Genomic DNA, 71,021 nt, shown 5'->3' on the forward strand with positions numbered 1-71,021 from the left:
TGTAGCAAGAACATGGCAAAGCTCATTATCTTGTTGAGCCTTGTAAGCCTCTCTTTTGGCTTCCTTGCATTCGCCTTCGAGCCGAGTTCGTTGCAAGATTTCTGTGTTGCCGATCCCAGTAGCTCGGGTGATTACAGTAGTACTCCTTCACATACTATCAGCATTTTCTTGTGCAAATCAGATACTGTTGTCATTGTCAAGCTTCTTGTTATTTATTTGATTAGCATAACTTTCACTGGTTGTCTTTGCAGCTAGAGTGAATGGTTTGGCCTGCAAGAGCCCTGCGTTGGTTGAAGCCAATGACTTCTCCTTCAGTGGACTGCACGTAACGGGCAACACATCAAATCCTAATGGCTCCAAGGTTACCCCAGTGTCTGTAGCTCAGTTACCAGGCCTCAACACTCTTGGAATCTCGATGGTTCGTATCGATTACGCACCATGGGGCATCAACCCTCCACATACTCACCCTAGAGCCACTGAGATCTTGACAGTCATTGAGGGTTCCCTCCAAGTGGGGTTCGTAACCTCGAACCCTGGTAATAATCTAATCACAAAAACCCTTCAGAAAGGTGATGTTTTCGTGTTCCCGGTGGGACTCGTTCACTTCCAACGCAACGTGGGAAATGGAAATGCTGTCGCAATTGCTGGATTGAGCAGCCAGAATCCCGGAGTCATTACCATCGCAAACGCGGTTTTCGGATCGAATCCTGATGTTAGCAGTGACATTCTCGCCAAGGCATTCCAAGTGGATAAGAGTGTTGTGGATCAGCTCCAAGATAAGTTCTAGAGCTGCAACATGATGAGATAGATACCAGTGACCTTTAAATTCATTCAATGCTTTGTAATTTGTGTTTGTGTAATTTGTGTTTGTGTGGGGTCTCCATTTATATTGTTTCTGTATTTCTTTCGTCTGCTAGTAAATTAAATTTCATTGTCATCGACTTGTTACGTGCAAACTTAAGATTACTGTCACAGTGATTACTACAATTACTAGCTAAACAACAAAATTAACCAAATGAAAAAACGTCGCAAAAAAATATATTATAAATTTCAATGACACAAGCAATGCTTCTTCATCGATCTAGCTCCACAAGACGTCTAAATGAATATCAATGGAAAGAAAAACATTGCGTTCATTTGGTGTGAGACCTCCCTACTACATACACGCTCGATGCAGAGCAGAATTTTCGGATCGAAGGCACAGTGTATTGATCGGTAAGTATGACTGACATGAAGTATGTACGATAAACGTCGACATTATATATAATAATTGTCAATTCAAATTTATAGTTTGATCCCAGTCATCTAATATCATTGCAACATTTCACTAAATATATATCATAGAAGTAAATAATAAGTACAAAACGGAAAAAAAAAATGCATGATGTTACACTTGAAAAATAAAAAGGAAAATACAACCAAAAAGCAAACTAAATGAATTGCTCTATCTTCATTTTGTTGTCATAAATGTAATTTTCAAAAAAATATCAAACTTTTCAAACTCAATCACTTAGCAATTAACAAATATTACTCCAAACAAGAATTGCAATAAGGTGGAGTATTTGTGAGTATTCAAAGAAATTAAAGAGGAAAATAACGGTTATATAATTAAAATCATGATTAATATTAGCTTTTAATTTGACATTCATAGTCATTGACTCATTAACCTAATTACAAATTATGTTTGAAAATTAAATTTATTAAAAATAAAATAATATAGAATACAATTTTCATATATGTCTTAAAATATTAAAATTTTAAACATATGTTTTTTTGAAGTCTTTCGATTTATGTAGATGATTTGAGATTACGAAATTAGACAAATAAATTTATTTTAAATAACTATAAATATATTTAATTTTTTTAGTAAAAATAATTATATTATGATAAAATGAAAATATAAAATTAATAGTAACAAATATGAAATTAATAAATAACGTAAATTAAAAAATAAACACATACAATGCAAGGACAAATGGAGAGACGAATGTAAATTTAATATTATCCAAATCATTACGAATCAATTTGTTTAACTCACATTCACATTACAATAGTAAATAATCACAAATCAAAATATTTAATGCACATATTCTCCTAATTAAATTATAATAATTTTATTATAAACCAATTAATTGACATATTAGTTAAATAAATATCTGCACTGAATTATTTTATTTACATTCTTTCAACTCAAATTTTCACATATTTACCTGATTCAATCGATAACTATTTTCTACAATTGAACAACAAAAACACAAGCAATGTTACATAAAATAACTATATTGATCAACTTTTACACATACCGAATTTTTTTAGTAACGAAGTTAATTTATTAAAGAAAAATAATAGAGGTAAATGAGCCCAAATATATTATATTTTTTGTTCAAATTAGTTGTTTATTGTATTCGTTTAGTTAATGTTTGGCTACCTTTTTGTCAATATAATTGTCATTATATATGTGTTTGAATCAACTTTAAAAATGCAAATAAATTGTAATGTCATTATTCTTATAATCAAGTATTATTTGATAATATATAATTATGGAGATACTCAAATAAAATAGAAGTTATAAGAGAAATTAAAACAATTAATCATTCCGTTTATTTTATTTATTATTAGAATTAGTGAGAAAAAACTAATGAAAAAATGATTTGATTTTCCACATGTCTCTTTCTCATTTAACTGATTTACACAAATATCTTTCTAATAACATATCGTATAATGTATCCACACTTTCATAGGTACTTTTGATTCAAATTAAATAATTTTTTATTAATAATATTTAAATTCATAATTAAATTTCGGGTTATAAAATATTATATGTTTTCATGCATTTAGAAATTATTAATTTTACAAAATAAATTTTAAAAAAATTTTATTAACTATAATTTACCCTTCACTTCAATTCATTTAATTAATTGAAAAGTAATAACTCGAATCTTTTATAGGTATATAGAATAAATACTTTTTAAAAAAAAGAATAAAATAGAATGCAATATATCATAATTAAATATGATAATGAAAGAAATGCATCGTGAAACGTGATAAAGTGAGAAGCACAAAATCATAAACGTAAGATATGTAATTAGCATTAATTATTAATTAATAGACAAAATGTGAGAGTATCACATATGTTACTCGATTTCGAAGTACATATTCGACCAATGAAGAATATATTCAAGCTTTTCTTAGTTGTAAATATTCAAGCTTTTTCCATCGATCTAGAAGTAATATTCTCACTGTTGTGATGCAATAATTGTCCCAACAATCAAAACGTGATGTTTGACCTGCTATACATGTTTAAATATTTGAGTTGCATCATTCTCACCAGTAAAACGAGAAACACTCGATTCTACAAATGGTATAAAAGTCAAGGTTATGGGTTCAATTCATATTGATTGTAAGAAATACAATTATGGTGAAGAAGATTGTTGAAGTGCAATAATTGTCCATGCTTGTTAGAGCAATCGAAACGTGGTGTTTGTGTCGTTTTACTGGTTAAAAGATGTGAGTTACGTCATTACCACTAGCTATAGATTTTTGGTAAAGCGACAAACAATAATAATACACGATTTTTCCAATACTTAGTCAAATAAAAAATAAATTATTGTTATTTCAAAATGTAACTAATTACTCGATATTCGACACCAACCACAAAAAGAATATAAACAAAATAGGGTGATATGATCGATTGAGGGATAATCATTGAGATACAATAGATTGGTTCTTGAAATATTGAACACCAATGAATTAAATAGAGTTTGACTTTCAAACCAAGCGGAAGACACTCAAAATAATCATTCGTAGAAATCGGTTAAACATTTTGATTAAAAAAAAAATTTAAAGGATATGCAAGGGGAATGTAGAAACAGTTTGGTTTAAATACTTTATCAAATACTTGGTATTCACTAGCTTGGTATTTGAAATACACATAAAATACTTCAACAATACATATTAAAAACAGTAGCAACAATAAGTAAATGCAATAAATAAATAGAAACGAATTTGTTTATGGATGTTCAGAGATTAACAACTCATGAGGTTTGCTGAAATAAGTCTTGCTGATTTTATCCTGTGCAGATCTAGTAGCTTCATTATCATTTATCGGCATCTTAAACTCCGATTCAGACTTTGACTTGTGAAGATAATTTGTAGATCATCATCTTATCTTTGTAACACATACTGAATCATTCCATTTGGATAACCGAGCTGATCAGGCTGATCAAAATATCGCAACTATTCATGCTCAACTGATCCTTACTGTTCAGCCAAATTGATGAGCTTTGCTGCTATCAGTTTGCCTAGATAACATCTGATTTAGCCCAACTAACGTGATATACAATATATCCCAAATTGAGTTTTCTGTTCAGTCATTTTGGCGGCTTGTCATTTGCACCACCAAGCTGTGAGATATCATCGAAATACCGCAGCTTGCAAGATTTTCAGTTTGGCTAAATTCGAGTGTCAACTTTCATCTTGAGTTCACAACTTCACTCTTGAGTAAATATGTTAGAAATATAATAATAAGAATTGTTATCATCAAAATAGAGATTGTTTTTTTTTTTTGATCAGAAAGTATCAAAATAGAGATTGTTAGAATATCTAAACCAATGATCTCTGATTTTTTATGATTACAAAACTTGGATAAATAATGATTTCAATTAACATATTTCTCCCCCAATGATCTTTCATTTTATATGATCACAAAACTTGGATAAATAATTATTTCAATTAAAATATTTCTCCCCTTTTGTGCGAATCAAAAAGCTATATTTTTAAAACAGTTTAAACACAGATTTTTTCTCCCCCTCAATATTTAAAATCAATCTCCCCCTATATCTCTGAAATTTTGAAATTTATAAAAGTAGAGGGATGACTAACCAAATTTCTTCGTAGCATATTTTCTGCAGCAACACTTATGGTCTGAATTGAATTAATAAACTGATTTTCCTCAAGCATTACCATACTAAAAATTTTATACTGATGCGATCCTTCACGATTCAAGTTTGCAACACAAAAAACGGTTCATAATTTTGACACTCGAGAAAGGATTTCGGCCAATTTTCCCACGGTTGCTGCAAGCTGTCTAAAAATTCAACTATGCATATATATGTGAGAAAAATCTAAAATTTCGAATTTTAAATATCAAAATCAGTTTTAAATGTTTTTTCAAGAACAACAGGTTCTGATACCAATTAATATGATTGATTAGGAGATAATCATTGAGACACAATAGATTGATTTTTGAAATATTGAACACCGATGAATTAAATCGAGTTTGGTTTTCAAACCAAACAAAAGATACTCAAAATAATCTTTCGTAGAAACCGATAAAATATTTTGGTAAAACATTTAAAAGATATAAAAGTTGAATCTAAAAATGGTTTAGTTAAATCATTTTATCAAATACTTGGTATGCAATATTTTGGTGTTTGAAATACACAAAATACTTCAACAATACATCTTAAAAACATTAACAATAATAAGTAAATGTGATAAATAAATAGACACAAATTTGTTTATGGATGTTCGGAGATTAATATCATCTCTTCTTCTCCTTGCGAAAGATCAATAGAAGACTTTGATTTATATAACTCATTGTACAAATCCATTTTGACTTAGGTTTATCTATTGTCTAATCGAAACTCTTAGTACACTCTCGATTTTAAGCTGATCTCATAATCCACATAATGTTAACATCTCTTATGCCAAGACTACAAACACAATATTTAATACCTTTTTGTGAGAACTCACTCAACTAAACTTTGAAACTCAACTCTCATGTATATGTGTGAGTGACTGTGTGAGGATTTAATCTATCATAGTCTGTGTGTCTCGCAAATATATCCTCACACTTGAGCTTGTTCTCATTCTAGCTAATTTATTCATATAAATTGCTCATGCTTTGAATCTCTTTCCAAAGCTTATATTTGATCTTCAAGATATTGTATATATAGCCTCCAAGAGTTATATATATACGTTAGACACAAGAATATGATCGTTTAGAAAGTTTCTGTACTTTTTTAATATTAAAATGATCATTTCCACGTTGCCGACCACTTTTCACGAGCCTAATTGATTTTGAGGTTGGGCTCGTCAGCTAGACTGAATCAGACTGATGAGGTTTGCTGAAACCAGCCTTGTAGATTCATCGTCATTTTTCAGCATCTTAAACTTCGATTCAGACTTTGAATTGTGAAGATATTTGTAGATCATCGTCTTATCTTCGTAACGCATACTGAATCATTTCATTTGGATTACCGAGATGATCAGGCTGACCAAAATATTGCAACTAATCGTGCCCAACCGATCCTTGTCGATCAACCAAACTGATGAGTTTTGCTGCCATCAGTTTACTTAGATAACATCTGATTTGACCCAACTGACATGAAATACAATTTGTCCCAAATTGAGTTTTTTGTTCAGTCGCTTTGGCGGCTAGTCATTTTCATCCCCAAGCTGTGAGATATTATCGAAAAACTACAGCTCACCAGATTTTAAATTTGGTTAAATTCAAGTTTCAGCTTCCATCTTGAGTTAGTAACATCACACTTGAGTAAATATGTCATAAATATTATAACAAATTTTGTTATTATCAAATTCAAGATTGCTAAAGTTTCTAAATTCTAACATAAAATTTACTATTTATATCTCCCCTCCTCAGAATTTATAAGAATAAAAAAACTCAACTAACTTAAAAAAGCATAAACACACACCCCAAGGTTATATCAATCTTACATTATGAGTTTAAAAATTATACACAAATCCTCAAAAGTTATGATCTACCATATATTCTACTCTTATATTGAAGGAGGTAATTGTAACCATATATTGTGTCCTTACATTCAAGGAGAGTTGTATGCATCGAGGGAAGTACTTGTAATTTTTAAAGTTAACATGTATAAATGTAAGATTAGTACAAACCTAAGAAGGTATATGAAGTTTTTAAAGTTAGCTAGATGTTTTTGTATTACTACAAATATCAAGGAAATTACATGTAATTAATTAACTAGTCAAAATAAAAATACTAACAATAAAAGAAGACTTTCAAACAGCAATAATCAAGCATATAACATATTTTTCAAAAACCATTTTCTAAAGACATGTTTAAACGAAACCGAACATAGCATGTACACGTCTGGGCGGGAATTTGGCAAGAAGATTGGAGTGATGCCCCCATTATGGTGAAGCCAAAAATTTTTAGAAAAAGGAGCCAAATATTTTTGGGAATAAGGAAAAATAAAAAAAAATACATTTCACCTCCTGAAAAAAGAAAGAAAAAATTTGGAACTATAAAAAAAAATACATGACAGGAGTACATTAGGTCAGCACCAAATTTCTTACGTCAAAGATAGAAAGATTAGCAATGTTGATCAATCAAGCTGATTTGATATTAGTATATGCAGCAACCTCCTGACTGGGCCAACTTCAGCTGATAAACTGCTTTTGACCCGAGGAATGAAGAATATTTGCAGTGATGCAAACTGCAATCCGAATCTCAATATTTCACCTTTAAAAAAAAACAAAAAAACCATATATTTTAGGAATCAGCCGAGCGCGAGTATTCTAGAGACTCGGTCAATGTCACTGGACAATTAAACAAGTTGTCTAGAATAAGTAAGGAAGTTAGTGTTGATACCAAAACAAGTTGCTTGAATAATACCTTATAATTATGCACCGAATTGAGTCCCAAAACTGAGAGCATGGCATTCAAGATTCCTCAAATTTAACTGCAAAAAGGAGGAAATAAACTTGTGAATCTAGCGAGTCGTCAAAGCAAAAGTTAGGCTGAGGTATGAGTAGACAAGGCTGGAGATAATGATAGGGAAAAAAATATAAAAGGCTGGAGGCGAAAATCATCATACTTTCTACGCTCCACAAGATTCTAACCACCTCACTTGAAAGAAATATAATGCTAAGTGGTCCTTTTTTCCCCGGTTATGCTGAGTATGATTGCTAAATCCCTCAGTGGTTTTTCTTACACAACTGTTATTTGCTGATTTTATGTGGTCTTCTGTATAAATCGAATGCCATAACAAGAGAGTATCAGTTCTTGCAAAAGTGGAGATCGTAAATATCGGCAGCCAAATTTCTCAGTCCTCAGATGTGAATAAATAGGTCACTCAGTCAGTTACAGGACTAAGAATTGTGCTAGTTCTCTAGGAGTAGGAAAATATAATTAAGTTCACCCTGAAGATCTTAGGATGACTTTTACTTTTTAACTTTTTCTAATCAATTTTTTTTACCTTGTTTGCAGGGGCTGCATGGGATAGAGCATTACTTGCAGATATTAGGTTCCTTTCTGCTTTTGCGCCGTAAGACTTTTGAAAGGTACAATAAGTGAATGAAAGGAATCTTACCACCACGGCAACTCCTGTTTCAGCAAATCTAGGAATGCAAATGAGTCTGACCACTTGCCCCTCTAATCCTGCAGTTTAGTGCTACCAGTTATATTTCTTTGGGGTGGGTAAAATCCAACCAAGCTATATTAGGAATGCTGAGTATATAATATGGATCCATACCCTTGATCAAGCTTGTTTGATATTTATCCTGATTACCCACAAAGTAAACATGAGGACATGTCTCAATGAAAAATGGATCTCTATCAGTAAAGGGATAGCAACCTGCAAAATTTAAGAGCATAGAACTGATTCTTATCAAACAATTTTAAAACAAGAATTGAACTTTGTCAGATTTAAGTGCTGTGAAAAGATGTTCCATTTTGGAAACATTATATTTTGCTGTCTTGGTGCCTAATACAACTATTACTTGACTTTTAACGACCACAAACAAGAGTTGTCAATGCCATATAACGAAAAAAATTGTCAACTTTTAACCACACATCCAAATTCTACAAAGCGGCAAAATAATCACCAGGAATCAAGAACAGAATTAAAAAAAGAAGCAAGAAGCAGGTCTAACCAAGAGTGTTCGGGGCTGTTGGCGCTAGGTGCCTCCATCTTAATGTTCTTTCCACAAATTCAAGTCTATCTTTTGCATCTGAATACTTCTCTAGATCATCAATGTTCTGACCTGATGTTCCAAGAAACCTGAAGAAAGTACGAAAATAAAACATGTTAACCCAATTCCAACATATATTGGTTTAAATAATTCACCTTACCTCACATTGTCTAGCTCAAAGGAGTGAGGGTTAGTGCACGATCTGAAAGTGTTAAAAGCTGATGATCCAGGGAAAAGGCATCTATGCAAAGGCTTACAAATATAACAAGGAGAAAGATTGAAGTTAAAAAAATGTAGTCGGTATAAAATGCAGCATATAATCCTGGATGGAATAACCTGTTGCGGCAATGAAAAATTTGCAGGGTCAGTGGTTCCTGGCATTATATCTAAAGGTATACTGGCAGCGATCTGCACATTGTTTCAAACATGCATCATAGTTCATCATCCAATTTTTGTGGCAGCATAATCATGGAAATTACCTGAGTTAAAAAGATATCAAGCTCTTTTATTGGCTCAACTAGTCTAGATTGATCCTTTGAACCCAAATTCTGCAACGCTCAAGTGAAGACATCAAGAAAACTAATAGACTCGGAAACATGATTAAATGCTCAATGTAAACCAGTTTTCATACAAAATTATTGCTATCTATGGTCTATCAGTCAAGTGTCCTTGGTAATCACACGGCATGGCATATCAGGAAGTCAGAATTGTGTGGTATCTGGCAGTTGGCATTCCTTTTTCCATACTCAGAACTGGCTTGGATTCTTGGAAACAATTGGCTTTAAATATCTGAAATTGTTGATATTGTGATTCAAGGATGATCCATTTGCTCGTTTAATGTTTGATCAGATGGCTAATCAGTTTCACAATTTTCAAGATATACAAAGATTATACATCAAAGCAGAATATGACAAGGTCGAACAGGAAGTAAGAAATTACACTAAAATGGTAATCATTATGGGAGCAACATATTACCTGGCCATTAAGAAGTCCACGTGGATATTCAACAGAATTCCCAGCAATGACTACCTGAACAATTTTAGCTGCAATGCCTTGTTCCTGGCACATTGTACATTTACACATGTATGCAAGATCAGATGTACCATTCTTCGCAAAGTCATGGCGTCACAAGCAAGAAAAATAGCATATGAGGATTGTCTGAACCTTGTCATCTCCTAGATGTCCAGTTATATGGTCAACAAATAGCTGAGAATGGAGAGGATTGGAAATGGTGCTCCCAACACTCAATCCCGATACAAAAACAACATATTTATCATCACCTGTTTCAGATGGAGTCCAAACATATAATAAGCACATATCACATCCAGAGATCAAACTACTCATGCATTTAATGGAACTCCAGTGGAATTACCATTCTAAAGCACGATGATGACTCTAAGAAAAGTCTGTTGAAGTCTAGATATAGTTTTAGTTATTTCTCCATTCGTGTAGATCGGTACGTCTTATGTAGGCACAAAGATACAAGTTCTCGAATGGGCCAATGACATTCCAAGATTGTCATCCTGCTTGTGCAGGCTAATATGCATCACATTCTACATTAATGTTTGTAGAGAAACTTTTTTACATCTGATGTCGTAAACACATATCTTATTGAAATTACGAGTTGAAGAAATAAGAAGACTGGCCGATGTTCGCTCATCATGTTAAAATCCGTTTAGTGATTTTCTCTGCTAACATAGTATCATTAATAAGCATCACTTTAGTAAGGCCTTCTTCCAAAAGTTTTCATCCCAGAACTTTGCATTTGGTTATATGCACGTGTGAAATATTGATTCTTTCATCTAGTCTACTATCCATCAATGAAATTCAAATACAATAAAAGTATGGCTTAGCCGAGACTGAAAAAACATAGGAAGTTGACTGCGCTTCTACCAGAACCAAGATTGGGTGCTATCTGGTGAGGAAGCCCGGCTTCTAAGACATCTTCAACCAAAAAATCACCAGCCCCAGTTTCTTTCCCGTGTAAGGCAACAACTATACCTACAAATAAAAAATCGGGTCAATCGGAATTACATATTGCAAGTAAGAAGGCAGTAAATTACTATGCAAAGATCAGGAACAGTGAAGCTTATCATAAATTCTTCATGAATAATTTTTATAACAATTCAAACATTTGAAACCATTTGAGGCGACACCAATTACGGAAATTGAGTAAACCACCAGATAAAGATTTTGTTGAGGAGACAATCTCAGTATATCATAATTGACTCAAACAGAATGAAATAATCTGAAGCGTACAAACTTGTGACCTATTATCAGGTGGCCAATTCCAAAAACTAGTGACAAGCTCCGTGCATACCTGTTACATATATAGAAGGCACAAGAAGAGTGCCACGAAGTTTGACTCTTCCACTCTCGTCTTCCAAAACTAGAAAATCGTCGGAGTGCATAAAATTATGGGGTTTTACAAGCGGGGTAGCAGATCTCTGTATACCATATATTTGGAATTAAAAGATTCAGGATAAAGAAGTTTTTAAATTTGACCAAGTGGAAAAACTTTAAACAGTGAAGCAACCACAGCCTCAGCACCTCCTTAGAGTACTCATCAAGTATTGAAGGTTTGAGTTTCATATCCTTGTAAAGAGTTCCAACAATGATGCATTCCTTTCCTTCTTCAAGTCCTAGCACAGTACAAGCTGCAGCAAACATGGAAGAACAATGTGAAACTAACCATGAAGATTAGGTAAACTGATTAAACCATACAAGTTACATACCCGTAGAAGATTTCCATAAAATTCTATGATAAAATATCTATGCACGAAGACATGGGAGCGGGAGCAAGAACAAAGAGGCACAGAAAGAGGTCCAAGTTAAAACTTAAAAACACTCATCTGACTCCCACACTCTGTTCTATTTGTTACACTAATTTGGGCCAATAGCTCCCATAATTTATGTCCTTCGATAAGTTGCACCATTTTGAAAACATTTATTGCTGCCTCAGTGCTTAATACAGCGGTGATCCAAGTTTTACTGACTATAAACCAGAGCTGTAAACAGCAAACAACCAAAAAAATAGTCATTTTAACCAGACATTCATATTCTACAAAAAGGGTAAAATACCAACAGGGCTCAACTAAGGTCCATTTTTTTCTGTCCGTGCTACATTTTGGGTAAATAGCCAAAACCTCCAAGTTCAATAGGAACTTCAAAAGTGTCAAAATCAAGGCGCAAATATTTTCTGCTTTGTCAACTTGTGTAAGTCATGGACTATGGTTTAAATAGCACATAAAACCAATAGCAGAGACTGTTAGTCATTTTTTTCCATCTGCCCCCTTTTTTTATATTTCTCTGTAAGTTTTTTTTTTTTTTTGGGATAAAATTTCTCTGTAAGTTAAGCATGTGGTTATTCACATATATGGTTATGCTCAAGACAACTACAAATGGAGGCCCTAGATAACTAATTAACTGAACAAATTATCAAAAGGTAAATTGCATTCTCCCAACAGCGTACATTCAAGTGAAACTACAAATGCGCTCCTTTAAAACAATTTCGCCAGTTTCATAAGCTATAACGGTATGGACAAAATCACCAGGTTAAGGTAATTGAAGACAAGTGCTTTAAGTAAAGTCATAAGCTTTGCACAAAACTGCAAGTATCTACATTAATTTGGAAAAAAAATAGAGGAGATAATACCAGGCAGATGGTGCTTCCAGGTAGGGAGAAGGGAGTAAAGAAGGGTTCTCATGAGATGTAATCTTGCAAAATATATTTGACTGTACTGCTGCCCTTTATACATTTCCTTCTGTATCTCAAAGCTCTCATCCTACGATCAAGTACAAAAAACACGTCGAATTGAACAAACACTACGAAAAAGAGAGATTTTTTGAAGGAAAAAACAGGAAATTTATAAAAGCAAGGAGGAAATAGTTACCAAGGATTTATAAAGAGACTGTTTTCTGAACAGGACGCCGTTGCCTGAATCCACCTCCATGGGTTCAGCTGCCATGGCGGGAAAAGGGTCTTCTAATCTTTGCTGGTTCGAAGAAATCAAGCAACCCCAATTTCTCTTTCTATTGCAGAAAGGTATCAAATATTAATTATTATTATTATTATATATAATATAAGTGCACATTATATTAATTGTTTAGAGTCAATTATTATTCAAACATGTTTCGCAATTATTCGAACTATTGTTTGAAAATAAGTAATTGAAATAATTTATAATTATATTTTTAATAAATAATTATATTAATAAAATATTAAGTCCAGTTAACAGCTCGCAAAGTATCAAATAAAATAATTTAGGTTCGAATTCAACTTGAAAAAATTTGATATTTGAGTTTGGTTTGAATTCGAGAAATAGCACGAATCAAATATTTTTCAAATCAAATCAGCTCGATTCGTTTATATCCATAGACTTATTATGTTTTATGTGCCAATTTTGTCCTTAAAGTTTTAAAAATTAGAAGAAATAGTCGTCGTTTTATTTTTTAACTTCACGTAAACAATTAACTATTCACTTCACGTAAACAATTAACTATTCGAGCACGTGAACGTCACGTATTTTATTATGTCTTAAAATTAGAACTCTGAGAACCTTATTTTCATTTCATCAATCGATTTTTCCCTGTTTCTTCCATGAATCGATGAGGCGGCCAGAGACATTATCTGAAAATCGTCGGTGGTTTGACGTCGTAAATCCTTCACGAGTCGAATGTAAGTGCTTTCCTCCTCTAATTGTGTATTTTTGTTGGGTCTTCATCTCTCAACTCAAACAACTCTAATTGATCCCTTACAATTTGAGAGAAAATTTATGGTTGTTTGATTGTATATTTTTTGGGACTTCTTCTCTCACATGTTTCTATGCATCAATCAATGTATGAAAAACATTTTGTATAGCATACACACATTTTAAAGCATACATATTATACAATCTTCTGACCTTCACAAAATCTCTAACATATTTTTCGTTTAAACCATCGTGATGGCATATTTTAATCTTATTCTTGTTCGAGGAAGTACGAATTATTTTAGCAAACCTATATACCACTTGTTTATGAAACATACAGACACTGCATTTTATTACAGAACAATCGGTCTTGCATAGGTGGTCATCTCTTGGAAAGTTGGCTGTTGAGGAACTCCAGCACTGAAAGCCGCTGCGTGCAAGAAAGGTCCAAATCAAATACAATTTTTTTTTAAAAAGGTAATAATAATCTGCTCAACTTAAGGTAGATTTAGAAGAAAAATTATGGACAATTCATACCCTTTGTTCAAGACCAACTTCCTCAGCTCTTATTGTTAGAGATTCCAACAATTTAATGCCCTCCTGAAAGCCAGTGATAGCCGTGTCTTCGTTAGCAAGGTTTCTATCAACATCAGCCACTTTTGCCAGCGATGTAGCTACATCTATAACCTGAGTTTATGATTAAAAGTAAGACACAATTAGAAGAGCAATGGCAGAGACTACAGAGGGACGGATACTAAGACCAAGTTCTCAGCTTATAATAAACCTATTAACAAAGAAAAAAAATTATCGTTGATCAGTCACATATATAGGAAACACTAGAAGCAGCACTTATGCTATATCAATTGCTCACCAACGATGAAACATTAGAATGGAACTTTATTGCATTTTGGCGAACTTCCAAAGCCTTAAAATAATAGGATCTTGCAGCCTGTAAATCCCCTTCGTAGTACTTTAGGTCTCCAATTTTATTGAGAGAAACAGAAAGTGTATGTATTATCTGCACAGGTCCGAACACAAGTTGCATCAAACTGGATTTGCAGAAAAATGGTTGTTCAGTGGCCTAATACAAATTTATACCTCCAAATCATCCTTCGGTACTTTCGAAAGGAAGCTGACACTCTCCTCAAAATATGATATTGCAGCACTAGCATCTCCAGTTGCTCGACTGAAACAACCAGTGTTATTTTCTTTAAAAAATGACATATAATAAATTTGTGGATCAAAATGCAAACAATCTTTTGACTAATAAAACCACAAAATTTCTAAATCCAGACAAAGAAAAAGATAAAGATGATGGGCATACCAGCAATCACCGAGCATACCTAAAACCGCACCCAACTGAGAGCATAACTCAGGAGTGTTTCCAATCCTTTCCAACTGTTCTCTAACATCTTCCACACATATGCTAAGCCTTGATTTTGCACTTCCTATGTTATTTGCACGAAGTGCCTATAAATGAGAAAGAAAAAAATATGAATGGATATACAAATCAGAAAATAATAGCTAATATGGTAGGGTTTTATAAAAGAGTAGAGTGAGAATGTAACCAATGTTCATATAGTCCCAGTAATTTATACAGAAAATGCCTTGTCCTTAATGGGGTAGGGATCTATAAAAGGAATATGAACATATATAGTAATCAAAATACATCATCTAATGTGGCGTGCTTTTATAACAGAACAGGGTGAGAATTCAACAGTTGAATTGAATCCCTGCAATAATAAGACACTTGTAGCATCAACAATAAACAAAAGGCAGAAATTTAAAAAAATTACCCTCATGGCCTGCTGCACCAAGAAAGCACCCCTCTCAAGGGACACGTCCTCGTATATCACATTTTTCATTTCACCATCCTTTTCTTCCTTGTTGGTATCAACTTGAGACCTCTTGATCCTTGCATGACCATCAATAAAGCNCGGTATCAACTTGAGACCTCTTGATCCTTGCATGGCCATCAATAAAGCGATCAACCACAGCTTGAAGATCAGGATCATCTTCAATCTTCACAATGTCAGAACCACATATAGGACAATCCTTGAAGCGTGATACACAGGCTCTAATATCATGGAAAGAATTCATCAAGAACATTCATATAGAAAGCACATGACTAAACTAATTGATGGGTGACATTTAAGTGCATATCGCTTACTTGCAATATACATGGGAACAAGGCACACACTTGCTACATTCAAACAGAAGTGCTTGACATATCATGCAGCTGAGAGGGCCTAACTTAAATGTATGAGAATCGTATCCATAGGGGCACTTGGGAGTAATTGCTGGATCTTTCTGAGGTGTGGTATCATTCGTTGACTGCTTCTTATGTTGGTTTTCAACAGATTTTTTAATAGATGCATCATCAGGTCGAGAAGCTTTAATAAAAAGACAGACAGGTTTCATCTTGGTTTACAGCTGCAATAGGAAGATGACATGTTAAAAAATTCATTTAAAGTTTGAAAAACCCTACAAAAGATAGAGCCTCCCCATCCCCACAAACAAAGAAATCACGCAAAAAACACCAGGACATGGTTTCAATATTTTAGCATAACAAATGGATCTAATTATGGAAACTTTTAGACATAATCAGAAAAATAAATATTTTGATAATCTACCTGCGAGAGTTTACAACACTAGTTAGCATATTCATCTAGAAAGGAATCAAGGATAAAAGTATGCAGTGTAAAAAAGAAAACAGAAACATAAAGAGCAAAACAGAAACTAATGGTGATGTGAAAGAAGACTTAAGCAGTGCACAGCACTTATAACGAACCTTATTCACGGTTTATGTCCAATATTCTTAGAAATTTAACAGTAGTTACATTAGCTAGAGTAGTTCAGTTGATCGTATTGATAATATGATACAAGTAATAACACCCAGTCACAAAAACTAGATGAGAAAAAGTTAACACAAATCTTCAAGCCAAGGGTTCTACTGTGTGTTTAAAATACCTCGTCTACATATAAATAAGGCAGAATCTACCTCGTACACAACTTATTTCAATATAATTTCAACCAATTTCAAACCAAAAAAACAACCAGATTCTGTCAACGTACATTTGCTGCAAAAAATTTCAACACACTTGCAAAACAAGTTTCTTTTTTGAGAAAAAGAAACGTCATAGAAGGAGTTTGAGCTGAAGCTTAGCTTTTCTACATAAGAACACTGAAAATTACAAAAGGGAATACGGAAACACAAACAGCTCAATCACACGATAAAAAAATCATTTAGTCCCGAAATCCATGGGGAAAGTGCGATGATGAACCCATAAATCAAACAAAGAAATGGGTTTTGTGATCTACCTCTTGCAATTCCAAGTGCACTGCGATATCTAACCTAAACGCAAAGATAAAGTGCGTGCAACACAACACAGCCACACGGAGAGAGAGAGAGAGAGGACGATCGAAGGAAGAGTAGAAATCAGGAAAGTGGACCTTTATTTTCAAGTCTCTTTATTTTTCATTAAAAAGAAATTATGATATGGTTCCCCAAAAAAAAGGATATTGATTTGGTAAAATAAATAAAATAATAATTTATTTCTCTAAGGATAATAAAGATGTGATTTATCCACTCAGAATTTTGTCTTGGGTCTAGAATGAGTAATTAAAAAATAGTAATATTTTGGGATTTTTTTTTAACTTCATTCAATTTTTTTTTTTAGAAAATGACATCATCAAGTATATTTCAAATACACTTAAAAATGTCATTTTCTTAAATAAAAAAAAATCGACGGATGATATTTAATCAATTTCCCCTAATATTTTGGTTTGATCCATTATACTTAGGATAAAATGATTGATTGTAATTTTAATTTTTTTTAATAATTAATAAATACAAGTAAAAGAAAGATATAAAGCATTTAATAGTTTGAAATATATAACATAATTAATAACATAATTAATTAATTAATTATTTAATTGAGATTTGATAAATAATTCATACATAAAATTGTAATCAAACATTTGATTGGATTGAATTATTAAAATAATCAATCATATCAGTCCAACAAACCAGACATAAGATAAAGTACTATTTAAAACTGGGCTCATATAATCCAAAGTGATGATGTGTACAACACCAAATCCATTTCAGATAAAGTAATACAACTTGGTCCGGTAACACCTAAGAGGGTCTTGAGTTGGAAACCATATAGTAGAGAACATAAGATAGGATAAGAAATATAAAAAGAGAAGGGAAAAGATGAGAAATGAAAATTATTTCTTATACTTCTCCTGTTTTTCCAAAAAGTAAAACATATAAAGACATCTCAATGATAGTTAAGCTAGATGTTGATAGCACCTAAGAATATAATTGAAAAATGCATCAAACTCCTTGATTTCTTGTGTCTTCCTTTTATTAGAGTAATTGTTCAACAAATCAATTTATAGTTTCAGTTTTATTGAGTTTAATGTAAAAACAATAATTATTTTAATAATATTTTACGGTTTTATCCAATTATGACATTTTTATTATCTGTAAGTTGTACATATAAAGCCATTGAATATACAATAAGTGTCATGAATTTTGTCTCTCAACGTAGTTCATAAATTCATTAGGAAGTATACTGTATATTCTAAAGCAGTTCCTAGTCGATTCAGCCGCATAAAATAAGAATAAATGTCAATCAAGCTTGAGACTAACATCAATGATGTAAACGTCATATTTTATTGGTAAGGACATGGAGATGTTTATTCATACAGACGAGTACTCATTTGATAAGACACTGAACAACCATCTCTTTGACTTTCTAAGAGGTTATCACTTATCGAGTAGAATAGTCAGCGGTTATGGTTGTGAATCATTATTCCTTTGACTCGGACAGCATGGAGACTCTACATAGCAACATGTACTTTGACTCGTTTTCCGACTTCATTGAGGGTCATCATGTGACGATATTGAGTGTAATTTAAAAATACGTAAGAGTCAATACATTGTAGTCGGGGATTCACCTCTCACCCCAGAGTGAAGATATCATATGTGATATGATGAGTTAATAGTGTAAAGAATATCTGGACAGAGTAAGACATGTATTTTAAGGAAATGTGTTTTCTTAGTTGCATATACAATGTCACTATTATTACTCAAAGATACATCACATCGCTATTGAATTCATTTACAACTCTCGATAGACCAATTGTTGCATATTTGATTGAGATATATGAGTTCAAGGGATCGTACTGTACGCTAAACATAACTTACTGGTTCTTACAGGCATTATCAGTGATACCTAGGAGATCATGGGGCGATGCTACTAAGCGCTCTTACCATGATACGATGGAAGCAATCAGACTTGAGTTCTGATGTTTTTTATTAAGGGTTGATGAAAAGAATAAGGAAAATTATGGTTAACCCGAATAAAGACAAATGTTGTCATGATGGAAATTAAACAAGTTGCTTATAAAAGAGTTTATAATTAGTTTTCATATTTCGAAGTTGTGGAAATTAGCAGTCATAAGTGAGAAGAGTGCAACTGCCTAGTTTAGTGAAGGAAGTTCCAGAATAGGCAGCTGCTAAAAATGAATCAATGGAAAATTTTGATCACCGAAAGTTTCACTTTTCAGCATAAAAACGAGATTTGTACCATTCTCACATCTACGATGATTTATCATGAGTTGATAAACACAACAACACATCATAGTCTTCTTCTCCCTCTCTCACTCCTAAATATCGACCACCACCTTTTCCACCAAGGTTCATGACCGAGACTGCCTCAGTACTATCGTGTGACCACCGCTCCGCCACTGCAACCCCACCAAAGATCTTGAATTCCGACGATCGTTTTCAACGCTCAAATTTCGTAAAGATTTCTAGTGCAATCTTGATGAGAGACTCATTATCTGATCGTGCACCTAATTCAAAGAATCGAAGAAGGCATTTATTCCAATAGATCGTTTGTAGGGATATATAAAAAGAGTTATTACGGCCTAAACACAGGGTTATAAATGGTTTTAGATCATACGACGTCCGACGGAGTTTTGATTATCAAAACATAAAAGTTGGAAACTTACGCTGCTTTTTGGGTGAAGTAAATTCTCTGTGAATGATATGAGTGAAACATCATATGTATTAGGACAGAAATATATGGATAGATCAAAGAGAATGCTAAGACTCACCCAAGTCAATTATATTGATACTATACTGAAAAGATTCTCTATAGAGAAATCCAATAGATGAAATCTACCAATATGTTACAGTATGATGTTATCCAAGTCTATGTGCCTTAAGACTGATGATGAGATAGAAACTGTGAGGACTCTAATTTTTGAAGAAAATCACACAAGTAATAAACCTCGGGACTTTTAGCTCAAACTTTTCAAATAAAAATCTCAACAATTGGACTTAAAATTTCAGCTCAAGATGTGCAAAATCAAGTATAATGGAGCTCGAGACGTCGCAAAACCGCAAAGATCGAAATGTAGCCACTCGGAGACACAAACCCCTAGCTCATGAACTCTTCTACCTAGCTCAACGAAGCTCATTCATAATGTCCTAAGAAGACCAAAAATGCAGCCAAGAGATGGGCTAAGAGTTGAACATAATTAAGTTGCAAGTAGTGACCTTTTAACTAATTTAGATGACTCTTGAATTGGCTAGCAACTTGGACCATCATTGGAGGTATTTTGAAGGCCAAAAATCGGTGGGAGAGAGCAGCCCTACAGCCATATTTTGTCCTTTAAATATCCAAACATATGCTGAAGAAATGCTACACAAAATCCTCCCAAAGCCTCTCAACAATTCGAGCAACACAAGGCTGCAAAAATCGTGCCTTCCAAATCGAGTTCGTGCAACAGTGAAGTAACATTTCAAGGCTACATTCTATCCATTTGTCTAAACACCTAGATAGTTAGAGTCAACGTTAAGAACGCAAAAGTAAATTAAATTAAATACCCATAAATGATTTTAATCATATGACGTCTAAGAGAGAGTTTTCATTGTCAAAACATAAAAATTTTAAACTTATGCTGCTTCTTGGGTACGAGAAAACGATAACTTTCGTCCAAAATAATATGGTAATTTGAATTTTCTGGTTACCGATTTGTTTTTTAACCATGTTACGCTAGTGTAATTGAAACTCCACAACTTACATTTAATTATCAAATTGTTTCTCGAGAAGATTTATCAGGTAAGTCGAGTACATTGTCATGAACATGTTCATTTTTTTCCTACGAATTGGACAAGGTTGGACTTAACGAAACTAATAGTACAGACTATAACCCGCACGATTAATGCCGTGCTCGAATCTTTCAGTCTTGTGGCACATATGATCTGCTAATGGTCTTGTTCCTTCACATTACCTTGAGCATTGTTTGTGACCCCATTAAAGAAAGGTTTTAGAAGAATTAAAAACCAACAACAAATAGTTACAGTAAGCTTTTCAATAGTGGCAGGAGGCATGATTCAATCTTCTCATGATTCTGTGTTGATCTAATCGCACATGCTTTGATCAATGTAGAATAGGTAACAGAGAACGGAACTCACGTTAGATTTCTTCATCAGTTATAGTTACAGATACGTATGCTGTTGATTGTCGAAAACGGATAACATATACAGAGAAAATAATCATCACTGACTTCCAAAAGAAATCCTGAAATATTTTCGTCAAGAAAAAAGTAAATGTTTAACAACGAGAGTAGACAATGCATTCTTTATTGATTCTGGCCTTCTGGGGGAAGTAAATTTGAAGCAGATTGGCTATATTTTAGTGGAGCCAATTATTTGGTTGATCTGCTGAGCCATTTGCAACTGCATCTGAATCTTAATCATCTCAGCAAGAACATCCTCAGCTGTCGGCTGTGGCTGAGAGCATACTGGGATCTGGACTTGGACTTGGGCTTGATTCTCAGGTTCATTATCTCCGTACAGCCCTGGTTTCACCTCATTAGTAGCACAAAAGGTGTGGATCCGAAAACCACACTCGGGTTTCTCACAAAAGTAATACCAGTGCTTAGAATTCAGCTCTTTTGTGCAAATCTTGCAGTGTACAGGGGAGCCATTAAAATCTGGTAGTTTGAAGCTGAGAAATACCTCATGCTGATGGGCTTGGTGGGTCACTTTGGGAGGTAAATACGCGCAATGCACATGGACATCCACCTCGCACATCGGACAGCAGTAGGAAAACGAGCTTCCCGGCGCACCACAGCCGTTGCACAGATACGAGCTGCTGCAGTAGGTGGGGCTTGGCAAGAGAACAAGGGCGTGCTCCGGGTGGGACGGGTGCTTTACATATCGGTTCGCGTTCCCGCAGTGCTCATGGAGAAAGAAATTGCAGCTCCAGCAGGCGAAGATGGAGTCGTGGCACGGCATATGACAGCCGTGGCACTGAAACTGCTGCCCCGCCTGAACTTTGTAGAGGGTCAACGGGTGCTGGTGGCCGAAATGCTTGTACTCCATTTGATCTTCGGCTTTTCAAAACAACCTTCTGATTCAGTTTAGAGAATTGATCATTCTGCATATGATCAGATCGGAAGTTTATTGAGTCAACAATTCCGGCAAGTGGTTGGGGTTGACTTTGAAAAAAACCCTTACATCCATCACGTATGTGACTTTAAATGGCCAATAGGCATCCAAGTCAACTACCTCGACTTGCTTGTATTATATCGATTTATTCAACCACAAGGCGATAACTTGCATAGTGGGGTACAATGATTATTTATATCTTCCTTTTTTTCTCATGAGCATTTCTTAGATAGATCCAATGTGGACGAGGCTGTCTTCCTTTAGCCAAAACATGTTTAGAAAACAATCAAAAGAATCTGTGTTCTTGGCGAGATGTTGTCACAAGAATCAATGAGTATAATCTTAGAAGGCTCGTGTCTAGTTCTGTATTCTTTTTAGCTAGCTAGATACACAATCAAAATATTTCCACATGTTAAATACGTTGTTCAGAATTAGATTTTGTAACAACTCACAAATTCTAGCTGGTGTGCTTGTATGTGTTGTGTTAGTCCAGCTGGTTTCATAAGATATATCTACGTTAATATTTTGTTGCTTGGTTTTGTCAAAACATTGTCCTACCCCTGGTTTAATGGATATTAATACACCTAAAGTTGGGGTTTTATGGATAAAAACAGGAAAATTGCTCCATGGAAGAACCAGAGAGCGACTCAATACACTTCAGCCATCAACATGCATTACAATATCTCGAGTCACCAACGGATAAAGATTACATTTGTTCTGGCTGCAAACTCGCCATAATGCCAGGAATATTCTGCTTTCAGTGCAAACTTTGCCTATTCTTCCTTCACAAAGTATGCTACAGAATGCCTATAAAGCTCCTTCACCCCGCAGACCCGAACCATCACCTCACCCTTTTAGCCAAACCAACCAGCAGATGTGAGGCTTGTGGAAAGCATATTTCTGGCTTCTGCTACAGATGTACTAAATGCAACCTTTCATATCATATGTTATGCATAGCACTGCCTCTTTCACTCAAAATTCCTTCCTTGCATCTTCACACACTCAAACTAGAGCTTAAACCTCCTTATGATTTTCAGTGTGATTTATGCCATAAATCAAGCTACAGCGGATGGCTTTATCGTTGCAGACTATGCGAGTTCGATGCACATATTTCTTGTGCTGTCACTTACAATAAAGTAACTACTCGGTATCATAAACGGAAAGCTGATTACTTAGACTCTATCTCTCCACAGAATGAACTGATGGAGATTCTTTCACAAGGAATGAAGGTTATGGAGGAGAAAAATTCTAAAGACGCCATTCATGAACCTCAAGATCAATCATCTATGGTTTCTGAAAATTTTACTTTGCCAAGTTACCAGTTGAGCGGCTCATGCTTTTCAATAGACATTGCAAAATCTATTCAGGAAGATGAGTTACAAGCCGGGAAAAGTATGAAGAGAGAGTTGAGTCTGGCTCCATTAGCTGGAATTGGCTCTCAAGTTTGGACGGAATTAGGCCATCCAAATGTCGACAGGACACAGTTCAAGAACTTGACAACAAACACGGAAGATGTAAGAATATTAAACGTTGTTTGATTTGTTGTGCTGCTTTGCTTGTGTTAATCAAGTACACGACTCAAAATGGAAATTTTGGAAATTGGTTCGCCAACTGGCTTAATACACCCAAATTTGATCAAAATAATACAGCAATTTTGTAACTTGAACGAAAACTCTTTGAACATAACTTATATAGCCAGAAGAATATCATAATATCTTTACTTTTTTAAACCAATTAAGCTCATTAGAACTTAGAAGTCAATTGGGAGAGTCACTGGAAATTTATCCTAGCTCCAGCGATTACTATTGGAGATCACTCATGAAAGTTTAAAGTGTGATAAGTTGCACATGTGGAGGGCATCTACATGGTCACTAGACATGGGGTGTGTAAACATCTTGAGGAGTCGAATTCTTGCGATTTTTAGTATCCAAACTCGAGCTCGAATTTTTTAGCTGACTCAAAGCTAGCCAGGAAAATGAGCTGTTACGAGCACAAGATTTGGCTCGACGTCAAGTTCTAATATGAGCTTGATTTGATTGTCCTGCAGGCGATTCCGAAGCGTCGATTTTGGTCCAAGCTTCTCATATGCTTGTAATTGAAAGAGATCTTGAAAGATTGGGACACGAGAGCATGAAAAGCAATATATAGGACGCAATTTGAATGACAATTGAAGATATGTACATCATGTATGTATATGAATACATGCGTGTTTGTAACCAATATTTTACTATACACGTGATCTGATGAATTACATTGGTTTAGTTTTAGTTGCAAGCAAATCATTCATAATGGTAATGATCGAAAGCGCCCTCTGAAATATCATTTTGTTGGATCATTTAAGTTTTGAAGATTTAACAAATTGAGTCAAAATGAACTGATAATGAGCTAAAATGAATTGAATTGAATATGAGCTAAACTGAAAGTATTATAAGACAAAATCTGTTGAAGTCTAACTGATATCAAGGTCAACCGAACTGATAGCTGAAGACTAACTAGACCAAAAGATAGTTGAGTAAATGAAGAAACATTCTCTGAAGAATCATTTAGACTACTCATAGTTATAAAGCTGAATTATTGGATAAAGTCTTATGTACCAACGGTTTCTAAATTGTATGAAATTCGCGAGCACTATCTACAGTGTACGAATTGTCAGAGAAGATACTAACGTGAAAAAAGGGATTAACGGCTATCATTTTTGGAACTGATATAATATTTAATTTTACTGACTGTTGAATCCAAGTTTATAAATAGAAGAACTTTTAAATAAGTTAGGCTCTCAAGAATCATCGCATAAGTTCAAGTATTCAAACTTTCAATAGTCCAACTGTTTTCAAGATTCCTTAGCACATGCTTAAGTATTATATCATATCACTGATGATCAATTTGTGCTTAATATTTTCATTTTGAAATACTTGTAAACTATCTGTTAGTGTATTGTTTAGTGTTACTTAAATAAGCAAGCTAAACTAGAAGTTCAATTTGGCAAGATTTATGTGATAAAACAATGGGAAAAAAAATTGTGTCATAAGCAATCATTCTGAAAACGGAAAAATTAATTCGTTTCATATAGGACATGGTGGGATACCAAAAGTTTGCAGTTTCTGAGTAATTTTCAGAAATACGATCATAAAGTAAGTGTGATACACGCAAATATAATTATATAATAAAAATTAAAAAAAATTAATTTTCTGAAAAAACAATTTGAATCATTTTGTTATTTATTTGAATTTAATCTCTTGTCATATTAGACGAATAAATTAATTAAGAATTTATATAACTTTAAAAATTGTTTATCAAATTAAAATTCAAGCTGTTGAATTTATGTTATATAATAAATGACAATAAAAATAATATATAAAACAAAATGAATTGAAATAAATTTTAAAAAAATATTATATATTCAACCACCACGCATAAAGCATAATATCTTAAAAATCAATCAAATTATGGATTTTATCCATGCATAAATCATAATTTAAATAAGTGAAGTACATTAAGGACAAATAATTATCCATTTAAAATCTTCGTGACTAACTCATCAAAACATTATTAAAACTAATGAAATAGTAATATTGATAGTAAAATATAACTCATATTATTCAATTTAAATAATATTTAATCTCTTACAAAAAATTTTTACTTTTTTTTTAGAATTTTATATAACAGATAATTAATTTATATCTTAATCGACTTTCGTAGACTAATATTAATAACTATTAATTTCTTGTTAAATACAATTTTAAGTTCATCTAGCCAGCGTTACGCTGATCTACTTGTTAATATGGATTGAGCTACTGGAATGAAGTCAAATATTGACATTATGAACTTCGATCGAATTTTGCCCTTCATTTGTTTGATCGGGTAATTCCATTAATTTGACCCTTAATTTGAAAAATAATTTTCGAATTTTCAAATTCTATAAATTCTGTAGTTTTTTAAAATAACACAAAATACCATGAAATTGGAGACCGACACAGGTCTCACCTTAGGCTAAAATAATTGACACTTTGGATCGAACCTCACTCCTCCATATTTGTACTAAAAAAATACCATGATATTGCACATAAATATTAATTATTAAATGAAATAAAAACCGTAAATTCATAATAAGTGCCGCAGTTTTGTGAATTTCTATATGTAAAAGTGCCATTTATTTTGTAAATAATTATTATTCCTTGTCTATATATTTAACTTCATTTAAAAATAATTTTTATGTAATAAACATTATATTATACATGAAAGTACTATTTTATTTGGCTATATATTTAACTTCGTTTAAATTGTTTTTATATAATAAACATTCCATTTTAGATTAAATGTGTAATATTTTTTAAAAAAAAAATATTTTAGATAAGAGCAATTTAAGAGTATAATAATGATATATTTTCATTAATTTTTATTCCTAAAATTAAATGTGATTTTTTAGAACTAAAAAGTTGTAGATTTTTGGGATAATTTATCACTATATCCTTATAGTTTTCCTTTATTCCCAATTTTGTATCTTGAGTTTTGTATGTACTAATTATATCCCTCAATTTTTAGATTGTATCTCGATTTTATTTCAACCGTTAGTTTAATGTTAAGAGGTTATTTAAATCATTTTTTATGCTAGCTTAAATTCCTAGGAAATTGGAAATATTAATACAATTTATTTATTTTCTTCAAAAGTTCGTAAATTCATAGGAAATTGGAATGATTAATATAATTTATTTTTTCTAAGGTAGATAGAAATCAATATATATATTAATTTTTAAAAATATTTTCTAATGAAATCTCAAGAATTCACCGAAAAAGTATAGTATGTTTTAAAATTTAAAACATTTAGGAGATAAAATATCATAATATAAGTTTAAAAATTCATATTGAAAGCAAGTATTTTGAAAGTCCACAAATAAATAACTATTCGACATTTGAAAGTTACCAAAGGTGGTTCTCTTGCTTGGTTATATGTTGTGTGTTGATTTATTACCAATATCACATAAAAGTTTATCGCTTGATTTTTCACTCGAAGGAAAATGGAGAGAATTATATTTTTATTCATTTTCCATCTACCTATCAAATTAGATAAAATGTGTCCCAAATGAGTTTTCGAGTTGGTGGATTAAGTGAGAATTTGGTCGATGGTCAAAAGTTCGATTCTCCTTACCAACATTTTCTCGGACGACCTTGTCTTATATGTCCTGACTAACGTTATTTGCAAGTTATTGTGTTGGCACAAATATTTACCCAATGCGTACCGAATGGTAACGATTACGGATTCTCACGTCATAAAAAAAAATTATATACATGCAGTCAAGTCTAGCCTCAAACTCTTTAAGTCTATGTGGCCAGCGTTATGCTGATCGAGCCTACTGGAATGAAGTCAAATATGGGCATTATGAACTTTTATCGAATAAGTTTCGAATTAGGAATCTGATAGTTCAGTATTATGATAACAAAAAAATTGAACTTTTAAGCTGTCGAAACGTGCAATCCGTGAGCATATCACCTGTTGCTAGTAGCTTTCTCGCGGGAATAGATCATCTGCTGTAGACATCCCCAATGCTGTGACCAAAAAAAAATAAAAAAATTTAACGTTTTTTTTATATTTATTTTAATTCTTTTTAGTTTTATTTTTTTTTTAGCTTTTTTTTTAATATTTCTTTTACTCACTCTCCAATTTTCATTTTTAATCTTGTTTAAAATATATTATAATTTTTTCTTTTGCCATTTTTGGACTTTTTTGTTTCCCTTTTTTTTCCTCATTAATTTTTTTTAAAAAATTACAACTCATTAATTTTTTTTAAAAAACTACAATAAAGGAGGAGAGGATTTCAATAAAAAAATTTCCTATTTTCTTGATCATTTACATGTCCAATTCTTTTCTAATTTTTTGACTATCGGATTTATTTATTTTGAGAATAAAATATATAATTATTTTTTTTTCATATTGACATATTTAATCAATTGGTACATTAGTATATAGTATATAAGCTAAGTATAAATTATAACAAGAAAAAACCATACAATAAAAATTGACAAGATAAAAAGAGAATAGAAAATACTTTTTAAAAAATTAGAATGTATACACAAAAAGGTCAAAAAAGAAAACAAAAAAAAATTAAAAAGAAAGTATTAATTAAAATATATAAAAAGACAAAAAAAAATAGAAAATTGTGATTATGGCTGTAAAACGACATCATAGTCTCTCTTGTGAAGATACCTACAATAAATGCAATTTTGAAATTAAAATTTTTTTTTGTAACAGCATCCTCTACGATGTCCACAGTGGAGGATCCGTTCCCCTTTCTCGCATGCCCTGTTATTAGGTACATGCATGAATGTGACAAAACCACTGTTACCTTCAGGGAAAGCAAAATTAAGGTTCCAAATTTTTTATTACAGTGTTTTCAATAGTCTCTTCTTGTCAAAAGTTTAAATCTATATATTTGTTGCACACCACAAGCGACCATGTAGTTGTGTTTAATAAATCCTCTCTTTTTTCCAAATTGGAATTGGAATTCGTTTATTCTTCTTGGCAATTGGTCATGTGAGTCAAACAATAATAAGACAACATTTATTAAAAAAAGTAGCCAACTGCCAACATATTTTGTGAAACAATCAACTTTTTCTAATTGCAACCACACTTTTGTTTCCCAAAAAGAAAATTAAAACTGTGTTGGGTGAAAAAGAGATCACAAAGAAGGAGGTGGCCATGAATTCAAGCATGGAATTGTTGTTGGAATTCGAGCTGGACTTTGTGTAACTCTGATGGAAAGAAGTTAAAGGTGAAATTGGTTGGCAAGAGATCCTTTATGCATGCTTGTAATAAACACATGGACGAATTACTTGCTTGTTTATAAAGACAAGAATTTTGCACTTGTGTTGCATGCAAAGAATGCATATGCAAATTATGAGAAGGGAGATGGTTAGAAAGGGCGTTTTAGCGGTTTTGTTTTCTGTTTTTGTTGTGGGATGTGTAGAAGGCAGGAAGTTGGGGCCAAATGAAGAAGAAGATAAGAAACCACAATGGTTATTTGATGGCAACCCTACTGGTTGGATTGGTAATGCTGGAGGAAGTGGGTCAAGTTTTGGACGTTCTTTTAGTTGGGGGAAAGGGGTTGGTTTCAGCTTTCATTACGGGAAGCCTGATTGCCTAGGAAAAGGTGGAGGTGGGGCCGGTGCCAGAGGTGGTGGAGGGGTTGGCAATGGTGGTGGTGGGTCTATTGGGTCGGGCAATGGCGCTGGACATGGAGGTGGTGGAGGTAGCATTGCTGAAGGAGGTGGACATAACGGTCATGATGGTAGGAAGCACCATGGTAAAGGAAAAAAACACCATGGAGTTGGTGGAGGTTTAGGTGGGTCCAATGGCGCTGGTGGAGGAGTTGGAAAGGGAATTGGGAAAGGGGGTGAAGCTGGAGGACACGGGCATGGAGCAGGAGGCGGCATAGGGGGAGGTAACGGTGCAAGTGGAGGGATTGGTAAAGGTGTTGGTGGTGGAGGCGAAGTTGGTGGTGGTAGTGGTGGTAGCATAGGTGGGGGGAATGGGGGTGGAGGTGGAGGTGGAGCAGGAGGTGCTTTGGGAGGAGGAATACCTGTTGGAGGTGGCGCTGGAGCTGGAGGAGGGGGAATAGGGAGTGGTGGAGGCATAGGAGGTGGTGGCGGTGGAACAAGTGGTGGTTTGGGAGGTGGAGGATTAGGTGGGGGAATAGGAGGTGGAGCTGGAGGAGCAGGTGGTGGTATTGGTGGAGGAACAGGTGGTGGTGTAGGTGGAGGTGGAGGTGGAGGTGGAGGAGTCGGTGGGGGAATAGGAGGTGGAGCCGGAGGAGCAGGCGGTGGTGTAGGTGGAGGTGGTTTAGGAGGTGGAGGATTCGGTGGGGGAATAGGAGGTGGAGCTGGAGGAGCAGGTGGTGGCATTGGTGGAGGAGCAGGTGGTGGTGGAGGAGGGATCGGAGGGGGGATAGGAGGTGGTAGTGGAGGTGGTACTGGTGGTGGACCAGGGGGAGTTGGAGGTGGATTAGGAGGGGGAATCGGAGGAGGAATTGGAGTTGGCATTGGTGGAGGAACCGGGGGTGGTTTGGGTGGTGGAGGTATTGGCGGTGGTATTGGCGGTGGAGTGGGTGTAGGAGTAGGTGGAATCATTGGAGGTGCAGGCAGTGGTTTGGGAGTAATTGGTGGTGGGGGTGGGGGTACCGGATTGGGAGGAGGTGGAGGTGGAGGTGGAGGTGGAGGTGGTACTGGTGGAGGAGTAGGTGGTGGTTGGGGAGGAGGAATTGGTGTTGGAACCGGAGCTGGTGGAGGTTTAGGGGGTGGCGGCGGTGGCGGTGGGGGTGGCGGTTTCGGAGGAGGTGGATTGGGTGGTGGAGGAGGTTTTGGGGGAGGTGCTGGAGGAGGAGGAGGATTCGGGGGTGGCATTGGAGGTGGAGATAAACAGAATAGTGGTGAATCACAGAAACCATGACTTTCAAAAGTTGCAATCAAGTCTAGTTCTCGAACTAATGTGCATTTAAACATTTGCAATTTCGTATTTTTTGTTATACTTGAAACCCATTTTCTTATTCAACCATGACTAGAAAAATACCTGCACAACTGTTGCATCCCTGTACCAAGAATTTTCAAATTATATAAATTCACGAGAATGTGTCAGCAACAAGACCCAAAATATTTAGCCTTTTCATACCAATTACTCTGGGTGAAGTACCATCGAAATTCTCCATTGAGGTGATGAATTATTCAAATTTATATTTTACTAGAAATAATGTATGTGTGTGTTACATGTACGTACGTATATTACACGTGAGAAACATATGTTCATTAAATGATTATAATTCGAAACGAAATTAATTAACTCAACAAAATATAATGACAATAATATTGAAAATTTTGACAATTCATGTTGATTAATTATATTTAACTAATTTGGATAAAAACATATTTTTTTCAATTTTTTAAAAAAATATATGGAATACTTAATTTTTTCAGATTTTTTTTATCATATCGTTTTCTTTTGTTATTTTTTATAGTTTTCAATTATTAAATTTTTTTTTTGGCAATCAATGATCTATAATTTTTAAAATTTACAACGGTGCTAGTTATTATTCTATTTTATGTAAAGTGAATCAATGCCATTGGATGTTTCTACTTTCTTCATCATCTTTAATTTATTAGATATTTATACTTGATAACATATAAACGTACATATATTATAACAATCTATCAGCATGTAAAAGTATCGACTTACTAATAAAAAAAAATATTGATTGAATGTTGTCATTTATTTACAATTTATAATAATAACAATAAATCATATTTTTACTGACACCAAAAGCAGAACCAGAAATATAATAAATGGGGAATTCAAATCAGTGATTAAATGACCGTCTATAATGGGTTGGTTAAAATTTATAAATAAAAATCATTACAAAATAAAGGTCTAAAAATGAGGAGAAGTTCTATAATTCAGGAGAAGTTAAAATTTAAAAAATCTAAAAATCTATTATGTTGTTGTTGTTATTATTATTATTAATATTTTAATATTAACTATCTAAAAGTGTGAATTAAGGGGCAAATTTTTTTAATTCCGATTTACTCACATTTTTCTCAACTTAACATTACCAATAATTATTTGTCCATCAAAGCACTATAATTTTAATTAAAAATGTATTATCATATGTACTTTATTTCATAATTCAAACACGACTTCTCTTCATTTTTTCAAATCTTCTTCTCTGCCTCAACACAAATTAAATCAGTTTTTGTGTAATTTCTAGAAAACTTCAACATCAATTGATAAAGAGTTACACAAGAGTACCTCGCAAATTCCGTATTGCATATTGATTCCTTTCAACATCAGATGAAATAAATTTTCGACTTCAGATAACACTCATGCAAAATTATATAAATTCCGTATTGCTCTCAATGTTTATTTCGTTCAACACTATAAGACCTCTAAAACATTAGATTAGTCAACTGAGAAAATAACATTTCAAAGTATAAAATCTATTTCTTTTAGTTAGTGGTAGAGATTATGAGGTATTCAGTATATTTAAAAAATTCCCAATAAATCTTCGAAGTTGATTTATAGGACATCAATTTTGATCTAATATACATCCATACCTGCATAAAAATATGTCGGAAATAATTTTAATTGCAAAATATTAATAAAGAATTTCAGAATTTTGGATCTTGAATATAGAACATTTTCAATTGGAGGATCATACTCACGAGTTGATTGATGTAATGGGTAGAAAAACATCAACATCATATTTCAAGAAGTATTTCTTATACTCTAGATTGCTTAGTTCAAATTCTTTATGTATTATTACTTAATATGATAGATCATTTTATTAAAGGTTCTTATCATTTATCTCCATTCATCTTTTTTCCAAACAGCATGTTGTTTGGCATGAGGACTGGATTAGCAACTTCTTCACAATAAAATGTGATATGAAGGTGAAGCATCTTTAAAAAGTTTATTTGGTTTATCGATGCAACCTATGCTTATATCTTATGATAATTAACTAAAATTCAGACAATTTTAGATGAGATGAGAAAGAATCACTCATAGAGTTCAAGGAAAATATATAAGAGCTTATTAGTTCAGCAGCGTCAAGAATATATTGATAAAGTTTTGGAAACTCAGAAAAGAAAAAAAGAGTTGCTGATTTTCATCCAACCACATCTCGAAAATGCAAAAACAAAATTGTAATGAATTGCTCAAAGCTTTAAGACATCCAGGTATCTATCAAGACATTTGTTGTCGAATGTAAAATTTATATTAAATATATATTTGTCATTTATCACTTACATTTTATTCTTTGTTTATTATTGTGGTTAGATGGATTAACGCATGAGTCAACATTGCTTGAGTGACATGAGGTACATCCGATGCATATTTGTTGTTATTGTGGTGCTAAGAAAATTTCAATTTGAGTCTCCAAAATTTTTTTGCGATAATGACAAGATAAAACTCGTAGTCACAGAGGTGCCAACTGATATGATCAATTTATTCACTAACAATGAATCAACAGATGCTATGCAATTTCGAAAAAATGTGAGAGCTTACAGTAGTATTGTTGGGTGCAATAATTGATCCTGCTTGGTAGAGCGATCGAACCGTGGTGATTGAGTTGATGTGCGGTTTAAAAAATTTGAGTTGCCCTATTACCACTAGCTATAGCTTTTGGTAAAGCGGCAAGCGCTCGGTCCTACAATTGATATCAGAGTCAATATCACGGGTTCGATTCTCATTGATTGCAAGGAGTGTCATTATTGGGAGGGAGATTGTTGGGTGAAATAATTGTCCATGCTTAGTAAAGCGATTGAACCGTGGTATTTGAGTTGCTGTGCGGTTTAAAATATTTGAGTTGCACCAAACACTAGCTATAGCTTTTGGTAAAGTGGCAAGCGATCGGTCCTATAAGTATCTTCGCCTTCACTTCATTGGGCGTTAAAATTGATAAAGCTAGATTCTTCGAGCTAAGAGGTTTACACTTTTAGAATCATAAGCCAAACATTTCACAACCTTCCGTCTTTAATGCCTAATGAAGGTGGACCTTCTCATTTTCAATCATATTTCTAGGATATTTAGGATGAACTAAATAATATAATGTACGACGTCCAGATTAATGAAGATACTATGAAAGTCTTGAATAACCCTTATCCGGAATTGTTGTGAAGGATAAATGATTTCAAAAACCCTTGCAAAAGCCCAATAAATCAGGTAATTCAACAACAACAACAAAATGTCTCAAACCACATCGACGAAAGTAGGAGTGCAACAAAAGAAGTTCAAGCCACCAAATCTCGGAACAAGAAAATAATTGAGACTCAAAATATGGAAGATGTCAATGCAAATGCGGAAATTAAGATTGAAGATGATGACAAAATTATTACTTTTATAAAAACGAAAAAACACCAAACGGTGCCCTATGTTCAAGTCTCGAAGCCAACAAAAAAAAAAATTAATTGCTGATACCAAAGGAAATACACAATTTCTGATTGAAAATGATGACAAAATTTCTTCTTTCACAAAAAGAAAGAGACAAGTCAAAACTTGAAATGATACACAAAAAATGACATATGTGAATATCAAGTAAGAAAACTTTAAACTCATGATAAATTATAGCAATATATGCTTTTATTTTTTGTATTTATGTCCTAAATTATAATTTATCTATTAATAAATGTTCATTCATATATTTTTTAAACATTATTATTTTGATTGACTGATTATATATCATTATCGCATTGTCTTATACATAATTTTTTATTATAAGATTTAAGTTTTTTTACAATGATTTAAGTTAAAGTCTACCACACATAATTATCTTGGACAATAATCATCGGGATACCATGTGCAAGACACGTGCTACTTTCTAGTACCTACAAAAGTGTGGATAGAGAGCAATATTTTTCAATTGTGAATTGACCAAACTAACCCTCCATATGTGTAAATAATTAGACATTATATTGATATTTTTTGTAAATATATTTATGTGTTAAGGGTATATATGGTAAAACATCATCGTCCCTTTAGATGAAATTATTGTTTTTCAGTTGTTGACCATGTCAAACCTACAATAGTGTGTATAGAAGGCAATGTTTTTGTGGGGACCCGGACGCTAATCATGTTCTTATTCGTCATTGGGACTAATTAATCAATTATAATAAACAGGGTCTAAATTTTTTTTTTTTTCAATAGAATATTAAATGCGGAACGTAATGGAATCACTCTATTATACATATCAGTATAAAAGTCAAGTACAAGTTTTGTACTATATACAATCATTTACAAACTAAGGTTCAACTACTAAATATCAAATGTTCAACCCTATCTCAAATCAAGTCCGTAGTCTCCACTCTATCACGATCTCTCTCCTCATATCCTCGACCCTGATCCTGTCCCACCTGTTGTCATGTACACATACAAACAAGACAACAGTCGGATAACCCCGGTGAGAATATGATCCCAGTATAAATCAACGAACATGCGATAATATAATCAATATAAAAGCATGAAGTAAATATCAGAAATAAATGTCAAATCTGAAACATGAATCCATATAAAACTGTAAATAAACTCGTGACTCCACGTCTCAGACTAGACTCAATCCTAGTTTAGGGATCCCGGTTTCCAGACGTTGGTATTCCTATATCGACCAACAGTAATAGAAGAAACTCCGATTCTATCCACGTCGATATAACCAAACATCCAGTGTCTTGACCTATCCGTCACAGACTGTGGCACTATCGCCAATACACTATCTTGTGACATCGTGCAACGTGCCCGTGGCGATCCCGCCAGTATCAGGTACTTCTGTCACAAGATCACTCGTCTAAACACATGCTCTCTATATATCAATAGAACAAGCATAGCAAATCAAATCAATGCAATTAATAACAAATAGTATGTGATTTAGGGGAACACAAGTATATCCTACTTGTGTCGATCTCCCAATACCACATTGACTTATACCTTCCGTTTGTCGTCTCGGTCTGAAGCAATATCAGTTCTGAACTCAAGACTGTCTTTGTAAATCTGAAACGGTATATCGAGAATCATCATATCAATATTCCATTCTCAATTCAACACTGAATCTGATTAATCTGAATTTAATTGAAATCATCGACATAACGGCACAATCTCAATATCCCCGTAAAAACCATATCAACAGATATCAATCACCAATCATAACCCAGAGCCAACACAAGCTCAAGGCCAGTCACAATGCAAATCTGTCCAATACCACTCAATATAATCTGAAAAATCATAACAAATTCGTAATCAATATGTTTTTCAATCTGACTTCGATTCTATGATGTCTAACGTATCAAGAACATCATATAGGAATCCTATTCAATTCTGACAATAGCATAATTTCAAAACATATCAAAACGTAACAAAACTTACGTCCAGTTGGAGCCTGCGTCGATAGTAACACAGTACTGAAGTCGGATTGAAAATCGGACGGACGGATCTTCCGTAAACTTCAAATTTCTAAAAAAAAAAAAGGCGTAAGGATTTTTCACAACTGTCCTCTGGAGCTTCTCTCGATTTCTTCTGCTGAATCTCAAGAGGAATGTTGGACGTACGAATTATATACGTCCAACAAGAATGGCAAAGACAAGTGTCGAATTTCTGTCCAGCATGCCTCGCGCATATGCGCGTCGAATACCGGCGCATATGCGCGAGACTCTCGGTCTCGGCGCCTTGTCTTCTCGGCTGCTCACGCATATGCGCGCCTTTCTCGGCGCACATGCGCCACAATCTCTGGAATCGACATCCTGAAATCCAGCCTCTCGCGCATATGCGCGCCCTTTCTCGCGCATGCGCATATGCGCGAGAAGTTCTGTCTCGCACATACAGCTCCCGAACAACTGGCGCATATGCGCGCACCACTTCCGCGCATATGCGCCAGAACCTCTGGCCTCACTTTCCTCTTACTCATACATGATCTCCATTCATGCCTCGGAATGGTCCGTCTATCATCATATAAATTTATCGATAAATCATCTCAGATTAACAGGATAAAAATCTCGGGCATTACAGTTTTTCAATTGTAAATTGGCCAACTAGCCTTCCATATGTGTAAAATATTAGACATTACATTGACATTTTTTTAAATATATTTATATTTATGTGCTAGGGAGTAGGGACATATTGGTAAAACATTATTGTGACTTTAAATAGAATTATAGTTTTTCAGTTGTTGATCATGTCAAACCGGTAGATACATAATGAACAACGATGGTTAAAGAATTTAATAGTTAATAAGTAATCTTAATTTCCCTTTTTCGTTTTGACCACAAGAAAATAAGTTTTCAACTTTATTTATAATAAAAATATAAATGTAAATAATAATTATTATTAAAACGATATAAATGTATGTAAACTATAAAGAAATTGAAGAGCTTGTGTAAAATATGAGATATTATATTGATATTATTGTAAATATATTTATGTGTTAGGGACATACATGGTAAAGCATCATTGCTCATTTAAATAGAATTATGTTTTTTAAATTATTGATCATGTCAAACCGTTTGATAGATAACGAGCAATGATGGTTAACGAATTTAATATTTAATAAGTAACATTAATTTCTGATTTTTTTCCATTTTAGTAAAAAAAAAAAAAAACAAGATTTCAACTTTATTTATAATATAAATGTAAATTTAAATAATAATATTTTTTAAAATGATATAATATGTACAAACTACAACGAAATTGAGGATTTATTGATAAAATCTCAATTTTTAGTAGTATTTTTTAAAATAATAATAAATGTATAAAATATATTATCTGAAGTTAATAAAATGTATGATCAGTTAAGTGTTTAGAAGGAGGTTGAATAAACACTTAAAAAACAATATGAAAATTTCTTCGATTAGTTTTGATGGTTTGACAACTAAACTGACTATTCTCGAGTGTCTGTATCAGTTTGCTAACATATAAGTGCAGAAAGAAGCTAGATTGACATATTAGGATAAATCACAAAGTGAATGGGAAGTGGTAAACTGAAGTGTAAAGATGACATATATGTTTCTGTATGTTCGGAGAATTAAAGCTCTTATGTCATCATTTCTTCCATTAGGAAGGTTCGCACTAGAAGACTTTAGATTATACAAGTAGTTTGCAAAATTTCGATTTAGTTGTTCTTAAACACTACCAAACTGAAAGTCCTAATATATCAAATTGATTAATAGAATGTGTACAAACTGCTATATACAAGTAATACAAAATGATACTAACTTAGCACAAAATGATCCTTAAATGATCAGATAAAATTCTTCTGATTCAGTTTCGCTCAGGTATATCAAGGACTTTGAATACTTAGGCAGTGTTTGGTAGGGGTGATAAGGTGGGTTTATGAATTTTTAACCGCACGCCGCCGACCAGCGCCACCTCTCGACGCCGATCACCCCCTCCAACCCCCGCCGGTCGCCGTCGACCACCGCCGGTCGTCCTCCGACGCCGCCGCCGCCGAGCACCCCCTCCTCCTGCCGTCGCCGCAGCTACCGCCACCGCCGCCTCCGATCGGTAATCACACCGCTGGCCGACCACCACCGTCGCAAAAGTGGAAAGGCAATTTCGTCAATTCATCAAAATATTATTATTTATCTCATTCTTAATAATCATACCAAACATACTATTATTTTATCATTATCTACTTCAATCATTCTTTTTATCATTTATATGTTAAGTAATCATATCATTCAAACCAAACATTGCCTTAGTCTTATCAGGGAATGATTGATTGACCATGAAGTCAACTGCTCCTATATTTACACTCTTAAAAATATATATGTTCAATCAAAAATGTCTATTGGCTGTTTAGTCCATGTAAACGTTTTTCTGACAGTTCGTACTTCATACACTGTTACGATCAGTCTTGACTCGTACATTGTTGTGATCAATTTGTTCAGATTGCTTGATGTGGACATCAGTTTAGAGCTATGTCGTAAACTGATTCTGATGTTTGGTAAACTGAAATCATTTAGACTTTTTTATTTAGTTTTAGAGTAATATCAATTATGTTTAACTGTATTAGATGTATCAGTTTTGTTTAAGTGTATCAGCTGTATAAGTTTCTCTTAAATCAGTTTTACCACAGTATTACTTGTTAACCACCAAAATGTACCAAATTCTTGCTCTAACAAAAAATTAAAAATCATCATTGATAATTTTTCTGCTTATTTTTCTGAAAAAATGATTGTGTCTATTCTATGCCAAAAAATGATAGACTCTAACGGTATATAGATAAAATTATTATGAAATTGTCTTTAAAAGAAATGACACAAATGAGTCAAGAAGAGTAAAAGCAATATATTCCCACAAATAATTCTTAATATAATGTTACCACCACTAAATTGGAATTTATTTTGGTATAATGAGAATCACCAGTTGTGTGATTAATATATACAAATTATAATTTAAGTGAAAGGGAGAAAATAGTTTAAAATTAATTTTCTAGATATCTTTTAGGTTAAAATTCTAAATTTATATAATTATGATGTCTTTAGGATTATTTTATCTATTTATAATTGTAAAACAATTAAGTTATGATAATTATATCACTTAAATTAATATGATCTAATAAATTATAAAATGTGAAAAAAATTAAGCCATTATAAAAATGTCATTATCATCATTTATCTGGCACCTCTCAAATATTTTCCCATGATCATGAGTTGCAATTTGACCATCTCGATTAATAATTAATAAGAATTGATTATCTATTGTTATTACTATCTCATTATTATTTATTATCTCATACCTCACCATTTTTTCATGTTAAATTTTATTATTTTTAATTAGCCAAAAAAAATTTGAGGTATGAATATAATTTATTGATAATCTTCTAATAATAATTAATTGAATTGAAAAATATCATTATACTTAAATAATTATATTTTATTCTAATTCAAATTTAATAAATTTTTAATGTCCAATATATATATATATAATTCATCCGTAGTGTACATGATTTTTTCTTTCAAATGATAATAAAAAAATATTAAAATATAAATATATAGTTATAACAAATTCAAATTTTCTGTTAATAGCTTCAAACCTTAGCAAATGTAATTCTAAAAAAAATGAGGGGATAATGATTATGATGATATATTACACTGAAAATTAATCTAGAGTTGTGGTATTTTTTTTCTCTTTTGTGAGATAGATAATGGTATTTCATTAAACATCACAGTATAAAAATAATATGAATATATAATTGTTAGAAAAAAATTAGGTTTTTGTAACATCTATGTATCATTCAAGTTAATTAAGTTAAAATTTGTAATCTCCATTTATCATTCAACTCAATTAACTTGCATTAAATAATTGGTTGATTTTAATTATTAATTTAAGGAAATATATCCTCTTTTATTAAAATTGTAGGAAATGAAATTTTTTTTGTTCACTTTAAGTAAATATATATGACAAAAAATTGTGTGAGACGGTCTCACGGGTCGTATTTTGTGAGACGGGTCTCTTATTTAAGTCATCCATGAAAAAATATTACTTTTTATGCTAAGAGTATTACTTTTTATTGTGAATATCGGTAGTATTGATTCGTCTCACAGATAAATATTCGTGATACCATCTCACAAGAGAGCTACTCAATATATATTGGGTAAAAGGGGTGAATGGCGTATTTTTTTAGTTTATTTTCAATTCTTGAGTCTAAATATATTATTTTTTTCTCAAAATACAATTTATGTTCATAAATTTTCTTTAGCTAATATAATGTTTTATTTTTTTATATAACTCATTAACTAAAGAAATGCAAGGTTTTGAAAGATTTCGATTTACGATATTCACGTGATTATAGTTCAGAATATAACCTAAAATGAACAATTGTTGTCATATGTTTTTAGTTATTCCAAGAATTATAATTAAGTACTATTTTAGATCTTCAAGATGTAATGTTTTTAATTTGAGTAGCATATTTATCAATTCATTGAAGTAATGAGTAGAAAAATATCAACATCGTATACCAAAATATTTTCTTACACTCTTATATTGCTTAATTAATTAAAATCCATTCATATCATTCTATTTACACTCTTATATTACTTAATAAATTCAAGTTCATTCATATAAATATATTTATATTGTTCCGTTAGCTTGATTTATTACTTAATATGATAAATCATTATTTCTAATTCTTATAATTTGTTCTGCTTTATCTTTTTCCGAACAAAATATTGATTGATGGATTAGATCATGTTATGTAGAGAGTAAAAAGTATTTTTATTATTAATTTAATTTTTTGTTATATAGAATATGGATTCAAGTATAAATGAGTACCGACTTTATTCTCCTATTTGTGCCTTACACCAGCATTGTTAAGAATGAACTGAACTCAAGAGAACAGCAGAGAACTATATTGATCACGACTAAGAAAGCACACTGGGACATCCACAAAGCAGAAGTAGATTCAGAGAAAAGGGAAGAATGCAAGTGAATGGTTTTGCAGACACGAGAAGAAATATAATATCATTAGCTGATATTTTTACATCAGAAATGCGGGATCTGTTGCAGACTGAAAAAAACAGCAGATATAACCATGACCCAAAAAAACTTTTTAGTGTTAAAGAATATGCATACAGGCTGCAAGTGGATTTAATCCTACTGGAGTTAACAAAATGGATATGGATAAAACACACAGAGGACCTGCTCTTCCCCATGTTGACATGTAGACAGGATAATAGTTTGGGATTTGTTCAGTGAGGTGTCTAAATTATATGGAGAATCATTACTTCATATCCTTTTGCACTAACTGCACCAGTTGAATATGCATTGTCTATACACATCACCGAGCAAAACCAAATGCTGCAAAAGAAAGAAATGAATATTTAGCAAGCCAAACATTCAAATTAATTTGAGAATGACCCAAAGACCAATATTCTGAGAGGAAAAAAAGAAATACATAAAGACAAAACTCACCACGACATTCAGTTCTCAGCATACTATGATACACGATGGTCTGACGATGGAAAGGAAAGAAGCAGGGTGACCACACACAATAGCAAATGAATACAGTTGTGTCAAATCCCCATCTGCTTCATCCACAAGGACCACTTTACAGCCTCTAACACCTTATCGTTCTTTCTTAATGCAGCAATCAAGTTGGTATAGGTTATCCTGTCAGGCTCTATGCCATTTTCTCTCATTTCCTTGACCAAGACCACAGCATCTTCAACCATTCCAGCAATACCATATGCTTTTATTAATGTGTTATAGCCGCACAAATCAGGCCCAATTCCACTCTCTTTCAGTTCCATTAGCACACCAGAAACTTCTTGAATCCATCCATGCTCGCCATAAATGTTAATTAGGATGTTGTACGTGTAACGGTCAGAAGCATGATTAGAATCCTTCATCCACTGCAACACATTTCTAAACTTTTCCATTTCACCTTCTTTACCATAGACATCCAACATGCAATTGTAAGCTTCAAGAGAAATAGAAAAGCCATCAAATTGCATTTTCCTGACTGCAGCGGACATATTTTTCAAGTACTTATTTTTCCCATATGCAGCTATGATAGTATTGTAAGATATAGCATCAACTAAGCCCCGTTTCTTAGCCATCCAAAATACCTTTCTAGCCTTTTCAAATAGCCTAAATTTTCCATAAGCATTGAGCATTACATTAAAGGTAACAGTGTTTGGCGCAAATCCTCGCTGAAGCATCTCATCAAAAAGCCGTGAAAGTTCATCAACTTGCAGTGCATTGGCACAGCAGTTTATAACACAATTATACATTTCCTCATCCCAAATTTTGCCATTTTTCAACCCTTTATAATACAGATCAGCTAACTTGTCATTCATGCCACAACGCTGATAAATGCGGAGCATATCTCGTAGAAGATAAACATCAGGCACGATATTATTCTGTTCCTTCATCTCATCCAAAACTGCACAGGCGTCTTTCAAAGATCCAGACTTTGCATACATTCTTATTATAATGCTGAAGGCGATCATGTCCAATTGAACTCCTGAAGTCTTCAACTCAGCATACAGCTTGTCAGCTTCAGAAAACATGCTCATACTGCTGTATATGTCAATCATTGTGCAGAAAATATTCAAGTTGGGCACCCCAGCTTTAGGCATGCAAGTAAAAAGTTTGATGGCATTCTCAAGATGACCTATATCTTTGCAGGAACATATTAAGAGATGGTGTAAGTGGTCCTCGAATAGTGGATCCTCCCACTGCTTATCTCTTAGAACTTTCAGTGCATCATCTATTAAGCAATTTTTCACGAAAGCCGTCACAAGTATTGCACAAGATGTCTGATTTTTAAGAACATGGTCGTACAGGGAACCTTCCAAAATATAAGACAGTTTATCCAGCCTATTAGCCTTCTCGTATGCCTTCATGACAACACCAAGGATGGAGGAATTTTGACAACCAATCATAATCATATCATGAATAGTTCTGATGGAACCCTCGTCATCTTCATGTTTTGCTTGTAAATTTAACAATGTGTACAAGTTTGATGAATTAGGCTTGAAACCCAACATTGTCAATTCCACATAGTTACGTTCTGCTAGCTTATAATTGCCTGCACGACCCCAACCTTCAATTAATGACCTATATGTTGTTTCATCAGGCTCCAAACCAAGTTTTCTAAGGTTTTGGAACAAGAGTTCTGCCTCATCCATTCTTGATACTTTTCCATATCCAGTGATCATGGTGTTGTATGCAATTATATTGGGAGAAAAGCCAGCTTCTCGCATTGCGGACAACACTTTTTCAGCATCATTCAACTTGCCCTGTTGACAGTAAGCATTGAGCAGAACCAACCAATTCTCAAAATTTAAAATCAATTCATCTTCTCTCAGAAAGCCAATAACATCTTCTGCTTTGTCATACAAGCTCATGCGCGTATATATTGTGATCATAGATGAATAAGCAGAATGGCACAAAAGTTTCAGATTCCTCATCTGAGAAAACGTAAATTCTGCCTCTTCAAGAAACCCATGCTTCTGGTAAAGGGACATCAGCATTCCAAAAGTAGCAATATTTGGTTGAACCTCATAATCCAACATCATCCGAAACCACCTTGTACTTAAATCCACAAGCCCCATCTTACAACTAGCATAAATAAGAGTATTAAAAGTCCGATAATCAAGCTCACAGTTGTATTTACTAACCATTCCCTTGATGATCGATTCTGCTCCATCCCAGTCTTCTTTTCTGCCTAAAACACGAAGAATTATATTACAAGCAATTACATTTTGCTTCAGCTTCCCATTAACTTTCATCCACTCAAAAAACCTCAAAGCTTGGTTATTATTGCTATTCTCGAGCTGTTTTAAAATGGCATTGCAACGCTCCAAGCTTAACTCATTCCCAATATCATCAAAATCAAAATCAAAATCAACCACCGTATCACCCAAGACAAAAGCCGAATCATTTTGTTCATCTAAAACCACAGGTTTTTCTACACGTTTATAAGCATACCTGTTTCCACGCATGCCCGGCATCCGTTTGGTACGCTTATTGTCAGTCTTAGATTCCCGCAACCTTTTCCAGATATTAAATCTTCCTTTATGAATATTTCTATAAATAACTGGGCTTCCCACCCCAATATCATCATTTTCACTACATTTCTCCAAGTTATCAACACCGGGATCCACTGTGGACTCGGACGCATGCGAACACTGACTTCGGAACCCAGAAACACTACGGTGCTTTAGTTTACCAAACGGATTCGCAGTTAACGCCCCATTCATATTCACATAACCCGAAAATAAAGAAATTGAAGTAAATTTCAAGGATTTCACACTTGAAGATAACTTATTGGAGTCGTAAGAGTTGTTATCAATAGTCAATGATAGTTTCAGAGAGGCCATGGAATACCTCTACATGAATTACCTGGTTTAATCCAGCTGAAACAGGCGGTAGATTAGATTCAGAGAGGCCATGGAATACCTCTAAATGAATTACCTGGTTTAATCCAGCTGAAACAGGCGGTAGATTAGAGGCAGGAAATACTCAGAGAGCGTACCTTTGATCAGAGAAGTTGAGTTTGAAGAGGATAACTGCAAGTGGAGACAGTTCTTTGGATACATATTTTTCTTCTTTTTAATTAATTATTATAGTTTTCTAATATCAGCAGTGTTTGTGCTTAGGGATGGCAATGGGTTGGGTAGGGTATGGGTCGGATTTCATACATCCATCTCCATATCCATTTATTAAATTCATACTCATACCCATACCCATACCCATCGGGTATTGAATTTCATCATCATCCCCATACCCATCGGATTATCGGATACTCATACCCTACCCAAATACCCAATTATCATATACAATTGAATTTTTTCAAATTTAAATTGTTTCAATGAAGTTATGAATATTTAAAAAATTATTTAAATGAACAATAAGAAAAATTATTCACGCTTTATATATNAATCCCTCCATACCCTCTTCTATTCAAGTCGGGTATCGGATCCTCCAACGGGTTCGGATGAAATTGACATCCCTATTTGTGCTAATACGTTAATCTATGTAAATATGGCTTTCTAAAAAGGTTTTTTAGTCATTAGTAAATCTTTTGTGAGACAATCTCACGAATTTTTATCTGTAAGACGGATCAATCCTACCGATATTCATAATAAAAAGTTATACTCTTAACATAAAAAGTAATATTTTTTTATAGATGACCCAAATAAAATATTTGATCCATAAAATTGATCCGTGAGACCATCTCACAAGAATTTTTGTCTTTAATCATTATACAACAAATTAATTCTTAAAATTAATTAAAATAATATCAAATATATATTTATACGAAACACTCCCTGACAAAAAATAATAATAATTTTTCCTCGATATTTTATTATTATATTATATCTCAACTCAAGAATTAAAATAAATGTCTAATGTTATTTGATTTTTTAAACTAAATATTTCCTTTGAACATAAACAAATAGTCATTTTACTTCAACCAATAATTTTCTGAAAATATTATACCAAAATTTTCGACTCAAAACTAAATAAATATTACATATATANTATTCTCCTATTTTCGTGCAAACGTTTCATGTATAAACTGGTGCGATCCGACAAAAAAGTGCGCAGCAAATAGAAAAGAATCGAAAATCTTGGAAACCAATGGCATAAAGTCATCAGCATGATTGATGTTCTTGAAATATATGTGGAACGAGAGCATAATTTCGGCCAAGTCATTGAAATCAACTATGATATTATCCAATCTACGAGTCACTGAATAGGTCGAGTTTCGGCATCGATTTTCCGGACAGAAAAGACTTGAAGAGTGTTAAAGCTTGTTTAGGTTTATGCAGTGCAACTTCATGCCCAGCACCTCTCACCGTAACAAATGTCAGCCCGTCGTATTCTTGCGTCCATCCTCCTACCTGTAGCACAGATTTGGTAGACAAACGATAGAGATTAATTCAATTCCATTTTAAAAATCATTTATACGTCATAATATACAATTCAAAGTGAAAATGTTCGAGACATTTTGTTAAGAACCAATCTGAAAAAAATATTCTCTTGAGGCAGATTAGGAGAGCAGAACAGTGCGATTCAAGTGAAGTCATGATGAAGCAATTAGCTTATGGTTGACTCATATCGAAGGCCAGGTCGATGAGGAGATCATGAACATCACAACAATAATGGGGAAGGATCAACAACTGGTGAAATAACTCAACATTAGCACATAGATCAAAGAGCAATCCAAAACAGCAGGCTGAAGTAAGAGCAGGGTGAGTAGAATTTATTATTTTCCATTATCATCATTCTAGAAAAGAACTTTATTCAACCATTCCAAGTATGGCACTTGATGTTGGTTATTGTAATCAGGATAACATATAATACGGACAGAATGAAGTAAAATCTCTAGCTAATTCCCTTTGTATTATTCTATTAATCTCTTTTATTTGCCCAATCCATTCTGGAGTTGAGGGGCATCCTTGAATTTTCTCCAATCTAATCAATAAATATGTGCTCCAGTTCTTTTGAGATAAGGTGGTGAAAATATTACGAACTTTTTGAAGCAAAGATTTATGCTTCAGCAAAAAGTACATATATTTATGCTTCAGTGATATGTTCCTTCTATCTCCGTTAAGTGTAAATTTGATTCGTAAATCGATATTTTAAAGTGGAATACACCAAACTGACCTGGCCATCATCATACCAAGCACGCCATGGACCAACTGTTGGAAGTTTTAGAGAATCTATACTGTATCTGGTTGATGCAACTGGAATAACAGCATCAGTATCCCCACTAAAAAGTTCAGAAAAACTTGTTAAAAAATTATTGCCAAAGGAACATTTGTGAGACCATAATTGGAGGTTACAAACATATGAAACTCAAACAGAAAGAAAATGTGTCATTCAAACTTGTAAAATATAGGATGCCACGCAGAATTTTGATGTGATCATATGATGTAAAAAAAGTTTGAGAAGTACAACATCCTCTAGCAATGTGTTATAAATCAATTTTCCAAAAAGGAAGCTCATGGGCAGTGAGCCAACAACAGTTATATATATTAACACATTCCTCTTAAGCTACAGACCAAGAAACATAGGTCTGGCCAATGATAATCTATACTTTTAACAGGATGTAGTAACGAACGAGTTTGAAGATGTGAGAAGGAAAACCTGAAGATCCATATGCGAAGACCAGAACGTAGAAGCTCTCTGTAGACCTTCAACACTGATCTAGGAGAATCCTTCCAATTATCATATACCAGGTCACTGCAAAGAGAATGATCAAAGAACAAAATCCGGTAAAAAGAATATGCATTGTATAGTTTAAGGAGAAAACAAGTAAAATATTTTTAAGGAGAAAACAAGAAAATATTACAGTATTATGATCATTTCCAATCAGTTAATAAGGGTTAGCAAGGTGTTGAGATTTTGAAAGCATCGTCGTCATTGTCATTCAATGGCAGAACCAAAAATATAACAAATAGGGAAAACTCGAAACCACGATATTTGTAGAATTGATGGGGTTCATTTCATTTCTATTTTTACTCTAGAAAAACATATGCATGTATGCAGAAAACTGTTAAGAGGAAGGGATCCTGTTGGCATGTTGTTCCCACCATAAAACGACATTAGTTGAAGGATAATCAACATAAAACCACATAATCCCTAGAGAATAAGATGAGATCATAAAGCTGACATATCTGATGTATCGCTCCCTCTCATTCAAAACAAATTTGTACCTGCAGGTTTCCCATTTAAAGGAAGGACTTTTATCTTGAACATGAAGAGCTCTTTGAACCTCAGGAAGATTGAAGTAGACGGTTGAATGCTCTTCTGTGCAGGGATCATATGCTATTCTGAGGATACCAAACTTCTATCACAGGAAAACAAATTTAATTAGGAATCTTAATATATTTGAGGTAGACCAGTTAAATCAATAAAGCCTCTTCAAATAGTTCTCATGTCATGCTATCTGTTTTTAATCCCGATTTGGTACCTCTTAGAGTCTAAAAATTGTATTTTGTAAAGCACTGGTCACTTGTGACAATGTACCACACAAGATTTAAAAGAACCTGCACGCTGGGTACCCACAACAAATGAATATTTTTATGATGCTCGCGACCAAATATTGTCTCATCACACTGAATGTCAACACTGTTAAATGCAAACTTTTTTGTAATTTCATTTCACAAAATCAGAAAAATTTTGCAGTTCAACACTCTTAGACATCATTCTCTGAAAACCAAGGAAAATTGCAATTGCTGGAAGTACACTGTTGATTAAGCAAGAATCACCTAGAGTAACGCAATTGGTCTCTTTGGTGTGGTTCTTTTGGATCCCAAAGTAATTCTTTGCATAAAAGTTAGTGTAATAATATCATGATTTATATTTTTTCATCTTTTTTTGTATCTCTTTTATTTTATATAAATAACGCTCCCTCTAATGATGACACAATCAAGAAAAGCACCAAGAATAGCTGTTTCTGGTCTTATTTAGAGTAGCTCTTGTCTTTTCGTTCACAACATACCCATCCTAACATTATCTACCGTATCGGTATCTTGTTTTATACAACTTTTCATCTTTTGTATATTTTTTAAAACATCACTCTCCAATGATGTAAGTTTTATTTCCTACAATAATACTTAAATTTTAATATTTTCATATAACATATTAAATTTTAATATTTTTAATTTAGTTTTGACACATCCAACGCTTGTGCACTATTGTTATTATGAATGAAACAGCGGCCGAGCCAGAGGAAGACTGGTAGGAATGGTAGCTTCGTTCCACCTTAAATTGTTGTTATAGGTTCTTATATTTTTAAAAAATATATACACATAAATATGATCTCGTTCTCTCAAAATTTTTGAGTTTTACTTTCACCTCTCCTCCACCCGGTCATCGAACAAGGGTATTAACATTTGGTCAACCGGGCAAGATAGCAAAGCTAAAGAGAAAAATGCCAAGAACACAAACGCATACCCTTTTTCCACTCTGTGGGTGGTTTGATCTGCTGAAATTGGCTTTGCAGGGAGGAGTATAGATACTATAAAGATCAATGTCTCCCATTTCTTCTTCAGCAATGTCTTGAACTTTCTCACAAAGTTCCGAGGAGTGTATGAATGACTGAAAGTCGCATACAATGTTCAACCGCTTGAAGGTCTGGTCAGAAATCAAACCAACTGACCACATGAACTCAAAGCGACCCAAATGGTCATGAAAATCGTCTGTCAGAGCATTCCCGACCTGCTTAAAGGATATGGATATCTGAGAGGTTTTTTATGTTCACACAAGCATATAACTCTCATGCTAAAATTAAGAGCAGAAAACTAGTACCATGAAACCCTTCAGGTTGATGACTTTTTCTCCAGTGTTGTGGTTGTTTCGGACAATAGCTTGGCTTAGTTGAGGAACATAATGTCCTACACATGATGTAACAGTGAGAAATAATCATGGCATAAGGCCACATGTAACATATTAATGCACCAAACTTGATCACTAACTCCTTTCACATTCCTTGTTAGAATGGTATGTCAACGAACTCAAGGTTATGTTTCATAAGTATATTCTACATCACTCTAACTGCTGGGTGCATAACTGAGCCTAACTTCGCAACCGGCTCAAAAACAGTTAAGTGTAGAGGCAGAGTAACTGACGTAAACCACCAGTGCCACATGATTCGGTTTTTTCAATTCACAAAACAAAAATTTGGCATTCCCCAGCAGCCAACAAAATCTTAATCTTTTCTGACATCACTTGTTCTCTACAGAGTGTAAGCCACTCTTTTTGCGTCTTTTTAAGTCAATTCATAGACAACTTAGAAATCATAATGCGAACATATATTTTAAGGGTGAAATTAAGAACCGGTGACACTGACTGGTGGGATTGATTTCTCCTAAAGGACAGAACAATTATGCCTATTACCTAAAAGTTTTCCCTTTTATCCCTTACAGTTGTCTTCCTTTAATTTCTACCCCTGTTCTTACTTTCCATCTATCTTATCATTCCCTGTTTCCAACATCAAATTGTCAAATCATACTTCGAAATAGCATTGTCTTGAGAATTTCTGTTATGAAGCTACTACTATTTTTCACAAGCATATGGTAACTACAGGATCCACGGGCAACAACAGTGGTCTTGATTTACTCAAGTTCATTTCATGATTTTCTTTAGAGTGGAAAAATTTTAAACCCGGTGCAAATAAATTTTTCTCATTTTTTTAACAAAATTATGGGCAAGTAAAGCTTAACCAACACAGAAGACTTTAGCAGAAAACCACTGGATCCATCCGCCACTTAAAAAACTGAAGTAGCACTTTGCCACTTGTCCCTTTTTCATTTAATAATGGAGTGTTTGCAATGTGGAGAAAATTTTACTGTCAGTCCGTCCTTTTATGCTAACAAAAACCATACCTTCAAGTGCTAAGTACGCACTTTTATGCATGCACCAAAGTACATTTGATATTTGATTTCTAGTGTAATAAAGAGCATGGATAACTAACTAATGCTGCAGTGGTTGCCATCAATATCAACACTTGTTCAAGAAAACAACATACAGAAGTCAATAAGACAACAAACTTTTGATGGCATGCTTAACAAATGAAGGCCACCTACATGTAATAAGAAGCTCTAATACAACAAGACACCTATAGCTCCCCAAGGACAGCAATAAAAATAATTAAGAAATTCCACAATTTCATATCAAGTTATGATGAAGTTCACTGATAAAATTAAAATGTACAATGAAGGAAAAGACATTCATCTAAACCATTTTACGGAAAAAACACATAAACACCCAAATTGGATGCCTAAGCTTGACATGAACGAATTATGTAATCAATAAATTAAGCTTATATAGATTGACATCCAATTAATAAGGAAGTGAATGAGATTTCTCTGACATTTTTATCCAGCTATGCCCAAACTGAAACCTAATATTTTATGTTCATTTCATAACAACTTTCAACCCAAGAAATAATAATGTGATTGCAATTGTTTATTATCTATTGTGGTTTCTCTAGACAACTCACATGATGTCCTATTTACTATTACCCAGATTTATGTTATTTCTTCTTATTACAAGCAGGAAAGCTTTCCATAGGCAATAAATTCAATTTCTGAGATAATCCAATCTGGCTATTCATAACTTTCATAAACCAATTATATTCCATGTTGCAGGCAATAAAAGAAAATCTAATATATTCATCATCTATATAAAAAAACAAACATAAGAAGCAAACAAACTGGTAATACGAAGAAACAAACTAGTAATACGAAACTTTTCATAGTTCCAATTCCTTATACTTTACTCGTAAAAATAGCCAAATGACAGTTCATAGGATAAGTACACTTCGAGGAAATATATGGCCACTGACCAGCGTAGCTCTCTCCTGTAATGTAGAAATCGTTTTCTTTGTACTGTGGAAAACGATCAAACCACTGCAATAAAAATTCTAGGTTTTCAGCAGCTGCAATGTAAGAAATTGAAATCAAGCTTCTGGATGAATCTACATAGATTAGAACAACGAAGATAACAGAAAAAAGGCTCAAGCAGAAAAATGCACCTGTCCTTTCATCACCATTACTCAACAAGTCAGATGAAGTGTTTGAATATGAAAAGCCCACTCCAACTGGAGAGTCCAGAAACAAAATATTTGCCACTGCAAAATCAAAAAACAAATAGGAAAAATTCTCATTAAAATTTATTATTATGTATTCCATGTTGTTCTAGGAATTTTTCGTTAATAAACTTTAAAGAAAAAAAATCAACTCACAAATCATTAATAACTAAATTTCAGCAAAAGAATAATAGAAAAACAAAATGAATGTCAAGAACAGGGTAAAGGATGCTAAAAGATAGAATTTGATAATGCAGTGAAATGCATAACAACCATTAGCAACATTAGTAGTTCTAGATTCTGAAACTCGAAGGTGTAAAATGATAATCATTACATGAAGGAAGAAATAACCAACTAACCAAGGCATTAACCAGGTGATCATAAAATTTCAACTCTAAAAAATAATAATAACATAGAAAAGTCAGACCAGTTGTTGATAGCATTCAATTTGCCATCGGCTCAAAATTATGCAGTCGGTGGTTAAATAGTCCTCAACACCTATTTTTTTCTCAAGAAAATGAGTGAATCCATTAATCATCTTCAGAGATATTTAGTTTTTGTTTTTTGTATGGGTTATGAAGGGTGGACGTTTTAAGTTCGTTTTCAGACTAGAAAGCAGCTGTCAACCAACAGGAACCTGCATATTCAATTACTAGTATTTTCGAAGCCAAAAATATACCTTCATTCCAAGAATAAGGGTTCAAATAAAGGCTCTTCCCATCTTTCTCTATGTGGAAAGGTCCAATCTCCTCGGCCAGTCCAAATGCAACTGATGAACATCCAGGACCTGAAATCTCCAACAGGATAACAAAGACATATGATTTTCACAAAACCATATTTATATTATGAACTTAACAGCCAAACACATGAGCAATAAAAACAATTCAAATTTCATTTCAGAAGAAAAACAAGCTCCAAACAAAACACAGAGTATCACTCCTCCCTTAGACTAATCGGCAGAGATGGCCCTTAAGTCGTCGTCTCTTTTTACTCATGAATGAGCCACAGCCAAAATTCTTCATATCTATCCCCTCAAAAAAACAACACATTTAAAATCAAACAGCACCTTCTTTGAGGGTAACAAAAGAAAATAAGAGAGATTTTGACCTCCATTAAGCCAAAGAACAAGAGGCTTCGAAGAAGTGTCCTCCACAGCCTCAAAGAACCAATAAAACAGCGCTCGTCCAGACTCCTTGTTAGTAGTCACGTACCCTGAATAGCTTGCAAAACTAACATTGAAACTCTGTCCCGGAAGATCCAATACCTTATCCAGCTGCTGCCGATTAGATGGGTCGGAAGAAAAACTACCCCTGCAACTTACCAAATGGAGCTTGGCTACGAATAATAGGAAGAAAATATAGACAATCAAATCGAAAGTTGACATCTTTTTAGGGTTCTTCTTCGAAATGGTTGGTTCGCGAGGAAATGTCAGTGGTACGCCCCCAGAAAGCAGGGAGCGTCATACATTTTAGGCGTAACCGACCAATCACTCCATCTTCTTTATTGGTTTTTGTTTGTTGCGTAAACGCACGTGCGTAATAATAACTAATTACTATACATGCGTTGTACAATCTTTTTTATTATTATCGATGGACTAAAACGAAATTTGACAAATAATGGAAGGATTAAATTGATATTTGAATTGTTGAAATAAAAATAAAAGTGTGTGTTGAAATTAAAACAAAAACAAAAAACAAAAGTGTAATATTAATATCATATAAAAGTAAAATTGGAAAAAAAGTTAGTGTCCTCTTAGTTATTATCATATACTCATACTTAATATAATAGTATAGAAGTATAGAAGTATAGATAATTTCAGACTTAAAAGGAAATATATCATTTCTCGACTAAAAACCAAAAGGACCATAAAAAATTTTACCAAAAAAAATGATAATATATGACCTTGTGTTTTTTTATTTTAAGCAAAAATAAAGAACATTCTTTTTTTTATATTTATATCCAGATTTTATTTTAAAAAGTGAAAGAATATCAAATAAATATATTGTTTAATTTAATTCTAAAATTAAATAATAAATTTATATTTTTGAGTTAATAAAAAATTTAAGATAAATTATATTTTCAATTATTCATCATTATTATTTTTTAAAAAATAAATAGTGTCGTTAAATTTAAAAAAAATTGTCAACCACTTGGTAATTATTCTTATTGTACTTCATTTTTTATGTCCGAAAAGTCCAAATTAGATAAATGACACGAAGAGATTTTCTATTATAATTTATTTATTTGTTAGTTTCTATTACTAATAATAATAATTTTATTGATATAAATTTAGTTTTAGTATTTTCTGATTTTTACTGTTATTATTATCATTATCATTGTTATTGTTATTGTTATTACTATTATTATTATTTTACTATTTGTTGTTGATTTTATTTTAAAAAAATATTTATTGTTATTTTATATCATTATTATTATTATTTATATAAATTATTAATATTATCGTTATTGTCATTGGCATTAGCATTGCGTGTTGTGTAATTTTTGTTTTTAGAAAAATGTTTTTTGAAACTTACAAGTTGGTTTTTCACACAAATTGGTGGAAGAAGTATGTTTTCCCCTTCTTCAGGATTGTTGGTTTTTCTGATTTTTTTGTTTACTATTTGTATTAGTTAGTTAAAATAAGAGGGCTATAATTATATGACAGAAACTTGTGTGGAACGGTCTCATGGGTCGTATTTTGTGAAACGAATCTCTTATTTGGGTCATCCATGAAAAAGTATTGTTTTTTATGCTAAGAGTATTACTTTTTATTGTGAATACTGGTAAGGTCAACTCGTCTCAGAAGAGACTTACTATATATATATATATATATAATTTAATGTCATATTGGTTTAGTTAAAGTAATATATGGTGTGACTTCGTGATACCAAACTAAATTTACATATATAACTATCATTATAAATATTATATTTCGTAAAAAAATCTCATAAGACCGTTTCATAGGTAAAGTTTGTTAGACAAATTTTCAACCTGACCTAATTCACAAAAAATATTAGTTTTTATGTCATAAGTATCAATCCGTCTCATGGATATAGATTCGTAAAACTATCTCATGGAAAACTTACTCATTACCCTTGTGCTCAATCAATTTGTTGTGATTATGCTAGACTAGACTAATTTTACACATCTAACCTTCTCTGTGGACAAAAATCTAAACACAAAAGGGACTAACTAAATTATTTTTTAACTTATCTATAACACAAAAACTTTTGTGAGACGGGACTAACTAAATTATTTTTTAACTTATCTATAACACAAAAATTTTTGTGAGACGGTCTCACAGATCAATTTCGTGGGTCAAATATCTTATTTGGGTCATCCATGAAAAAATATTACTTTTTATGCTAAGAGTATTACTTTTTATTGTGAATATCTCGGTAGGGTTGACCCGTCTCACAGATAAAAATTCGTGAGACCGTCTCACAAGAGACTTACTCTATCTATAATTATCATATCTTGTGTACTTTTTAAAATCTTGAAATTTCTGATATCATTTTATCTTTATCCAAAATTTTGAATATTTAATGATTATATCACTCACGAAAATGTGGTACAAAAGTCATGGATTTTTTTTAAAAAAAAATTATTTAGAATTAAATTTATGATTATGTCTCATATGAGATGGTCTCACATATCAATATTCGTGAAACGGGTCGACTCAATCTATATTCAGAGTGAAAAATAATATTTTCAATATTTAAAAAATATTTTGACATCTTCATGTCCCTACCAATATGAAATTTAGAAGATTTACCTTTAACGTTTAACGTTCGGCTCCAACTATCCCGATGTTTAGGTGGTAATAGCTTTTGTTGTAAATTCTTACGAATGAATTATTGGATTCGCATGTTTTCAAATTCCGAATCGAGTCCACGATCAAAAGCTATGGTTCTCGTCTAAATCGTAAAAGAAAACTAGACGAAATTTTGTGTTGAGATCAATCACCGGAAGACATCGAAATCCGGTGACGGTGTCGCGACAGGACAATGGCGACTCACGGAGGTTGAGGGTAGTGATCACCTGTGTGCTTCTCTTCACAAGGGTGGTGGTCGAGCACTTGAGAGGGGAGAGAGAAGAGAAAATCAAGACTATATTTTTCTTGTGATCTTGTTCATGTTGTGTTATCAGTTTTTTATAACTATTATTTATTATATCTCAATTATTGTATCTAAATTTTTCTAGGTTGATTGTTTATCCTCGGTCAAATCTTCCATTAAGTATTTTCAGCTTTTAGCAATACATGATATAATTATTATTTAATCAAGTAACTTTAGATGTTTCTAGAATATGACTTAGTAATCAAAACTACTAATTAATAGTATATTTTAAATTTATTAATCAAATAATTATGACTTCATCATAATTTTGATTTACGATTAGGTATCGTGAATATGACGATGGTACAAATCTTGTTATTATGATGCGAAGTGAAAATTTTGATTCACTGATTCATTTTTTGCAGCTGCCTAATTTAAAACTCCTTCACCTCTTCACAAAGTTACTAGTCAAACTAACTTCCAGATATGAAATCTACTCATAAACTTTTTTATAAGCGATATGTTAGATATCTATCAAACTTAATAATCAAAATTAACTCCTTGAAACTGACTATATCAATGAGAACAATAATCCACTACTTGTGTGACCTCAGTAATTATGGAATACGGCTAACCTGGGTTCACAACTCATGTAACCCACAACAACATTTGTTTATTATATGATTTTACTCTTGTTAGCCTCATTCTATGCATCATCCCCTTGATCACAAGAACTTCGGAACTCAAGTCTGATTGCACCACCAGATCATAGTAAGAACATCTAGTATCATCGTTCAATGATCTCCTAGGTATAACCGATAGTGCCTGCGAGAACCAATAAGTTATGGTTAGCGTGTAATATAGTCCCTTCAATACTTATATCCCGATTGAATCTATAACCACTGATATATATAGAGTTGCATATAAATTCAATAACTATATGATTTATCTTTGAGTGATTACATTGACATTGTATGTGCAACTAAGGAAACACATTTTTATAAATCACATGTCTTACTCTGGCCATAAATTTATTGCATTATTAACTCATGAGATCACATAGTATATTTATACCCATATGTGAGCGGTGAATCATCAACTACAAAGTATCGGATCCTACGTATGTCGGAACTACACTCAATCTTGTCACCTGATGACCCTCTTGGAGTTGATAAACGAATCAAATTGCATTGCTATTACGTAGAGCATTCAAGTTGTCTCGGGTCAAAAGAATATAACCATAACTGCAGATTTATCAACTCGATAAGTAATAAACACTTGGAAAGTCCGATGGAGAGTTGTTCAGCGATTCATCATATGATAACTCATCTGTATATTTTGACATCTTCATGTCCCTACCAATGAAACATTGTACACCATATAACAGATATTAGTCTCAAACTCGAACGACATTTATCCTTATTTTAAACGTTTGAATCGACTAAGAACACATTTAGAATATACAGTAACTTATAAATGAATTTCATGATACATTCATATGTACGACCTCATAATACCATAACATATTCAAGGTCTTTACCTATGTAGCTTTCTTGTGTATAATACCATAATTGTTTAAAATAGTAAAATATTATTTAAACAAATAATATTTTTACACAAGAGTCAATAAAACTCAAATTAAAAGTTAGCTAACTGAACACATACTCTAATAATTTTAAGTGAATTTATCATTCACTTGTAACTTACAGCTGTACAATTTGTATTAACTAAGATATATAAATTTATTTTCAAGTGAAATCACTTTATATGTTAGAAATTAATATAAGGAAGTAGTCAAATAAAAATATAATATAAATTAGAAAGGTTCAAGCAATCATCGAACAAATGAATTCAAGTGTGTAACTATAGTTCAACGAACTCTATAAGTTATCTTATTGTATAAATGTAATAAAAAAAAAGCTTATAAGAGTAGGAAGTTGATCGATCTATCAATGAATTTTCAAGTTCTGGTAGGCATGGAAAGTTATTGGACTTAATGATCGTACCTAGCTTCTTTAACACAGTCAAGCAAAATTTAATGCCAAGTTTACTTTTTCTACCCATCACAAATTATATAATTCATACCTTAAAATTAATAAGCTTTATTTACAAAAAAATGCGTATGAGATGCTATAATCGTCTTGTGGTGGATCATTTTTATGTTACAATTTAAAATATTTGAGTTACATCATTATCATCAATAATAATTTTATAGAAAGAACAACGTGAAACGTTCGGTCACGGCGTAACTCCTCCGACGCTCAAGTCAGAGACTGAGGATATAAGAGAAGAGCAGCTAATGGTGCTGCTGAAAAATAATATAGTGAATATGAATGAATTAGACACTCAAACTTGGTATTTGTAGGAAAATACCTGGGCCAGTCATGAGTCTGCCTTCCATTTGGACTATTGATGAGTCAGGTGTAGTGGGCCCATCAATGGGATATCATGTATATGACAAAAACTTTTGTGAGACGGATCTTTTATTTGGAACATCTATGAAAAAGTATTACATTTTATGCTAAAATTATTACTTTTTATTGTGAATAGCGCTAAGGTTAACCCGTCTCACAGATAAAGATTCGTGAGATCGTTTCACAAGAGACCTACTCCATGATATATAATATATATATATATATATATATATATCAATTTAATAATATTGCATGTAATAATTATTATTAATTTTTTTGAATCCTATTCCATCGTTTCATTCGTTTTTTGTAAAAAAAATAAAATAATATGAAATTATGAAATATATATATAATTATAGCTCCAATCTCATCCCCTCTTCCTGACCCAGAGTCTTCCAATTCCGTGCGACATTACAAATTCATTTCTCCTGCTGCCCGCCGCTCCTTGGCTTCCGTCAGAAGGTTCTCCCACGTCTCTCTACGTACGGACGATAATCGTATATTTAAAGTTGGAAAAGAAAGAGAGGAAAAAAGAGTGTCGCAATAAACTTTATTCAATCATTTGTCATCGAACAACACTCAACGCCGTTTGTCCAAGAAAACCACGAAGCCACCTGTTTAGAAAGAACAATATCGCTTGAGTTTCTTGCTAAAATTTGTTTGTTCACGACCATGTGAAATATCTACTCTTGTCTTATCGGTGTCTGTTGCTTTTTGCTTTAAATTAGTTATTGAAGTACAGTATTCTACGTGGCCCTTTTCTAATTGCTATTGTTTTCACGTGCCGTGCTTTTGCTGTTTTTCCTCTGTTGATTCATTGCAGGGTTCTTTGAAATTGTGAAAAAGGTTCGTTGGTAAAATATACGGTGGATGTCTTGAGATTTGTGCCTTTTCCATATTAGAAGATTCTGCTGTTAGTCGGAGGCGATTGGAGTTTTGTTTTGTTTTCTTTGCTTTTCTTTCTTTTTTTTTTTTGTTTCGTTTTGGGCAACGGTTCGAGGAAACTGGGTCAAATTTGTAGATCTTTGAGGTGGGTTTTTGAATTTTGGGCTTAGTGACGTTCTTGCTGGTGAGATTCCTGTTCGCTTGGTGAAATCGTTGTTGGGTTTAGGGTAATTTGAGTTGGGGTTCTATTGCTTGCTACAATCGCTTCGCCAATAGAATCTTCCTGGGTTCTGCTGATTCTGGGATTTCAGTTGGTGGTTTTAAGCATAATATTTGGTGAACCTTTGTATGAAGGGGTAAACACGTGTTTAGCTGACTCTTTTACCTTGAGTCAAATTTGATTATTTGGTTATTGTAGCTGAAGTTATTAATTATTTTTGGTGGATCAAGGAAATGTCTTCACATACTGCAGAAGGTGTAGTGGAAGTGGGAAAACTTTTGATTCATATTGCAGAGAATGGGCACTCTTATGCGCTTGATTGTGATAAGTACACTATTGTTGAGACCGTGCAGAAGTTCCTCGAATCAGTTTGTGGGATAATGTTCAATGATCAGCTTCTTTTGTGCTTGGACATGAAATTGGAATCGCAGCGCCCTCTCTCCAGCTACAACCTCCCATCCGATGATCGAGAAGTATTTTTGTTTAATAAGGCAAGGATGCGGAGTAATTCACCACCCCCTGCACCAGAGCAAGTTGAAATTGTTGATATTCCTGATCCCCTATTACCATCCTCGTCTCACGGCGATCATCCTTTGGATAATGCCTCGGATCCTGCATTAAAGGCTCTGCCTTCCTACGAGAGACAGTTTAGGTATCATTTTCACTGTGGACATGCTATTTTCAGTCGAACTTTAGCTAAGATTGAGACATGTAAGAGATTGTTGCAAGAGCAGAAGGTGCAAGAAAGGGCATTGGAAATTGCCCGGGGTAATTTAGATCATTTCTATAAGATTGTACTTCAAAACTACAACGATTTCCTGAAATGTTACTCACAGCAGCACCGTAGCCATGCTAGCCTTCTTGCCAACTTTGGGAGGGATATCGAGAAATTGAGATCTGTTAGACTTTTGCCTGCCTTGATGACTGCTAATAAAAAATGCTTACTGGATTTTGTGAAGGAAGATAACTTGAGGAAAACGGTGGAAGACTGCAGCATTTCCCACAGACAGTTTGAGAACAAAGTGTCAGAATTTAAACAAGAGTTTGAAGACCTAAAGCGCAATACAGAAATGTTATTTTCTGGCAAAGCTTCAGTTCTTGTTAAAGACTTGGATTCGACTATAAAAGACCACCAGCAATTTATAAATGAGCAGAAGAGCATAATGCAGACTCTAAGGTATCTCTTTCCCCTGTCTCATATTAATTGGCCGCACCTTTTTCTACTTATTTGCAAATGCTGATTTTCAGAGGTTTTAAGTTTGAGTTTATCTGAGTGCAAAAGTGTGAATTTAGGGGAAAACTTCTTATTAACTGGCAAAGAAGCTTTCCTTTTGTATGATCATTTACAACATTGTGGACATTATCTATGCCTAGCACGAAGTATTGCATTGGTTTAGTTGTTTTATACTTGCTCCATTTGTCTGCTTTAACACTTATATTACATGAGACATTTTATACACTTTCTGTCTCACTAAGCATAAATGAGAATATGTATAGATGATATTCAAAATGCATCATCTATTTTATTTATTACCACCCAAAACTGTTTGGTATTATTGTTACTCGTATCCTTGTTGGCAGCCTTCAAAATCATGCCATGGCTTTTCAATTCTGCTTAAAGTAAGAAAATTTGGAATGCCATTGACTGCACATGTCATCAAGCAATATTCAGTGTTGCTTGACTTAGTTCCTTCTTTCGTAATAGAAAATTGAACGAATGCTTGAAAGCAGAAGCAAAGTTCCTGTCAATTTAAATTTCACCTTTAATCATCATACTTTACTCCTTTTTTGAAATGGAGATATTGTATTTCACCTTCAGGTTTTGAAGTTCGTGTTTACTTGGTCAAGAAAAAGTTTATATAGGAAACCAAACTCCATATGTTACGAAGAGTACGTTTAGATTCAAAATTGTATTAAGAAAAAAGTTTAAGAAATGAACTTTTGATTAGTTTATGATGCTTGTTTAAGATTTTGCAGTTTTTTGAGTGCTTGGAAAAAATGAATTTAGTATTTGGAAAAAGCCAGAAGTTGTATCATTTGGAGCTTTTGTTTCAATTTCCTTTTAAGTTTTTTTTTAAAAAAAAGTGCTTTTGTACTAGTATATTCAAACATGAAGGCCTTTTTTGTTAATGTCTTCCTGGAACAGTTTTCCATCATCTGACAATAAACACAATCAATTATTGTTTTCTTTCCCGAAAACACATATTTGTTCCATTTCAACATATTCATTATTTTTAGCTATTTTTCGTTACTTCCAAAAATTATTGTATAATTTGTTTATATTATAAACCAGATATCATCATCATAGCATATTTCCGCTAGTTACGGGGTCGGCTACATGGATATTACTTCTCCAAACTAAATGATTATCCCACGTCATCTCTTAAACCAATATATAATATATCATTCTTAACAATTTTTTATCCAAGTTTTCAATAGCATACCTCTCTTTCTACTCTTTCCATTAAACTACCAATCTAAGATATGTCGGATTGGGGTTGTGTTTGGTCCCCTTTTCACATTACTAAACTATTTCTCCAAAATTCTGACATTTTCCTAGTATCTAGAGTTCTATTAAATAGCTAGTCAGTCATTGGATCTCAACATCCCCAAGTCACTTCCATACCCCAACCTTCGCCGGTTTCATCATCTTCAGTGTCTCTTTTACTTCCTTAGCGCTATCTCTACAATGGAACTTTAGATGCCTTACTTCCTACATCTCATATCTACTCGCGCTTAACTCATCCATACTTGTTTCATTGAGTAAGTTCTTAAAGTAATCCTTCGACGTATCTAAGATGGCTTTATCTTGCATTAAAACTCTATCATCTTAATGCTTGATACACCTGACGTGGCTCAAGTTTTTAGTGTTCCTATCTCTGGCTTTCGCTATCTTAAAAATATTTCCCTTCTCCTTTTGTACCTAGCCTATCGTACAAATTATTGTAAGCTCTTTTCTTAGCATCTTCTACTGCTATACTACTGAGTCTCTTGGCTTGTTTATACAGCTCATACGATCCTTGGTCTCTAGCTTCTTGTCAGTTCTTGAACCTTATTTTCTTTTCCTTAATGGCTTGTTGCACCTCATTGTTCCACCACCATGTCTTCTTGTTATCTCGTCCCTTCCCTTAGCCTCTCCCAAGTACTCCCCTCGCCTCCTTATATGGTTTGCCATGAGCTCAAATAACTCATAGGTATCGGTCTTATTCTTACGCTTTACATCCTCACATCCTTTGAGGACTAACTAACTATCTAGAATCTTATTCCTAATAGTTTGGCATTCATCTCCCTTCATAGTCCACCGTTTGATTCTCGGCCTAATCTGACCTTTGTTTACTTTGCTTCTACTCGTAAGGCAAAGATCTAAGATTAATAGTCTATGTTGGGTTGCCAAACATTCTCCTGATTTGACATTAAAATTTTTACTACCTAGTCTTCTCTACTTACAAGAAAGTAATCAATCCTAATGGTTATTAAATGACTCTCCCCGTTCTTAAAGAAAATGTTTACTACCCCAAGATCACTAGCTAAAACAAAGTCTAGAATAGAAACCCCCGTATTATTTTGAACCCCAAAGCCTTGACCTCCGTGGCCCCTCTTATATTCAACTCTATCCTTACCAACATGCCCATATAAATCTTCGCCTAAGATCTTTTCCTCACGGGGATTCTACTAGCTACATGTTCTAGAGTCCAAAAATTCCTTCTTTGTTTCAGCATCTAATCCCACTTGTGGTGCATATGCACTAATGATATTATAAACCTAATATGCTATTATAAAATTTTCAAATAATTATATTCAGCAATTTCTGACATGATTCAAATTCTATGTTAGTAATTTTATTTATCCAAGACAGAAATGAACATATATTATTTATTTACCGAAGTATTTTGACAAAACTCTTCCCCCAAAACAAATGAAGCATGACGAAATTGCTTTAACGTTTTAAACAAATAGCTTCAAAATGCAGTATTAAACTAAACTATGTCATAAGCTATGTCCGTGTGATCAAACCTATCATATTAAATAGAGACATTAACACTGCATCAACATTATGTGAATCGGAAATATTTCTTCCACGGTATTGGAAATGGAATGAACTGGAAATTTGACCCGAGAGAAATCTGAATGACCATTTAATTAAAAGTTTTAAAGGATGTAAGACATTAGTATGGATTGTCTTGAGCAGAGATAAGAGTCTAATACTTTTGGTTATTTCAATGACTTACCGCAGTGATGTGGTAATAAGTTGTGTCATGGGCACGAGTCAAGGTCGTTGCCAGTTCGCCTGGGTTTGGTTGATAACAAGCTATGATGTCATATACAGTGGATTCTACGTATTCTAAAGCAACAAAATTTGCATTCTTTGTTATTCTTAGATTTTTCAGGCCCCCATTATGTTAGTTTAAAGTATTTTCATGGTATAGAAGTCAACCAAGGTATGATAGCATATACAGTGGATTCTAGCTATTCTAAAGCAACTAAATTTGAATCTTTGTTATTCTTAGAACTTTCAGGCCCCATTATGTTAGTTTAAAGTATTTTCATGGTATAACTTTGAAATCTTTTCATGTTTTCTGGCACATGCAACGAATTTGGTTCCTTAATTTTGAAAGCAAGCTGTTGCATCGGAAACCTGAACTTGTTAGGATGGAAGATACCCGAACATGTAAAAATTAGAAAATGCTATTGGTTGCATTTTGATACTATTTTATTTTTAAAAAAATGTGCAACAATGCATCCTCGAGCAAAATCAATTTAAGAATATATACTTCAAGAAATTGTAGGATAAATTTTAGCCCATATTTCGAGGAGCAGCAAACATGGTGGTTACTGGTTAGGACACTAGGCTTTAAAAGATTTGAATTGTGTTATGTTGCTACTTACAACGGCTGATAAATCAACAATCATTTGGTCCTATAATTGGTATTAAAGCCAATAATATCGAATATTCATTAAAATACTGTGAGCCATGAGTTGGTGCATTTTTATGAAGGTGTTGATCACCGTATATACTTATAAATATACTTATAGATATTTGAGTACACAGTAATCACCAATTATAAATTTTGGTTGCTTGATCCTTTGCTATGGGGCCCTAAATGAATTGCCTTCTTTGAAGTAACCCTTTTATGTTGGATGAGGAATGTCACGTTCTTATGGATAACATTTGGTAATTTCATTGCAGTATCTATACTTTATAAAGATTTGGATGTTGAAAAGAATAGGGGTGGTAGCTTCTTTGAGCATCTTATTTTCAACTTAAACTCTGATTCGATATCCAACCTGCTTGGACAGCATCTGATTCATCCAATCATGGTAACATTCAATGTGGCGGGGGTTGTGTTGCCAGTGGTAAAAATGAGATTACAGCGCCAAGCCTGTTTTAATTGCTGCTAGAGAGTTTAAATGCAGCCTTATATCTTAGCGTTGGCCAGTAATAGATTTTTATGCTATTGGAATTATGTCCCTGAATGTTTTTTTAATCCTTCGCTGAATGTTATTTCTCATGCATTGTATGTAATGCATATGTGCTTCTCCTTTCCATTATAGCCTGTTTGATAAGTGATCATTTTGTGAAAGTATCATGTCTGTTGGTGCAGCAAAGATGTAAAAACGGTGAAGAAACTCGTGGATGATTCTCTTTCTGGCCAATTTACCTCTTCACTACGTCCTCATGATGCTGTTTCAGCCTTAGGTCCTATGTATGATTGCCACGATAATAATTACCTTCCAAAGATGAAAGAACGTGATCATGCAATTTCGAGTTTGCTTAGTTTCTGCAGGGATAGAAAAATTGAGATGAATATCTTTGTGCACAATTATATGCAAAAGATTGCATATATACAATACACCATCAAAGATGTGCGCTACAAATTTTCTGTATTCCAGGAAGCTTTGAAGCGTCAGGATGATCAATTTGAGCCCTTAAAAGTGGTGCGTGGAATTGGTCCTGCTTATAGGGCTTGCCTTGCAGAAGTCGTGAGAAGAAAAGCAGAGATGAAGATCTACATGGGCAAGGCTGGGCAAATGGCAGAAAAATTTGCAACTGAGAGGGAATCCGAGGTTAGGAGGCGCGATGAATTTCTGAAAGTACATAGTACCTATATTCCCCGAGATATATTAGGAACCATGGGATTGTACGACATTCCTAATCCATGTGATGTCAATGTAGCTCCTTTTGACTCTGATTTGCTTGATATAGAGCTTTCAGATGTTGATCGTTATGCACCAGAGTCACTGTTAGGACTCTCTTCAAAGAGTGAAAAGCATGGGACTTCAAGGAGTTCATTATTGATGTCTGACGATGATTCTCAATCTGCTGAAGATGAAGGAAACGTAGTGAACTTCCAAGAGAAGTATGGTTCACAGGAGTTACTTAAGGAGGCAGAGCTGGTGGAAATTGCGGGGACCAGCAAGATGGAAGTTGAGAATGCAAAACTGAAAGCTGAACTTGCTTCTAAAATTGCCTTCTTGTGCTCCATATGTACTGATTTCGATTATGAATCACTTGGTGATAGTAAAATAGAGAGTTTATTGAAAAATGCTGCAGATAAGACTTCTGAAGCTTTGCATTTGAAAGAAGAGTATGAAAAACACCTGCAAACATTGCTAAAAATGAAGAAGATACAGTGTGAATCTTATGAGAAACGGATTCAGGAGTTGGAGCAAAGGTTGTCTGACCGGTATCTGGGGAGAGATAAGCTTTCTGCTGATGAGAATGATTCTAACTTTGCAGTTTCAAATGCAAAGATTGAAGATAACAAGTCAGAAATATCAGGACTTGAAGGAATTCACATGCCATGCTCAATGGAAGAAGTGTCTTCTGTATCATCCATCCCGTTAAAACCTGGGCTTCTCCCTGCAGAAGATAAAGCACAAGAAAGGATTGATGATAGTATGACAGATTCCTCTAGCACAATTAATCCAAATCCTCTGTTGGATTCATCAATGCTCGATCTACATATTGATAAAGGGCATCCGTGTGATAAAAACGAGAAGGGAAAGCTGTTGTCAGATGAGGGCACGACACTTACCTCTAGTAATATGGCAGTTAGCATGTCACAGCCAACAAGTGTTCTATCCTGTGAAACAGTTATTAAACCAGGTGTGGATGCTACAGAAAGTGATAACTTTGCGATGGAATTACAAAATGCCTTAGCAGGGAAAGCAAATCAATTAGATGATGCAGAAACCAAAATCCAAGCATTAATGAATGAGGTTTCCAAGCTTGGAAGGGAGTTGGAGATCAGTCAGAAGCTACTTGATGAATCTCAGGTACTACCAACTTGAAAGTGTTTCATTTTCTGAGCACAGGGCTAGGGTTTCTGTCAGGTAGCATGCTATTTGATGTATGTTATAGGTACATGACTTTTCCTCCCTCGCAGTTTGTCTTCAGGATGTCATTGGTTGGTTCTAATGGGAAGGTGGCATGTTTATGTTGAAGCTCACATCACTGCATTCTGTCAAAACTAAAACTAAAGTAATGAAATTGCATTTTCTACATTTTGGTTTGTTTTTCTTTTGGGTGCTCTGAGAAAATAACAACCCTCCCAAAAAGTAGTGTAAAAAAAGTGGCATATGCCATTTGATCGCTGCAAACTGATAGTATTATTTCGTAAATAGCAAAAAGATGTTAGCTCTGTGATTACTTTGGGAATAAACATCATAATGCATTATGAAAAGAAGATTTTTTATGGAGAAAGATCCTTCCATCCCCTCTGCCTCCCTTTGCAATTCTTCGTCTTCGTATTGTTTATTGAAATAAAGAGTAGTGTAGGACAATTACCACAAGTCTTTAAATGGAAGAAAGACACTTAATTTTATTAGCATGTTATCATTTTGCATTATCTTGAAATTATGAAAGTTATATTTAATATCACATATTAATGTATATACTAATTTAGTCATTTAGAGTCCATAGGGCTCTTTCATTAAAATTTTTTTTCAATACATTTGGTAAATGAGATGTGAATAACCAACTTCCTTGTGCTTTTGTTCTTATATATGAACTGGAATTTTAATTTTCTTTTTAGAAAGTAAATTGTACTTTGATTGGGATAGCTCTTCATTCTTTTAAAAATCCTCATACTGCGATATAAAATATCTCCAAGGAGTAGAATTTGTTACTGGTAAATAATTTATAGAAAAAATACAAGAGTTATCTATGACGAACTTGGAAGTTTTGTTGTATTTTTCTTCAATGAACTGCAGATTTCAATATTTCTAGCGTCTCCGGAAAGGGCCCCATCCGACAATAGTATGATGTATTTTAGCTATTGTTGATGTGTTGTGATGGGTTATTCTTTGTACCCTTCTCCTTTGTAAAAACTTCTTTTTGGTATATTTTGATTTAAATTTTTTTTAATAATTTTTTTGGACTTTTGTTATCTTTGGTGTCAATAGTTTAAGAGAACCTTTTTTTTTACCTCAGAACCATTGGAAGCATTGAAATTTATAAAGCTCAATAGATTAGTAGGTCTTTCTTTTGCTTTCTGGCCGTTTGCTCCTGGTTGAAATGGTTGCATGGTGTTAGATATCAGAAGGATTTTCAATTTAAGAACTGAACATTTCGAGAGGCTGCCTGGCACACTAAATGGCTCTCTCACTGAGATTTGAATTGGAGTTTTCTGCTATGAGGAAAAATTAGAAGGATTTCAGGGAAAAATTCAACCCCCAACTTTTTGGAGTTTTGGCTGCAAGCAGTTATGTAAGAGTATGTAAACAAATGTAGGTTGTATACTGTGTCGGTAAGTAATTGTATTATTTGGATTCTCCAGCCACCATAAAATTTCTTTACGCGGTGATTGAATCCATTGTTGCTCAGATGTCCTTTTTAGGTTTATCTAGGTTTAAATTTGTGTTCCTGTCAATTCTTCTTGCCTGAATACAGAAAAAGGAGCTTGTTCCACAAATGTGGATGCTACCGTGTACTGCTATTCATCATCCAATGCTCGTTTTTTGCTGCAAACATCAAATATAGTGCAATAACTAATTTCAGTTCTTATTTATCTAATTGCAGATGAATTGTGCCCACTTAGAGAACTGTCTACATGAGGCAAGAGAGGAAGCTCAAACCCATCTATGTGCAGCTGATCGTAGGGCCTCAGAGTACAGCGCATTACGTGTCTCTGCTGTCAAAATGCGTGGTCTTTTTGAAAGACTGAGAAGCTGCGTTTTGTCTACTGGGGTGGTTGATTTTGTTGACTCATTACGTTCTTTAGCTCAGTCTTTATCCAGGTATGCACAACTGTTTTTTCTTTGTTGCACTTGATCCTTTTTTTTTACGTAGATTGCTTTTATCATGTCGATCAGTACTCATTACTGAGACACTGTTTTTGCATTTGCTATTAAGATGAATGATCCTTTGTTACATATTTGGAGTTTCTTTTGACATGCCTCTTAAAATAGCATGTTAATGGTCTGCAAAATTTATGGATGAAATTTAGTAAGATAATCCGGTAATTCAACTCAGAACCACCAAAAAAGAACCCAAATTATCTTGTAACGGTTCTAAAACTGTATCTTTATTTCTCAAAGCCCGAATCTTTGGTTTCAATTTTGATGGGCGTTGGAGATGGATTGGAGGTTGTGACATTGCTTATGAAAGTAGTTGATGTTTGATAAAATTCGTCCCAAATTTTCAGTCCTGCAAACAAAAGCGGTGATGATAGTACTGCTGAGTTCCGGGAATGTATAAGGGTACTGGCTGATAAAGTTGGTGTTTTGTCAAGACAACGGGCGGAATTGCTCGACAGATACTCAAAAACCGAAACAGCAAACGAGCAGCTTAACAAGGAGTTGAACGCGCTTTACACAAAACATCAACTTGAAAAGCAGGTATTTTACATCACAACTCTTACCCGATCCACTGTTTTTGGTGCTCACCACCTTTTTCTTCGCATTTCATTACCTAGTGACCAAGATTGAAGGAATCACTCCCCTCTTTATAGGCAAACAAAGAGAAGATATCGTTTAATCGGTTAGAAGTCCATGAAATTGCTGCATTTGTTCTCAACTCTTCCGGGTGCTATGAGGCCATCAATCGTAACTCCCCTCATTATTATCTCTCAGCTGAATCAGTAGATTTATTTTCTGATCATCTTACGAGCCGGACAAGCTATATCGTAGGACAGGTTGTACATATTGAACGACAGACAGTGAAACCACTACCTCAATCTACATCAGTTCAAGCTGATAGTGCTAGAGATCGGGTAGATATACTGACCCCTGAAACTGGAACTAACCGTTTGACATTTAATTCAGGTTCAACTTCAAATCCTTATGGTCTTCCTGTTGGATGTGAATACTTCGTAGTGACCATAGCCATGTTACCTGATGCCGCTATTCATCCAACCAATCCTTCCTGATCTTGGTTGCAAATGGCAGATAGATGTGATGGAAGAAACTTGATGTGAATGTATATATATATATATAAGTATTACATATTCAGCTGTACTGCTACAGATGAATGATCTTTAGTGAGGATTTAACTTGGTCTTTCCTGTATATATGAAACTCAATTTAATCTCATCTCTTTGTACATAGGATCTAAGATTCCATAAAAAATTTGCGTATTTGTTTCTTTGGATGAATTTTTTTACAGATGTTTCTATCTTTTCCATCAATGCATGCAACGCTGTATTTTCCTGTCTCCACTATTGTCATACTGCTGCATCTGTATAAAAACACCTTATTTTTGTTCAACGCCATCCCTTAGAACCGGTGAAAGTAGGATTCATAAAAAAATCTTTAGCAGATTATATTGGTTATGTTATATTTGGATGAAGTACTCTTATTAATAACATGATATTAATTTAATAAAAAAAGAGAAGAAATGAGATAAAAGTGAGTTCAGATAATAACTCGAAGCTATTTTATTCATAACTGAGAACTCTTGTTTATATGATACAATTGTAGATAGAAAAATTTAATTATATATCAATCTTAACAGAAAATTCATCTACATAATCATCTAATATACGCTTAATCATAATCTTTTATAATTTTTATCTAAATGTATATGATACAATTTTCTGATAAATCTATCTCGTCAAACTTCCGATATCAGATCGAGAATAATTTGGGTTTACACTTTTAAACGAGCTGAGTCGGATTCTTCTCTATGTGAAGGGATTGATTGAATTTTTTAGTCCAAAAAGGGTTTGATTCTTAGGTGCTAGCAAACTCTACCAAAACCTGACCTATGATCTGCCATCATTTCATCCTTATATTTTAAAAGAGACTTAAAGTTCAAACATTTTTTAAAAATAAAAACAATTAATTGACCAAATTTGACACAAGTAAACTATGAAAACGTTGTTTACAACATCAAAGCTAATACATACACAGTAATAAATTTATTTCTTCCATATTTTTTATTAAAGTAATTTTAAAAAATAATTACGAATTGGTGCAGTTGTACAAGTCGTTTTCTTTATGTAAAGGAAAAAAGAAAAGTGGGAACTAAAAAAATAATTGGGTCAGTTCTCAAATTTTTTTATAGAAAATACCGTTTATAATTTATTGATAATTTTTTTTAAAAAAAAAAATCAATTTACTTTGTTTGGACAAGTAAAGTGTGTTTCGAAATAAAATGTAGGGATTACGCTGAAATACCAATATGGTATGTACTGTTTATTACAATTCTAAACTGAAAAAGACGTGTCAAGATTAGAAAAAACTGTAAAGTATAAATTATTAAGAAAATTTATTCACATTTGTCTTAAAAAAAATTGATGACGCA

At 33.5% G+C, this 71,021-nt stretch overlaps 8 protein-coding genes across 12 annotated transcripts in view; 4 read left to right on the plus strand and 4 right to left on the minus strand.

Moving 5' to 3' along the window:
• LOC140959479 (putative germin-like protein 2-1) overlaps positions 1 to 870 on the plus strand; it is an 888-nt gene extending 18 nt beyond the window's left edge. Inside the window, exons 1-2 of the mRNA XM_073417350.1 lie at positions 1 to 127; positions 252 to 870. The exon at positions 1 to 127 is cut by the window's left edge and continues 18 nt beyond it. Coding sequence (XP_073273451.1) covers positions 13 to 127; positions 252 to 787 — 651 coding nt within the window. The 5' untranslated portion in view covers positions 1 to 12 and the 3' untranslated portion in view covers positions 788 to 870. The remainder of the gene's footprint in view (positions 128 to 251) is intronic.
• A 6,408-nt stretch (positions 871 to 7,278) lies between these two features.
• On the minus strand, positions 7,279 to 13,002 carry LOC140983626 (DNA polymerase delta small subunit). Its single transcript, XM_073450748.1, has 15 exons — positions 12,855 to 13,002; positions 12,617 to 12,746; positions 11,512 to 11,618; positions 11,282 to 11,408; positions 10,855 to 10,962; positions 10,126 to 10,241; positions 9,937 to 10,020; positions 9,441 to 9,509; positions 9,298 to 9,369; positions 9,122 to 9,213; positions 8,923 to 9,050; positions 8,523 to 8,624; positions 8,361 to 8,428; positions 7,664 to 7,730; positions 7,279 to 7,510 (listed from the first exon to the last, which is right to left on the minus strand). Exons 1-14 carry the CDS (start codon positions 12,927 to 12,929, stop codon positions 7,671 to 7,673), a joined length of 1,338 nt encoding a protein of 445 aa, XP_073306849.1. The 5' UTR covers positions 12,930 to 13,002; the 3' UTR covers positions 7,279 to 7,510; positions 7,664 to 7,670.
• Positions 13,003 to 13,858: 856 nt separating this feature from the next.
• LOC140983635 (protein NCA1-like) lies at positions 13,859 to 17,160 on the minus strand. The gene is made up of 9 exons (XM_073450760.1): positions 16,974 to 17,160; positions 15,823 to 16,085; positions 15,607 to 15,729; positions 15,449 to 15,557; positions 14,977 to 15,122; positions 14,751 to 14,838; positions 14,524 to 14,670; positions 14,190 to 14,339; positions 13,859 to 14,082 (listed from the first exon to the last, which is right to left on the minus strand). Exons 2-9 carry the CDS (start codon positions 16,071 to 16,073, stop codon positions 14,035 to 14,037), a joined length of 1,062 nt encoding a protein of 353 aa, XP_073306861.1. The 5' UTR covers positions 16,074 to 16,085; positions 16,974 to 17,160; the 3' UTR covers positions 13,859 to 14,034.
• A 4,910-nt stretch (positions 17,161 to 22,070) lies between these two features.
• On the plus strand, positions 22,071 to 24,290 carry LOC140983641 (protein VACUOLELESS GAMETOPHYTES-like). The gene is made up of 2 exons (XM_073450774.1): positions 22,071 to 23,642; positions 24,176 to 24,290. The coding sequence occupies exons 1-2, from the start codon at positions 22,755 to 22,757 to the stop codon at positions 24,221 to 24,223; spliced, it is 936 nt and encodes a 311-aa protein (XP_073306875.1). The 5' UTR covers positions 22,071 to 22,754; the 3' UTR covers positions 24,224 to 24,290.
• Positions 24,291 to 28,424: 4,134 nt separating this feature from the next.
• Positions 28,425 to 30,568, plus strand: LOC140972436 (uncharacterized). The gene has a single exon (XM_073434865.1). It carries the CDS (start codon positions 28,997 to 28,999, stop codon positions 30,566 to 30,568), a length of 1,572 nt encoding a protein of 523 aa, XP_073290966.1. The 5' UTR covers positions 28,425 to 28,996.
• Positions 30,569 to 41,082: 10,514 nt separating this feature from the next.
• On the minus strand, positions 41,083 to 44,697 carry LOC140983647 (pentatricopeptide repeat-containing protein At4g30825, chloroplastic). Of its 2 annotated transcripts, none has more exons than XM_073450786.1 (3): positions 44,570 to 44,697; positions 41,561 to 44,497; positions 41,083 to 41,446 (listed from the first exon to the last, which is right to left on the minus strand). In XM_073450786.1, the coding sequence occupies exon 2, from the start codon at positions 44,473 to 44,475 to the stop codon at positions 41,662 to 41,664; it is 2,814 nt and encodes a 937-aa protein (XP_073306887.1). In that variant the 5' UTR covers positions 44,476 to 44,497; positions 44,570 to 44,697; the 3' UTR covers positions 41,083 to 41,446; positions 41,561 to 41,661. The 2 variants fall into 2 exon arrangements, with proteins under 2 accessions (XP_073306887.1, XP_073306895.1); XM_073450794.1 differs by lacking the exon at positions 44,570 to 44,697 and having other exon boundaries at positions 41,561 to 43,820; positions 44,084 to 44,443.
• Positions 44,698 to 45,740: 1,043 nt separating this feature from the next.
• Positions 45,741 to 53,210, minus strand: LOC140983662 (serine carboxypeptidase II-2). 3 transcript variants are annotated; one of them, XM_073450809.1, is made up of 10 exons: positions 52,806 to 53,205; positions 52,378 to 52,485; positions 51,645 to 51,740; positions 51,456 to 51,548; positions 49,418 to 49,503; positions 49,064 to 49,327; positions 47,821 to 47,954; positions 47,252 to 47,347; positions 46,769 to 46,874; positions 45,741 to 46,002 (listed from the first exon to the last, which is right to left on the minus strand). In XM_073450809.1, the coding sequence occupies exons 1-10, from the start codon at positions 53,080 to 53,082 to the stop codon at positions 45,841 to 45,843; spliced, it is 1,422 nt and encodes a 473-aa protein (XP_073306910.1). In that variant the 5' UTR covers positions 53,083 to 53,205; the 3' UTR covers positions 45,741 to 45,840. The 3 variants fall into 3 exon arrangements, with proteins under 3 accessions (XP_073306910.1, XP_073306909.1, XP_073306906.1); XM_073450808.1 differs by having other exon boundaries at positions 47,821 to 47,951; positions 51,456 to 51,740; positions 52,806 to 53,210; XM_073450805.1 differs by having other exon boundaries at positions 51,456 to 51,740; positions 52,806 to 53,208.
• A 5,332-nt stretch (positions 53,211 to 58,542) lies between these two features.
• Positions 58,543 to 69,878, plus strand: LOC140983696 (autophagy-related protein 11-like). 2 transcript variants are annotated; one of them, XM_073450810.1, is made up of 6 exons: positions 58,543 to 58,632; positions 58,994 to 60,452; positions 64,879 to 66,553; positions 68,298 to 68,515; positions 68,923 to 69,115; positions 69,229 to 69,878. In XM_073450810.1, exons 2-6 carry the CDS (start codon positions 59,509 to 59,511, stop codon positions 69,643 to 69,645), a joined length of 3,447 nt encoding a protein of 1,148 aa, XP_073306911.1. In that variant the 5' UTR covers positions 58,543 to 58,632; positions 58,994 to 59,508; the 3' UTR covers positions 69,646 to 69,878. The 2 variants fall into 2 exon arrangements, with proteins under 2 accessions (XP_073306911.1, XP_073306912.1); XM_073450811.1 differs by having other exon boundaries at positions 58,558 to 58,652.
• Positions 69,879 to 71,021: the final 1,143 nt, after the last annotated feature.

This window comes from Primulina huaijiensis, chromosome 1 (genome assembly GCF_012295235.1).
Source record: "Primulina huaijiensis isolate GDHJ02 chromosome 1, ASM1229523v2, whole genome shotgun sequence".
NCBI lineage: Eukaryota > Viridiplantae > Streptophyta > Magnoliopsida > Lamiales > Gesneriaceae > Primulina > Primulina huaijiensis.

What these genes read in the sequence shown, in the direction of transcription:
- LOC140983635 (XM_073450760.1), bottom strand. Translation starts at nt 16,073, where the DNA reads ATGAAACCTGTCTGTCTTTTTATTAAAGCTTCTCGACCTGATGATGCA. An exon ending in TGTTCCCATGTATATTGCAA is followed by an intron (nt 15,730 to 15,822) that starts GTAAGCGATATG and finishes CCATGATATTAG; the next exon opens with AGCCTGTGTATCACGCTTCA. An exon ending in GGCCATGCAAGGATCAAGAG is followed by an intron (nt 15,558 to 15,606) that starts GTCTCAAGTTGA and finishes AAGGATCAAGAG; the next exon opens with GTCTCAAGTTGATACCAACA.
- LOC140983641 (XM_073450774.1), top strand. Translation starts at nt 22,755, where the DNA reads ATGGAAGAACCAGAGAGCGACTCAATACACTTCAGCCATCAACATGCA. An exon ending in TGACAACAAACACGGAAGAT is followed by an intron (nt 23,643 to 24,175) that starts GTAAGAATATTA and finishes ATTGTCCTGCAG; the next exon opens with GCGATTCCGAAGCGTCGATT.
- LOC140983626 (XM_073450748.1), bottom strand. Translation starts at nt 12,929, where the DNA reads ATGGCAGCTGAACCCATGGAGGTGGATTCAGGCAACGGCGTCCTGTTC. An exon ending in GACATCTAGGAGATGACAAG is followed by an intron (nt 10,021 to 10,125) that starts GTTCAGACAATC and finishes ACAATGTGCCAG; the next exon opens with GAACAAGGCATTGCAGCTAA. An exon ending in TCAAACAAGCTTGATCAAGG is followed by an intron (nt 8,429 to 8,522) that starts GTATGGATCCAT and finishes ACTAAACTGCAG; the next exon opens with GATTAGAGGGGCAAGTGGTC.
- LOC140983696 (XM_073450810.1), top strand. Translation starts at nt 59,509, where the DNA reads ATGTCTTCACATACTGCAGAAGGTGTAGTGGAAGTGGGAAAACTTTTG. An exon ending in AGCATAATGCAGACTCTAAG is followed by an intron (nt 60,453 to 64,878) that starts GTATCTCTTTCC and finishes CTGTTGGTGCAG; the next exon opens with CAAAGATGTAAAAACGGTGA. An exon ending in AGCTACTTGATGAATCTCAG is followed by an intron (nt 66,554 to 68,297) that starts GTACTACCAACT and finishes ATCTAATTGCAG; the next exon opens with ATGAATTGTGCCCACTTAGA.
- LOC140983647 (XM_073450786.1), bottom strand. Translation starts at nt 44,475, where the DNA reads ATGGCCTCTCTGAAACTATCATTGACTATTGATAACAACTCTTACGAC.
- LOC140983662 (XM_073450805.1), bottom strand. Translation starts at nt 53,082, where the DNA reads ATGTCAACTTTCGATTTGATTGTCTATATTTTCTTCCTATTATTCGTA. An exon ending in CCCTTATTCTTGGAATGAAG is followed by an intron (nt 51,741 to 52,377) that starts GTATATTTTTGG and finishes TTGATTTTGCAG; the next exon opens with TGGCAAATATTTTGTTTCTG. An exon ending in CTTCGCATATGGATCTTCAG is followed by an intron (nt 46,875 to 47,251) that starts GTTTTCCTTCTC and finishes TGAACTTTTTAG; the next exon opens with TGGGGATACTGATGCTGTTA.
- LOC140972436 (XM_073434865.1), top strand. Translation starts at nt 28,997, where the DNA reads ATGCAAAGAATGCATATGCAAATTATGAGAAGGGAGATGGTTAGAAAG.